The sequence below is a fragment of the Sorex fumeus genome, unplaced genomic scaffold, assembly GCF_029834395.1.
Source record: "Sorex fumeus unplaced genomic scaffold, SorFum_2.1 ptg000015l, whole genome shotgun sequence".
Lineage (NCBI taxonomy): Eukaryota > Metazoa > Chordata > Mammalia > Eulipotyphla > Soricidae > Sorex > Sorex fumeus.
The window spans coordinates 14,013,765-14,085,853 of NW_026606072.1; positions in this window are offsets into that span (position 1 = coordinate 14,013,765).

A 72,089-nucleotide genomic window follows, 5' to 3' on the forward strand; every position below is an offset into this window, starting at 1 on the left:
TAAAACAGAAGACAAAATAGAGGAACTATAGTTTATATATACAGCTAAATACTACTTTGCTATAAGAAAAGATGAAACCTTGCAGTTTGCCACTACATGAATGGAACTGGAGCATATCAGGTTGAGTGAAGTCAGCCAGAAAGAGACAGGTACTGACACATGCCACCCACAAGCACATATATCCCTCTCTCATATGTGGGATATAAAGAAACACTGTAAGGGAATAGTGAGAGAATGTAAAATCTGGCCTGCAGAACAAAGTTTACATGGTAGTGGGATGTGGTGGAAGGAAGGGTTGTCTCGGGTGGGAGGGGTGGGGGGGGGGGGGAGGAAAGTGGTAGAATATTGGACAGTTGTGGTGGGAAAAAGATACAGCAGTTGGGGGTGGTGTTGGAATGTTGCTTGCAAGAAAGCTTACCACTAACACTATAATAACATTGTAAAGCATAGTGACTAAAATTTAAAAAAAATACAAATAACATATTATTCTCATTTGAATCAGGGAAAAATATTGAAAAGACATTAGGGTTATATGTGGTGGTGCTTAAGAAGTTGTGTGATTCTAGGAATCAAACTCAATGTCTTGCCCATCCTAGGCTTGTGCCGTTCCACTTGAGCTATCTCCTCAGTCCTTTATTTTTATGTTATCTCCAAAATGTAAATCTTGATCCTGTGGGTTTTTCCCCTCGTTTTGAGAATGAATACAATAATAAAAACAGCAAAAAAAATTCCAGATAGTGTATGAGTTATGTCCTGTAATCTCACAAGCCATTTCTAATTCTCATCAACTATGAGTTTGTTGTGGGAATAGTAATGAAAACATAGCCCTTACTACCAGAGTGGCATTCTCTGCATGATTTATTACCAGTATGGTTGCATAGAAAAGTATATTCTGCTCCATGGGTTGCCTAATCACTGGTCAAACTGTAATTTTCCTCAGTGATTGTGAAAGGATGGATTCTGTGCATGGCATATCTATTTCAGTGTCCAACAAAATGAAATGAAAGTCCTGGAACATTCTTTTTAGAGACATACCTGCATTCACCTGAAAATCAAATTACATATTTAATAGTGTGTCTTAGTGTTTTTTTTTTCTGGTAAGGCTCTTTGATTCCTGTGTAAGATTCTATTAGCTTTGCAGGACTTCTGTGTTTGCTACATTTGAAAGAAAGGTGGTCAATATCACTTAACTGTTGTTTTTCAAATAGTCAAATGGTGGTGCTGGTTCTTGTTCTTTACTTAACACTAAAGTAACTTAAATTTCAGGGTTTGGTTTGGGGAATTTTGAACACTTCTGTCATTTTATTCATAGGCATTAATATTTACACCATTCCATTAGATATTAAGCTCTGAGGAAGTATTATCTCTTTAAAGTTTTGAAAAATATATTTACTATTTTAATAGAGCACTTTTATTGTCATTCATGAGCGTTCATGCAGTGGCTGCTTTTTTCTGGTTCAGTAAAATGGTATAAAAAGTGAAATCATTTAGATCAATGGGTTCTAACTATTGGTCTGCAGATTGGTACAAATCCACAGTTGTAATAAGATTGAAGACCATTGGATACTATATCTTATAGTTTATGCAATTTGAGAATCCTGTCCTGACCATTTTATTAGCAAATGCTATTGCCTCCCTGTGCTCTTTATAGTATCATAGTGTATATCAGATATTTTGTATGTACTTAGTAAGATGGCATGTTAAAAGTAAATTTATTCTACAGTAGATATAGTTGACTGTCTCTCATCCATACCAAGTTCTTTCTAGGATGCCATTTGGTCCTGCAGAAGTTGGAGAGTTATGAAGCGCTGTCTTAGAATTCCATAGAGATAAAATAGTAAAAGGCACCAAGACACTTGGATGCTTTGCTCTTAATATTGGCACAAATCCCTTTCTCAGACACTAATTGCTTGGGGCTTAAAAGGCAAAGTATGGGGTATATTCTGGAGAAGCACAGAAAAGGCACTGTGTGAATTAAAAGTAAACAGTAGTAGCAGGAGTATTAGCAGCTACATGATTGTTGTTCTCTGGATCATAGTGATTCCATGGTCCCACTGCCTTAAGAGTAGTATTTGACTCCTAACAGTGGCTAGACACTATGGTCTTGACAGGCAGGAGCCCAAGGAGGCAACAGCTGATCACAGAAGAAGCAGTGGTTCCTACGAGCCAGTTTTGCGTGTAAACTGGGAGTTATTTCTAAAGACCCAACTTTGATTTCTTCCGCCATTCCAAATTTTATTGGACATTTAATTATATGCACAGAATGTTTTATTTATAATAGTCAGGATATCTCTTTCATCTTTCAATTTTCCATCACCAATATCCAACTGGGCCTTGTGCTTCCTCCAACTGTTCCAATATCAAACCTTTGGCAATTATAGGCAGTTATATGGTTTCACTGAAGGTTGTAGAAATTCATAGATGGTTTTTACCATAGAAATTATCACAAATTTAAATGTAAGTGAGCCTTTATCCAAACAAGTGCAAAATTTTATACATAACCATAGTCATACCTTTTTTTCTGGTTGATAAGTTGCATGAGTGATATCTGCAGGCTCAAATAACTTGCCTTATAAAATAAGGCTGCACTTTGAAGCCTCACAAAACTGAGTTTTTAGAGCTGAAAAACAAGTGCAGGCAAAGTGCAAAATCTCCACAAGAAACGTGTTACCTTTACAGTCCTGTCATTCAAACCAAAGGTTGAGTATACAAACCTTCCAGCAGGTTACTAAATCTACTTCTTCAGTGGATTAGGCCCAATGGTAATTAGAAACCACGGCTGTGATTCTTGTGGCCAGGTGAACAGTTTAGTTTTACTCTGCATTTGGACTTTAATTCCCACTCTTTAGCCAAGCCTACCTATTACATTTGAGAAGAGAAAGTAGTATAAAAGTGGCAAAAGGTACGTTTTTCAAGATATCTTAGTGGCGATGAGTCAGCAGCAGCAGAGTCATTCTCAAGGGCATGTACGTTCATTGCAAAGAGTCTCCAGAGAGAAAAAAGAAATGTAACCTGTTAAGGAACCATTAACTTTTCTAAGCTGATCAGACTGACAAAATTCCTTTTCTGTGGGAGGGAATTTGTATTGTTGAGTAAATGGATGTTACTAATTAGGGTGGAATAGAGAAATAAAAATTCAAATCACATAGGAGAATTTAATTCACAACAGAGTAAAAACTGAAAAGGGATAAAAAGATGAAGTGAGCAAAAAAAAAACAGGGAAAAAGGGAGAATTATGGCATGAATAATACGGTTTCCTTTATGCAAAGATTTAATTTCACATTAAAAGGAGTATGAAAATAGGCAGTCAATGCTAGTGTGATAATTTCTGAAGATTGTTTTGGAACCAATTTTCTTCTATTTCTGTTATTTTTCTAAATAAATGACTCCATTTTCAAGATTAACCCAAGATAGCATCTGGAGTTCTAGATATCACTTCCACATTCTAGTTTATAAGAAGGGTAAAAGAATTTGCTTTACCATGTAAGACATCCTCTTATATTTTATTGATTAGAATTTAGTAACATGACCTCACTTAGCTGCAAGGAAACCTGGGAGATTTAGAATACTTTGCCATGTAGCAATGTGCATCACCTAAAATTGATGTTTTGTTACCAAGGAAGTCACTGTCACTGTCACTGTCATCCCGTTTTTCATCAATTTGTTTGAGCATGCATCCGTAATGTCTCCATTCGTCCCTGTCACGTGCTAGTGTAGCCCAATGGCATATTGGGGGCTCTTTTAGGGTCAGGGGAATGAGGACCATCATGGTTACTTTTTATGGCATATTGAGTACACCATGGGTAGCTTGCCAGACTCTGCTGTGAGGGCGGGATACTCTCATTAACTTGCCGGGTTTTCTGAGAGAGATGGAGGCTTTTGGGGCAGCCTCTAATCACCTTTGCAGGTGTTGCCAGTCAGGCATATATGCGGGCAGAATACTTTCGGTAGCCTGTCTGGTTCTCTGAGAGTGAGTGAAAACTAGACGATAAGAGGTCTAGCTTCTAGAAGCTTGGTTTTAGTTTTTGGATCTTGGCCATTGGTGGGATTACATGGCAGTTGGCGGCTGTAACTGTCTAACTACTGGAAGATGGGGGATCTGGGTGGAGGAGGCCCAGTCCCAATCCAAGCAGGCTTGGAGATCTCAGCCCCGGGTCCCAAACACCTGGGTTCCTCTGCCAGTTCCTTCACTCGTGAGGCTCATCTGAGTGTGCGGAGAGTGGTCTTAGCATGCCTGTCGCTGGGTTCCAGAGGTCTTCAGCTGCTGAGACTCTGCTCGGGGCGGGGAGGGAAACTCAACCTGCCCCCCTCCAAGCGGCCCCGGTGAGGACAGCAAGGTGTGGGGGCAGGAGACTCTGCCAAGGAAGGTAAGCATAGATATATAATAGGCAAACCGTGTCTGTGTCTGCCATGAAAACAGAATAGACAGAACAAAGAGTCCATACTATGGTTGACCATATGGCTTGACTGTGTGAAGGTTTTCTGCAGATGCCTTCACTACTACCACAAATAGTTTCTTTTTTATTTTAATTTTTCTCTTTAATTTCTTATTTTCATTCTAGGCATTGAACTCATGGCCTCATATTTGCAAAGCAAGTGTTCTACTGCTGAATTATATACCTAGTCAACTAGTCTTATTATTTTTTTTTGTATGCTCTAGAAAGCTGGGGTGGTTTTTCAAAGTATACTGACCAGAATCACTGAGCATACATATAGTTCTGTGAGATTGGCAGCAACACCTGAGACTCTTTCATTTGCCTGCTGTAGAGTTTAATGAATTGAAACAATAGCAGGTTTAAGTGTAAATTCTTTGGCACACACCCTCTGAAACCTGTCTAATTCATGCCTGCACCTGCTGAAGATCCCAGGAGTTCTGACAAGATAGAGTATTTTTGAATCCACAGTCATTGTAAGTGGACTGAAGTATTTTTAAAGCAATAAAATATCAAAACTCTCAATGAAGACCCTTTAGCTACCACTGAAGAACTAGGTTATGAAGTTTCATTGCTTTCATAGTTTAAGGAAAACAGGTTGAATATTTGTAATTTGATTTATTTCAAATATAGATATGTGAAGAATTATGCCACTCAACAGAACCCTTCCTGAATTCCCATGTGTTCACAAGCTCCCGGTTGAATTATTACCACCTCCTTTAGATAGGCGCTATGTTTGTCGGCTCCCAACACCTGCACACATCTGCTCTCTTGTGCCTGGTCTACTTTCCACTCCTTGATATAACTTTGAAGCATCTGTTATGATGGTGTAGGGGTTGCCAGTTCTTATTGGGGAAAGTTGTGTGCAAGTCTTCTCACAGAACTCCTGGCTTGGAAACATAAGAAAGGTTTAAGTAAAGGCTGAGGTAGTACAAGGAAAAAACCTGGCAGAAAGGACTGAAGAATTGTCTAGTGGAAATATCCTTGGCAGCCACCACTTCACATCATGCATAAGTTTACCTCTCAATCCTGGGACATTTGGTGCTTTAGGATACCAACTGAATGGGCTCACATTGAAGTCTTTACTTACAAAGCAAGAGGCAAGGTTGTGTCTGAATTGTAGTGTCATCCAAGTGGTCCCAATGTATGTGGAGTGAAATGCCATGGAATTTGGAAGTGATAATTGAACAGAACACTTCTTTCAGGGTAGTGGCTCTGACAGATGATGTTGTTTGAAACACTTCCCTCCATTATCCAGGAATGATTGTGGAAGATACATAGGTGACTTACCTGAGTAGTTCATACTGTAAGCCTGGACTGAAGGCAAACTGCTCACTGACATTTGAATATATGAAGTAGACATTACTTTTTTTTTGTATGAGATGTTTATTCCTTCATAAGCCAATGCAACCAATATTTACATACACATATATGTTTCTTCAACCCTTAAAAATTCACTTGAAAATAACTTTGATTTTAAAATACAAGTGATGAAAAAAGAACACGTGAGGCTGGAGAGTGTACAGATGGTAAGGTTTTTGCTTTGCCTGCAGTTGACCTGGATTCTATCCTCTGTACCTTGTATGGTCATTTGAGCACCACCAGGAGTGATCCTTGAGCACAACTGGGTGTGACCAAATCAAAACAACAACACAACAATAACAACAACAACAAAACCCAAAAAACAACCCCCACCAAAACAACAACCCTTTTAAAGCAGTAGCTTGGGATACTTTTTCCTCCCCAATACAAAAAGAGATATCAGGGTCATTCAAATTATGTTGTACAGAATGATTTGTGGAAACATTGTCTTAATCATTTGAAGATCTTATTTAGGGACCAGTATTTATACATTTCAGAAAAAGCTTTCTTGCCTTCTTCCAGTCTAAATAATTGGACTTTGGTTTTCATTCATTCACCAAATAAAATCTTTTAGCCTTGCCTTATGTAATATGGTAATATCTAAAAGTGGCCTAATTAGGATGTCTACATCTGCCTGCTTTTCTGCTGAATACTACAAATAAGAACAAACAAAAGGAAGATAAAACTTTTTCTAATTTTGAGAAACATGAAGTCTCTATTTGATTCTAATTGATGTGGTTGCAATTGTAAGGTTTAATTTTATTCATAACTAGAGAGTCCTTAGCATTTTCATTACAGTAGTGACATGATTACCATTTTAATTTTAATTATTTAAATTTTTAATTTTTATTAGTGTATTTATACAATAATTTCCATGAAGTTCTAGCTTAGGAGATTTTTTCTAGCACTTGAAATCGGATGCATTCAGTGGCTAAGGCAGAGTGTATGAGAATACATAGTTTGTATACAAATTTACAATTTGCTTTTTACTGTGTGTTGCCACTAGCATAATTATGGTTACATCCCAAGAAATTCAATGTTTTCCTATTTTGCTGTGCTCTATTCTATGAAGTTTTTTTTAAACCTATCTCTAAGTTTGATTCTTAGCAAAATGGAACTACAGATCAGTTTCCAGAGAAAATTTGATTTGCATCTCCCTGGTGATTAGCAATGTGGAACATTTTTTCATGTGCCTTTTGGCTCTTTTGTATTTCTTTTTTGAAGACGCCTTTGTTCATTTCTTCTCCCCATTTTTTGATGGGGTTGGAAGTTTTTTTCTTGTATAATTCTACGAGTGTGCGAGGAATATTTTTTGTAGAGACCATTTGTTAATTAAAGGTTTTTAAAAACTTGAAATTTAGAGGTAGGTTTACTGGATCAGCAGGTAATTTTGTTTAATATTACATTGAAGGAAGAGCATTCACATTTTTTAATACCTGCCCTGTTTTCCTTCCTTCTGAGGGGAATAAGATGAGACATTGGAGAAAAACACTGAAAGAGAAATAATAAGAATTGTTTCGAAGTTTGCTACCTAGGTCTTCTTTGCTAACTGAAACTTATTTGCTGCTGAAAGAAAGACAATTTGAACTAGCTTATCAGCCTAATAGATAAGAGACAGTACAAATCCCTTCTAGGGTTTTTCTTTGAAATTATTGATTTAACAAACACTTGAGAGTTTAGGGTGGATTTTCAGCACCTATCCCTCAGCAAAGCTGGGGCCTACTGACTTAGTTTGAAAGGCAGCCAGTAATTACTACAGATTCACAGAAAATATCTGGCAAGGGAACACCAGGTTCAGATTCCAGTTCTTTGGAGGGCTTGTTTAGTGCTGAGTCTTTGTTTGGTGGTCTGGCATTTGTCTCTGTTATCAGTGCTCAGGGGACCATATGGGGTGTCAGGAATCAAACCCAGATTGGCCATGTACAAGGCAGTCACCTACTTGCTGAACTTTCTCTTTAAATCCTGTTCCCACATGAAATTGGCTTATCTGTAATGAATTTGGGGGTCATCTGGATGTGACTATCTATCAGCCTAGCTTTTATTCTTTACAATTGCACTTGGCACTTGAGTACTTTCTTATTGATATGATATCTGAGTGTTTCCTTCTTTTTCTTTCTAAATGATGCCTGTGCTGATTTAAAAAGATTTTATCAAGTATTTTTGTTGTTTTACATCAAACTATTTTGTCCTTTTGTGAGCATGTGTTCGGAAAGCCATCCCTTATTTAAAAAAATTTTAGTTACCTTTAAAATTGGAAACACTATGACTTACAATACATATCAATGATAAGGTTTTATGCATATAATGGTCCAACGCAACACCCCTCCTCCACCACTCTCTCTGATGACCCCCTCCAACCCACCACACCTCTTTCCTTGGTGAGCCCTTGGTAAGCTTAATTCTGTAAAGCAGCTCTTAGGTCCAATTATTTGTGACCATTTATTATTCCCATACTTTGCCTATCAAATATTTTTAGTCTTGCTCTGTAAACTCTTCCACTGTACTGGAAGTGAAATATGTGATCTATTATCTACACAGCAGCCATCTAGTAGCTTTCTGGATATAAATCAGATTGCAACCATTCCTAGTTTAAAGCCTATTTGTTTTCCATTTCTCAAAGATTAAAATTAAAACTTTGATTTCCTACAAACATCTTTCTGATCTGTCTCCTACTGATCTTATCGGTAAGCCATTCTTTTTCTTGTGAACTTCCAACCACACTAGATTTCTCTTGTGTTTATGAACTAGCCAAACTCATTCCTGTGGAAGACTTTTGGCATAACCATTTTCTGCCTTGGATTTACTGGCTCTTGGCATCATTTACATCATACTTCAAGTCTCTTCTTCAAGTCTTTGACAATTACTCTACTGAAAATAGTTTGCTTTACTTTTACTTGTTAGATTTTTCCCCATGATCTCATTTGTCTGCCTGAAATAATACCTTTTTTTTTTTTCATTTAAATTCAGAGCTTAAGTGCTATTGGAGCAAGGACTTCCTCTCTATACTACATTGATTTTAGTTCAGAACTAGAAAAATACATGTTTGTAGGATGTATTAGGATATAAATTTGTGGAACCAATCAAGGCATTAAATAATGAGCCTATATCATGCCATTCACAGAAGGGATGAATAGCATTATTGACTTTTTATTTACAAGAGAAACGGTAATGTAGAAAAATGAGAAGAATATTTAGTTTGTTAAAAGCAGTACTTTATTGGGATTTGAAATCATCGGATGTTATAGCACCAAACGGTATTTGCCTCTTTAATTCAAACTATCTTACAGATGTAAAACTGGGGTGCTGAGAGGCTGACAGCTGTTCAGATCTCACAGTTAATGACATAGCGGGGGCCAGGTGGCACACAACCTCCTGTTTCCTGTTTCTTGAATGCAGTTTAATATTTCATCATGAATCATGACTATTGCTCAGTGAATTGGGCATAGCAATGAATGGCAGGGTAAAAATTTGCTCTAGACTATGAAAAATCATGAGATATAACTCAAACAAATTTTCTTGTCAGTTTAAAAAAGAAATGGTAAACAATACTACTTAAAATATTAAATAACACACGATACTTTTTACAAAATTTTGCAAGGTGAGTATAAGAGGGAAAATTGTAGTTTTCCTTTCTGCCTATTGCTTTCAGAATGTCAGTTATGTACTTCAGCTAATGGTAGATTGTCAACAGTAAAAGCAACATATCATATTCTATCCTTTCAGAGATGCTGAACACCAAGGGCATTGTACTTGAATTTTCCTTAGAAAGGACAATATGAATAAGACAATGAAAAAGATGTTTCAACATTACCATGCTCTTAATAAAAATGACAAATACAGCCTGGCAAATAAAAAGATCTTTTACAAACTCATGAATGTTGCATATGTGTTTACTGTATTGTCCTTGTTAGATTTTTGCAAACTGAGAGAATGTGAGAATAGAAGATAACAATAATCATGTTTTTTTCTTACTTGAACTAGTAGCCCTGTGGTTTACTAAGTGAATATGAAAACTTTTAATTTTTTAAGAGGTTTATTAAATTTATTTTATTTTTATTTTTTATTTATTTTTTTTAAATGTAGGAGTACTACTATTTATTCAGCCACTGATTAGCTGATTGAATTGTGCATGAACTCCACCCTACTTTTTTTTCATTTTTTATACTTTTGTTTATTGAATCACCATGAGCACAGTTACAAAGCTTTCGGGTCTAAGTCTCAGTCATACAATGAAACATCTGTACCTTCACCAGTGCCCATTCTCCACCACCAAAAACCTCAGTATACCCCCAACCCACACCCTCCCACTATCTGTGGGGCACATGATTTCCACATTACTCTCTCTCACTTTGAACACATTCAATATTTTGACACCAGACTCACCATTATTATTTGAGATTTTACCCCAACACTAGGATCTGCTGAAAAGGCAACAGTAGACAATTTGTGTTCTATTGCTGGTTATAAATAACATATGATGTCGCGTGGCTGCAGTAGGGCCACGTGATTTTGAAATTCCGAAATTTTAACACTTAAATCTGGAGGGATTTCTGGCAAAAGTCACTGGGTTTCGAGATTTGCTCTTGAGTCTCTGGGATCACGGCCGTTGAGCAGCTTGATCAGGAGCCAGAGAGCCCGTTCGTGGGCAATGACTTGGGGTCTCGTTGGGGTTGGGAGCACAGGCCCGGCTCCCCGCATCCTGTGAGGCTCAACAAGTTTCGTCACTGCGGGCCCAAGCCTGACTGTCCAATGGCCTCTGGAGGATGATGGCCACCGAGCCACCAAGGGGGAACAGGCGGAGGGACAAAACCTATTCCCCTCTGGGATAGCCCAGTGACAGTAACGTACTGTGGGGTCTGGACGCATTTCTACCAAAAGTCACTGGGTTTCGAGATTTGTTTCTGAGTCTCTGGGATCATGGCTGTTAAGCAGTTCAATCAGGAACCAGAGAGGCCATGCCTCCAATTATATAACTGAGCCGGAGGTGGTTTGTGGGTGTGTTTCCCACATACCTAACTTTTGGCTGTTTACTTTCTTGATAAACTTTGCCCCAAGTTTTTGGGGTCTGGCCAAAGGCACAGCAGCAATTTTGGGGTATCTGGAAGTCTTAAGGTGCCATCAGGCTGCTGATGTACTCGCCTCACAGGTACAGATAGACCTGCTGACAGCACCATACCCCCAAATTTATTTTATTTTTAAAAGCAATCTATGAGTATACAGAATTTCAAAATGGTCTTAAGTATTTTTATCATTTAAATAAAATTTTTAATTATTCTAAAAAATGGGGTTTTTTGGACATATTTATTTAGATACTCAGACATGCTTCCGTGGCTCTTACAACTGCATTTGGAGAATTTTTCCTATTTTACAATTTTAGTATAGAAAGTATCTGAAATTTAGTCATTTTATAAAATGATCTTCACAGCTATACTACTTATTTTAAAATTATCAAATCAAATATAATTTGATATTGTTTTATTGAACTATTTAATAAACTTAATCATTTAAAATTATTTAGATGATAAAGGAATGGGTTACAACTATACATGATATCATCTAAAATTCATTAAAAAATAAATGAAATGCAAATGGAAGAAAAAGAAGCCACAATATTAATAGAGGTTGTCTTTGGCTGTGAATGATCACATTTTCTTTTCCTTGTTTTTTATTCCTCCACAATATGCCTATATTATTTTCATAGTCCAAAAATTAAAGAGAAATTAAGTCTTAGTATTCAAATGCACTGAATAAAAGATGTCAAAATGTGATGGAATAATGTAAACTTATTTACACAGAAGTATATATAATCATAGAATGTTTTTATTTATCTTATATAAATATCTTTATTAAAGTTTAGTGAACATGTTTAAAAAGGTTTAATAGATATCCCTTCTATTTTTGGCTAGAAAATTATATCAAATTAAATTCATCCTGGTGTGTTTTTGTTTTTGTTGCATTTTTGGACCCATGTGGTGATGCTCAAGGGTCAATCCTAACTGCACTCAGGAATCACTTCTGGCAGTGCTCAGGCAACTATGTGGGATAACTGGGGATTGAATCCGGATCAGCTGCCTGCAAGGCAAAAACTTTACCCTCTGCACTATCTCTCCAGACCCCTGTGTGTTTTTAAACTGTTTATTTTACCTTTCCCATGAAATTATGTTAATTATGGAACGATATTTACGTAAAATTTTTTTTGCATAAATTGCAAAATAAAATACAAAAACTATGCTTTGTAGAAAAAGTATTTGGTGAAAACACAGAAGGCTTTGATAAGTTCTTCAGGCTGGTCACATAAATATCTTTCCTAACACTCCACTGTTATCACCATCTGCTCTATAGGAGAAGGTTCTTTTTCTTTCTTTTTTTTTTTTGTGTGTGTGTAGGGGGAATCACACCTGGCAATACTCTAGCTTTATTCCCTGTTCTGGTCTGGCAGAGAGGAGGATGCTCTTGGCAGTACTCTTGGTACCATACGGGCAGGGATTAAGCCCTCCCCCCCTTTGTTACTTTAGTTTATTTTTTGTTTCTTAGCATCACACCTGGTGGTGCTCAGGGCTTCTGGCTCTGCTCTTGGGATCAATCCTGTTGGACGTGGGGGGACCAGACATGATCCAGGGGATTGAACCCAGTTCTGCTGCTTGCAAGGCAAGCAAATCCTATATATAGCTCTGGTCCCAGAACCCTCTTCCATTATATAGGAGATTGGAGCCTAGTTATGGAGGATTATGCTACATTCACTTTGTAAAGCTTAAAAAAAGTGCCCAGGAAAAAAAATGAGAACCAAAACGAGTGAATGGAGCATTTTATTGTTATTGACAGGAGCGTAAACTTAAACCTCCAAGCAAAACTGATAGATAACCCAAAGCAAACTGTGGTCATATCCTCTATGGGGAGCAACAGCAACAAGACAGAGGTTTGGGGGATTGATGTATATGCAAGGGCGTAGTTTTTATATCCTTACAATCTTGATACTTTTATATTGCTTTATTACAAGTGACAAAAACAATATTTGTCTAAGAACAATAGTTTCTGCATCATTGAGGCCAAATATTTCTGCTTTTAATTACAAAATTTGGAGGCACTATTCCTTTTAGATTTACTCCTCTAAAGAGTGAGAATTAAGAAAGAAGGAAAGAAAGAAGAAAGAGAGGAAGGAAAGGAAGGAGGAAAAGAGGAAAGGAAAGAGAGACAGGGAGAGAGACTGAGAGAGAGAGAGAGTGCACCATAAATATTTGAGCCAGTAGGAACTTAGGCTTCATAAGGTAATCCTTCCAATCCTTGCCATTTAACTTTAATTAGTGATGCAGTTCAGGCATGAGATGATAAATAAACCAGGGTCACAAAAATACATCCAATATTAGCAAGGGAGGGAGCATGTTGCTAGGCCTATGGAAAAGTTGGTTGGACATGGCAATTGAAGATTAGGGGTTGAGTTCACCTGGAGGAAACTGCAGTAGCAGTGAAACTAGGGTCATGAAAAAAAAATCAAACCTTTGTTATTGCTACTGACAACTCTGCCCAGAGCACTGAGAGATGAGAAAGGGGAGAAAAGCCTAGGTTTTTACCCTTATTATTTTTATATTTTACCTCTTACTTTATTTTTTAATTTTTTTAATGGAATCACCATGAGATAGAAACTTTTATGATCGTTTCAGTCATATAATGATCAAGCACCCATCCCTCTACCAGTGCTTATTTTCCACCACCAATGTTCCAGTCTCCCTCCCGCCACTCCCACTCCATCCCACCCACTGCCTCTGTGGCAGGCACCTTCCTTCTTTCTACTTCTGGGCATTAGGGTTTGCAATACAGATACAAAGAGGCCATCATGTTTGGTCCTTAGTCTACTTTCAGCATGCATCTCCCGTCCCTAGCCATCCCTTCAACCATCATTTACCTAGTGGTTCCATATCCATTCCAATTGCCTTTTCCCCTAGCACATGAGGCCGGCTTCAAAGCTGTGGATAGATTCTACTGGCGTGTAACTACTGCCCTTACGTGTTAGTCTCATATTATGCTGTTTTATATTCCACAAATGAGCACAGTCCTTCTATGTCTATCCCTCTCTTTCTGACTCATTTCACTTAGCATGATAACTCTCCATGTCCATCCATTTATAAGCAAATTTCATGACTTCATCCTTTCTAACAACTGCATAGTATTCCATTATGTAGATGTACTAGAGCTTCTTTAACCAGTCATCTGATCTCGGGCACTTGGTTTTTATTTTTTTTTCAGATTCTGGCTATTGTAAACAATGCTACAATAAACACACAAGTTCAGATATAATTTCTACTGTGCTTTTTTGTCCTGGGATATGTTCCCAGCAGTGGTATTGCTGAGTCATATGGAAGCTTAATTTTTTTCATTTTTAAATTATTAAATAATTATTAAATTATTAAATAATTATTAAAATTATTAAATAATTTTATTTATTGAATCACCGTGAGAGCAGTTACAAAGCTTTTGGGTTTACGTCTCAGTCATACAATTAAAACCCCATACCTTCACCAGTGCCCATTCCCCATCACCAAAACCCCCTGTATACTCCCATCCCAGATCCTCCCCCTACCTGTGGGGCAGATGATTTCCACAATAATCTCTTTCTACTTTGATCTCATTCAATATTTTGACACAAGACCCACCATTATAATGGAATTTTGCCCCAACACTCAGATCTGCTGAAAAGGCAATAGTAGACAATTTGTTTTCTATTGCTGGTTAAGAATAACATATGATGTCGTGTGGCTGCAGTAGCAGCTGTGTGATTTTGAAATTCCGAAATTTTAACACTTAAATCTGAGGAATTTCTGCCAAAACCTACTGGGTTCCGAGATTTGTTCCTGAGTCTCTGGGTTCATGGCTGTTAAGCAGGTTGATTAAGAGCCAGAATTGCTGTTCATGGGCGGTGACTCAGGGTCTCACAGGCACGGGTAGGAAAGGGCCGGCTCCACCCCCATACTGTGAGGCCCCATGTGTCTTGTCACTGAGGGCCCAAACATGACTGTCCAGTTGCCTCTGGAGGATGGCGGCCACTGAGCCACCGGGGGAGCAGGTGGAGGGACAGCACCCTTTCCCCGCTGGGATGGCCCGGCGACATTAACCTACTACAGCGTCCGGATGCCTTTCTGCCAAAAGCCATAGGGTTCTGAGATTTGTTTCTGAGTCTCTGGGATCTTGGCCATTAAGCAGCTTGATCAGGAACCAGAGAGGCCACTAGTGGGCAGCAACTCAGGTTTTCATTGGGTTGGGAAGGAAAGGGCCAGATCCATCCCCATCCTATGAAACCCTGCGTGTCTTATCACTGCGAGCCCAAACCTGATTGTTGAGTGGCCTCTGGAGGATGGCGGCCACTGGGCCTCCAGGGGGAACAGGCCAAGGCACAAAACTATTCCCACCTGGGTTGGCCAAGCGCCGGTAACCTACTGCAGGGACCAGACACATTTCTGCCAAAAGTCGTTGGGTTTTGAGATTTGTTTTTGAGTTTCTGGGATCATGGCCATTAAACGTCTTGATCAGAATCCAGAGAGGCCATTCATTGACAATGACTCAAAGCTCATTGGGATGGGGAGGAAAGGTCCAGCTCCACCCCCATCCATAAAGCTCCATGTGTCTTGTCACTGAGGGCCCAAACCTGATTATCCAATGGCCTCTGGTGGATGGCGGCCACCAAGTCGCCAAGGGGGAGCAGGAGGAGGGACAGCACCCTTTCCCCCCCTGGGGTGGCCTAGCGATAGTAACCTACTGTGGGGTCCAGATGCATTTCTACCAACAGCCGCTGGGTTTTGAGATTTGTTTTTGAGTCTCTTGGATCATGGCTGTTAAGCAGCTTGATCAGGTATCACAGAGGCTGTTTGTTGGCAGCAACTCAGGGTCTTGTTGGGGTGGGGAGGAAAGGGCCAGCTCCACTCCCATTCTATGAGGCCCAGTGTGTCTCGTCACTGCAGACCCAAACCTGATTGTCCAGTGGCCTCTGGAGGATGGCAGCCACCAGGCCGCCAGGGGGAACAGGCCATGGCATAAAACCTATTCCCACCTGGGGTGGCCCATTGCCAATAACCTACTGCAGGGACCTGACGCATTTCTGCCAAAAACCGTTGGGTTTTGAGGTTTGTTTCTGAGTCTCTGGGATCATGGCCATTAAGCAGTTTGATCAGTAACCAGAGAGGCCATCCCTCCAATTATATAACTGAGCCCGAGTTGGTTAGTGGGTATGTCTCCCACATACCTAACTTTTGGCCGTTTACTTTCTTGGTAAACTTTGTCCCAAGTTTTTGGGGTCTGGCCAAAGGCACAGCAGCAATTTTGGGGTATCTGGAAGTCTGAAGGCTCCATCAGGCTGCTGATGCACTAGCCTCACAGGTACAGATTGACCTGGTGGCGGCACCATACCCCCAATTTCTATTTTTTTAAGGAATGCCCATATTGTCTTCTAAAAAGACTGGATCAGTTGGCATTTCTACCAACAATGAGGAGAGTCTCTTTCTCCCTGCATCTATGCCAGCACTGGTTTTTCTTGTTCTTTTTGATGTGTGCCTGTTTCTATGGTGTAAGATAATATCTCATTGTTGTTTTTATTTGCATCTCCCTGATGATTCGTGATGTAGAACATGTTTTCATGTGCCTTTTGACCATTTGAATTTCTATTTTGAGAAAGTTTCTGTTTATTTTCTCTCTGCATTTTTTGATAGGGTTAGAGGTTTTTTTCTTGTAAAGCTCTACCAGTGTCCTGTATACCCTGGATATTAAGCCCCTATCGGATGGATATTGGGTAAATAACTTTTCCCATTCCATGGGTTCTTTCTGTATTTTGGTCACTGAGGTGCAGGAGCTTCTTGGTTTAATTTAGTTCTATTTGTTTACCTTTGTTTCCACTTGGTCAGTGGTGTTTCCTCCTGGAAGGTATCTTTAACTTCAATATCATGGAGGGCTCTGTCTACACTTTCCTCTATGTGCCTTATGGATTTAGGTCTGATGCTAAGGTCCTTGGGAAAAAGAAGATGGGTGGCATCACCTTCTGCAATTTCAAACTGTATTACAAAGCAGTAGTAATTAAAACAGGAATGTGTTGGAATAGAAACAGACCTGCAGACCAATGGAGCAGAGTTGAATATTCTGACACAGAGTCTCAAGTATATGATCTTTTAATCTTTGAATAAGGAGCAAGAAATGTGAAGTGGAGCAAATAAATCCTCTTCAACAAGTGGTGATAGGAAAACTGGACAGCTACATGCAAAAAAATGAACTCACACCTCTGTCTAAAGCCAAGAACAGAATTCAGATAAAAATGGAATAAAGACCTAAATATCAGACCTGAATCCATAAGGCTTTTTTATTTTTTATAACATCCAGTGGTGCTCATGGCTTACTCTTGACTCTGTAGGGATCACGTGGGTGGCTGATATTCTGGAAACATTGTTGTTAGGGGATCAACTCTCCATCCCCCACACTGACCAAGTGCAAAGGCAAACACATCGTTCACTCTTACATTCAACAATCAGAAGCCATTGACAAGGAAACTAACACTAGGTGTCTGTGGAAGAGCAGAGCTAGGAAGGACAAAGAATCTAAAATGCTAAAACCGTCCAGAAAGTGTCAGGCTTACATGAGGTAATTGTGTCTACAGCCTTTTGAACACTGGAGCCTATCTGTACTCAACAAACCACCCATCAGTGTTCCATTTGCAGAGTTACACTATGGTTTTGTGAATATACTGTATAGATTAGTTGACAGCAAGTTCTTTGTGTCACAAGTTATTCTCTTCTAGACTCTTGCAGTCAATTTGCTAGTCATTTCAGCATTTGGAAGTGCTCCATGAGCCTCCTTTAATCTATTGTGATCTACCCAGTGCTAAATTCAGGTACAGTGACCCAATCTAGCTCACAGATGACCAGAACTGAGCTACTGAGAGCAAGTGTCAAAGAATCCAGTCACTTTGGAAGCATAATTTAGCTTCCCAAACCCCATGGCTATCCTTGTAAGTTAACCTTAAACCTAATGGTTTTAATTTAATCATTTCCTCACATATTAAAATCCCTCTGCACTTGAGGCTTAATGTTCAATTTTTATGCTTAAATTTTTTGCTGTGGTTTGATATTAAATTTAATGAATTTATGAACTTGAAAATTTGACAAGAGGCTTGCCATCAGAGGCCCACCAGGAAGAATCATATAGCTGCTTTTTGAAGCATAAACATAAAAGGAAAGATTCCACGTAGATAAATTACTAAAAGTCTTTGTCAAAGTGGCCTCTTGAGTTGCTCGCTCTTTGAAAACACACTATTTATTATAGCATTTTGGTAAGTCCTGGGATTTTATCTCCTGAGAGATTTCTATCAGTATATAGAAACTTTTAAAGTGTTGTTTGAGTTTTTCACATTGGCTTTTCAATTATTTTCAATTTCAGAAAGAACATTTATTGATTTCAAGGAATTATGGGTTGTGTGGTTTTCTCTAATGCTTAAGACCATGCTTCATGTTTAAGACCAGGTCTCAAACAAGTAATAATAATGGATAATAACAGCCTGTAGTTTTAAAGTGCTTTCTCCATATCAGTTTCTGTTCCCAGAAATTTGAACTCATTTTTTCATTTTAATGCCATGTCAGAACTTACAAATGATCTCTTGATAAAGGTGACTTGATTTAAAGAACAAGAATCTTAGATTTAGAAGTCACATATAGGCAGAACCAATGTCACAGCAGGTAAGGGCCGCTGCCTTGTATGCTGCCGACCTGGGTCCGAAGCCAGTGGAAATCTCAAATGGTCCCCTGAGCACCCCAGGAGTGATATCTGTTCACAGAGCCAGGAGTAATGCCTATGAACTGCTGGGTATTAATCTCTCCCACAAAAAAACAGCAAAAAAAAGTCACATACCTTCTACAAATTTATATTTCTATACTCTCAGATTCATATACTGAATTATTCTGTGTTAATGTTAACTGATATACCACACGCAGTAACAACAAAGTCTCCAATGGAGACGTTACTGGGCCCGCTCAAGCAAATCGACGATCAACGGGAGGGCCTTTACTTTACTTTACTTTTTAATGTTAACTGATATGTTTGAATATTAACAAAGCAGAAATAAAGAGGAAAAGAAGTAAGAAAACTACATGAATATCTCAGAATCATAGATTACTAAAATGCAAAACATGAAATGATTTCAAAGAACATTTAGTTCAGCTTCTTCTACTGCCAACTCTTATTTTTTTTTTACACCTTTGCCAACTGATCAGGGTTGTGGAGGGGGACCTTTATGTTTTATTTTTGATTTGGGGACCACACCTAGCTATTCTTGGAGTTTATTCCTGACCAGGCTCCAGAGACCATATGGGGTGCTGAGAATCAAACTATTGTTGGTGACATGCAAAGGAACCTCCCTACCCGCTTTAATATCTCTACAGCCCCAGCCTGTTCATATAATAAAGGAGACCGACTCCTTCATGTGCCAAGTTTCACTTATTATCCTCTGCCTTCCTATGGAACCCAGAATGCGTTACCCTGTTCCTTGTTGTTTACAAGTAGATGTTCGCCTGGCATTGGTCCCTTATGTTCCAAGAAAGCAAACAAGTTTAAAGTGTATAACTTCCACTTGCTTTGTGTACTAATAAAGCAAGTGCCTCTAGAAAATAAACTAGTGGTATCCACAAGTGACTTGCTTGTTGTTAATCTCTACCTCAGATTCAGATTTTGGTGGCGGGTAAAGACCATTTGGGGCTATTTTTTTTTTATTTTATTGAATCACTGTGAGATAGTTACAAGCTTTTATGTTTGGGTTACAATCACAGGATGATCAAACACCCATCCCTCCACCAGTGCACGTTCCCCACCACCAGTATCCCTGGTATAGCCCCCCTTTCCCACCCTCTCTGTCCCTTCATGGCAGACAATATTCCCCATATTCTCTCTCTCCTTTTGGGCATTATGGTTTGCAATACATACACTGAGAGGTTATCATGCTTGGTCCTTTATCTACTTTCTGCACTCCCATCCTGACCGTTTCCTCACACCATCATTTGCTTAGTGATTCCTTCTCTCCAGCTGCCTTCTCCCCTTTGCTCATGAGGCAGTCTTCCAGCTATGGAGCAACCTTCCTGTCCCGTGTATCTACTATCTTTAGATGTCAGCCTCATGTTATATTGTTTTATACTCCACAAATGAGTGCAGTCCTTCTATATCTGTCCCTCTCTTTCTGACTCATTTAACTTAGCATGATTCTCTCCATTTCTAAGCAAAGTTCATGACTTTGGCTCTCCTGACAGCTGCATAGTATTCCATTGTGTAGATGTACCAAAGTTTCTTTAACCAGTCATCTGTTCTAGGGCACTTGGGTTGTTTCCAGATTTTGGCTATTGTGAACAGTGCTGCAATGAACATATAGATACAGATATCATTTCTACTGTGCTTTTTTGCATCCTCGGGATATATTCCCAGAAATGGTATAGTGGGTCATATGGAAGCTCAATTTCTAGTTTTTGAAGGACTGTCCATATTATTTTCCAGAAAGGATGGACTGGTAGGCATTCCCACCAACATTGAAAGAGTGTCCCCTTTCCCCCCCACATCCATGCCAGCACTGGTTACTTTTGTTCTTTTGAATGTGTGCCAGTCTCTGTGGTGTGAGATAATATCTCATTGTTGTTTTGATTTGCATCTCCCTGATGGCTAGCGATGTGGAGCATTTTTTTCATTTGCCTTTTGGCCATTTGTATTTCTTTTTTGAGGAAACCTCTGTTCATTTCTTCTCCCCATTTTTTGATGTGTTGGAGGTTTTTTCTTGTACAATTCTACTATTGTCTTGTATATCATGGATATTAATCCTTTATCAAATGGGTATTGGGTAAATATTCTTTCCCATTCTGTGGGCTCTTTCTGTATTTTGGTCACTGTTTCTTTTGAAGTGCAGAAGCTTCTTATTTTGATGTGGTCCCAGTTGTTTATTTTGCTTCCACTTGCATGGTCAGTGCTGTTTCATCCTTAAAGATGCTTTTAGCTTCAATGTTGTGGAGAGCTCTGCCTACATTTTTCTCTATATACCTTATGGATTCATGTCTGATATTGAGGTCTTTAATCTACTTTGATCTAACTTTTGTGCCTGGCATTAGACAGAGGTCAGAGTTCATTTTTTTGCAGGTAGGTATCCAGTTTTCCCAGCACCACTTGTTGAAGAGGCGTTTCTTGTTCCACTTCACATTTCTTGCTCCTTTGTCAAAGATTAAGTGGTCATATATTTGGGGTCTGTGAGAGAATATTCGACTCTGTTCCATTGGTCTGCAGGTCTGTTTCTAGCCCAGTAAGTACCATGATGTCTTAATTACTACTGCTTTGTAGTACAGTTTGATGTTGGGGAGGGTGATGCCACTCATCTTCTTTTGCCCAAGGATTGTTTTAGCTATTCGTGGGGGTTTATTGTTCCATATGAATATCAGGAGTGTTTTGTTTATTTCTTTGAAAAATGTCATGGGTATCCTGATAGGGACCACATTAAATTTGTATAGTGCTTTGGGCAGTATTGCCATTTTGATAATGTTAATTCTCCCTATCCATGAGCAGGGGATGTGTCTCCATTTCCTAGTGTCCTGTCTTATTTCTTGAAGTAGTGTTTTGTAATTTTCCTTGTATAGGTGCTTCACCTCTGGTTAAGCTGATTCCGAGGTACTTGATTTTCTGAGGTACAATTGTGAACCGGATTGTTTTTTTATTGGGGCCTTTTTGGTTTGAGTGAACTTCAGCACATTCTGTTCCCAGCACTTTTCAACTGACAACTTCTTCCTGCATTTCATACATATTTTTCTGGTGCTATACTCTTTCAGTAGGATTAGACATGGCTCCTTTGGTTTGCTTTCTTTTGGAGAAAATGCACTCCATTAGAGGAAAGATAATCAGAGCACATGGGTTTTGCTTGTTAAGCTCTCTGTGTATGTGGGTTTTCTCTAAGGTTAAGTTGTTAACTAAAGTGGCACGGAGGAGAGGTGTTGTTTTATATCTTTAAATGTCTTTGATTTTTATTCTTCTTAGGGTCATTCAGGATTTTTTTTTATATCCCCATTGGATTCAAAGCACCTGATAAGTAGGAGTGAATTACTCATGGGTGAGGTTGGATGTGGTAGAATTGCACTCATGGGTGAGGTTGGATGTGGTAGAATTGCAGTGACAATAGTGTTTTCCTACCCTTAGTACCCCTTTCATGGTAACTTTTCTGGGCCAGCAGGTTCATAAGAATTCAGCTGCCCTCCCTATGGACTGTGGGATTGGCTGTGGGTCACTGGAGTGTGGATAAGAAAGAGATCAGTAGCAGGAAAGGCCCTGGGCTGAAGTCAGGATGCCCTGCTCTGGAATAAGCCCTTAGGTAGTCACACAGTTGCTTTATGCCCAGTTTACTCGCTTGCAGTCTACTGTAGGTCATGATGAACTTTGTGTTCTTTGAAGCATGAACTTGAATTAAGGGGAGGGATGTCATTTTCTATTTGGTTCAGTCTCAAGATACTGCTTTGCTCACTAGATGGTCAATCATCATAAAAGGGAAGGCTGGCTTCTCTTTGATTTTGCATTTTTTTAGCCAGCACCATGCTTTATGGTGCATTTCTGAAAATAAAGCTGTTTTCTAGAGAGAACTCTCACAGTGGCTAGATAACTGAATTGTAATACAGATTACTTCAAAATACAGACAAAAATCTCAGACCTATGGCTGGAGAAAATGTCTTTCTTCTTTCTATTATAGAAGAACAAAGGCTGAGATGTGTGTTTCTGCCTCTTGTTGATGACAGTGCCCTTGAAAATCCAATTTATTATTTGTTTTTCTGATTGATTGTTTGGTTCCAATTCTTCTTTGAACTTTTTAGTTATACTTCTTTTCCTTTTAGTTATACTTTTTAGTTATACTTCTTGCCTGCAATATGAAAAGGACTCCAATTAAATAGCTACTTGATTGCCCAAGTTTTTGGTCAAAGCCTGAAATTGTCTGCAAATGAGGGGATCTTGGAGATAACTTTGTTTCTTTTAAAGAAATGATTTAGCTGCTTTTTTTTGAAGGGACATAATGGGACTGTGTTCTGTTTTCTTTCTCTTTAATAACTTTAGAAAGAAGGCTGTTAGGAATTCCTGGAAAGGTGGGAGGATTGAAACCTCCCAGAGTGCTAGTCATGGTTGAAAGGAGAAACTTTTGTAGGAGGTGGATGGCTGAGACCTGAGATAAAATTCCTATTAGAAACTCTTTTGATATTTCTGTGTTCCCACGAGGTGGGGAGACTGTTCTCTCCACAATGATTTCTTCCTAAACCACTTGAGATACGTTGTTTCTTTCTTCCTTGATTAGACAAAATATTAGTTGCTCTGCAGTTTAATTTATATTCAGGATTGATAATTCACTTTCTCTTCTTTACTCTCTTTTCTCTCTTCCGGCGGGGGTGGGGGTGGGGGGGTGATGGTGGGGCACACCTGTTAGAGATCAGGATTTACTCCTGGATCTCTGCTCGGGAATTACTCTTGATAGGTTCAGGGACCATATGAGGTGCCAGGAATTGTACCCTTGTCAGTCATATATAAGACAAGCTCCCTATCAGCAGTATCATCTCTCTACCTGACAATATACTCTCTTGTGGAGATAATACAATATCAGATAAGGTACTATAAGCAGGGATTCCCTGAGCCTTGCTCTGATGGGCCTGAATCCCTGTCCTGCTTCCTCCAGAGACTTCACTGGCCAACTGAAAATGCTTTGTGCCAGCTTATAGGCAGCTCCAAAGCCACAGGCACATCTTTGGTTAGAGCTGGTTTATAATCTGCACCTCTGAGGTTTTAGTTCAAGGTTGCTAAGACAATCATCTTCTGTGAGCTGAAATAAAAGGTATGATTTTTTTAAAAGAGATTTGCTTCTGCCAAATGAAAGTGGCACATCTCCAACTACACTTGCTGAGTTGCCTTGGAATATATTCACTCAACACAAAAATGCATTAGGGCCACTCACTTGTGGAAGGTGTGTGGTGAACAAAAGGGAGAACTGAAAGCAGGTGATGATCATAAAATATCTCTCTCCAAAAGGCGTATACCAAGTCTCATGACAAACTAAAGACACAGGGGGTATCATTCATTCTAAGTCATTTAAGTGAGATGATATGCAACCTCAGAGTTGGGGGTAGAAATGGTCATTTTCCTTTTTCATTTGTATCAGACAAACCTAGTTACACACACTGAACATGATCAAAGAGAACAATTCCACTTCGATAGGTGTCAATTTTTGGCTACCAGATTCAGTGTCCTTCCAACTGGACAATTGCCTGTTAAGAACAACTTTGGAGGGTGGCTTTTGTTAACTTCATTTTGCCTTCAACCATTAGCTGCTGGGAATAGCCATGTGACCCAAGCTCAGTCTTCAGCTATCAAGCCAGGACCACCAGGAAACAATCAGTTCCAGGTCAAGAGATCATTAGAATTGATTCATGGTGTCTGTGGAGGTCTCTATTGATTTTCAGGGTTAGCAGAGAGTTGTATCCGAGTGACTTTTTTGTTTCCTGTACTGAAATGTATTGTGATTAATTACTCTTTGGCATCTAAAATGACCTCGGTTTTTTTTTCTCAATGTTCCTAATTTGGTGCTTTGGTCACCCATTGATTCTGAGAACCAGTATATCTTTCCAATGGAAGTCATTTTAACTTCTTCAGCTCACAAGTGTGAATTTCTATTACAAGCAAGAATTCTTATAGTACCTGAATGGCAAAGAATGATGAACACTTCGTTATTTGTACTGACCCTCTTCCCTCGGCTTCTTTTCCACTTTTTTACCTCTCTGTGCTTGCAAGCCCTTTTATATCACATTGTATTAATTCCACTTTGAAGGCTGAACTCAAACGTTCTGAACGTTTTATAAATTAGAGTTTTCTTAAAAACTGTTATTCCTCCATTTTATGCAGCTTATAATTAACTGTCATATTTTAGTGTCTCTTAAAATATTAATCTCTTCAGTAGTCAGTGAGAAATTTTTTGTACAAGCCCTATTTTAATTTTTTTTTTGCCTTCAGGGTCTGGTACATAGTAATTAATAGTGGATGCTCTCGGATTCATGTTTACAGAGAGGGATGTAGTATTGGAATGGTGGATTTGAATGGGAATGGCCAATGTGGGGAACTGCTGGGATTGAATGTTAAATTTAGGATAGAGGAAATAAAAGGAAGAAATATATAAGGAGACGAGTTTGTGAATTACCTACAGTGTCAACCCATCATAAAGACATTTTGGGACAACCTATAATGAAAAAGAGAGAATGAAATTTTGGGATGAAATAAGAAATTCATTTGCCTTTCTGTGAATGTTATATGCAACATTACTTTGAAAACCAAGGCTCTCAGTATTCCAATTTGAAAGCCAATGTAAAAATCTATCAGGACATCTTGCTGAGAAGCTGTATTGTGGAAGACTGCAGCACAGAAAGTCATTAGGCATTCTGAAATAGGCAAAATGCATTTCGTGGAGATGGTAAAGTATATGCTACAGTTTCTTTCTTAAGTAAAAATTTTTAGGGGCTTGTAGAAATATGGCACAGAAGTCAGGGCACATGCTTTGTAGGAGGCTGACCCTTATTCGATATTTGGCACCACACATTCAACCATGGACAGTGACCTGAATGCCCCCAAGCTGCCAGCACTGTAAGGCCCAAATATCTTTGAGTCTTTTATTCCTCTCAATGAATCACAGTCTAGTCCAGTTGGCTGAGACTCATTGGCAAAGGCCCCTGGATACCTTGAGCATTGCTTAGGACCCATGCTCTCAGACTCTGCCCATAAAAAGGAAAAGGAACAGTCTCTGAATTATTAAAGGAAGTTTAGTGTTTGCTATTCCTCAGATGGTCATGTAGCAAAGCCATATTTATAGTAAAATATTCTCCTGATTCAACTGAATAATAATTAAAATGATTGGCATCTAGTTTATTTTTATTTTATTGGAACAGAAGGGCTTGCTAAGCAGAACCAAATAAAGGTTTTAAGTAGGTTTCTTTTTACGCTATATTGAAGAATAAACTATTTAGACAAAGTTTTGGCAGGCCCATTGTTTATTCTGCAGATGAGTCTTACCTTTCTGTTTTAAAGTAGGCATGACAGGGCCGTTACTTAGTGACACGTTGTTAGTATTTTGTCTGAGTGATAGTGCTGTGTGTGTGTGTGTGTGTGTGTGTGTGTGTGTGTGTGTGTATGCATGCCTTTTAGGCCTTTCCTAGTTCTCCAAGGCTACCCTGTGCTGTCTTCTACAGCAATGTCTATGCTGTTAATTTGTTTGGTGCTAAAGTAATATAATTGTCAAAGTGATTTAATATGTTAATGCTATTTAGTTAATGATTTATAAATAGCATCATTGACTCTGTGGTTTGAAGAGCATACCAATTGTGAGGAACATGGGAAAGAGTTGATTTAGGTAGGCATCTTGATTCTCCTCATTGCGTTTTGGTGACTGTTACTTATAGTCCCCAAATAAGTCCTTGTTGTGTCTTACTTTAGATTCAAATAAAGAACATGGAGGTCATCATATTCAGTAAATTACCACCTTTGTGGTCAAATGGCATTCAGGGTGCTCTGCTCAGGGATCACTCCTAGCAATTTTGTGGGAACCTTATGTGGTGTCAGGGATTGAACTGGGAAGACCACATGCAAGGTAAGTGCCTTAACCTTGTGCCACCTCTCAACCCACTGAAATCCATTTCAAACATTTTATGGAACTCACAATTATAAAGCATACAGAAACAGAACAGCCTGGGTAGAAACAGGAGTTAAAAGTCCAAAGTCCCATTTATCCTTCCCTTTCTCTCAGTGCTTATTTGGGAAGAATCAGAATCAGTGGGGTAGAACTTCAGTGTTGGATAAGTGAAACCTGTATACATATTGAGGTGGAACCCTTACTGTGCATTTTATATATAGTTGTAAACCAATAGTAAATCAATAAAAAACCAATGAGCCAGTAGGGGAACTAGCAAATGTTTTCTAGGGAATCAGGTTCCTTCCCTGTTGCCCCAGCTCTTTTGGCTCAGCAACTTTCAGAGCAGTGGCTTGGTATCTCTGCATAAGCCTTTAAGCAGAATCCACAGTGAGAAAAGGATTCAGGATTCTACAAGGACATGTCTTATGTAAGCCCGGTGATCAGGCTTGGCAGAGGCAGAACCAGAGAGGATTCAAAATCTTAATGCATAGGACATTATCCTGTGGCTGCCAAGATACATGCATTGAACTTTGCTTCATGTCTGTAATATGATTTACAGTAACTATCCTATACACCCTTACCCCAACCCCAAAACGTGAGCAAGTTATTATTATAGACTCGAGGTGATATAGGGCAGTGGTGGGGGTCTTGGGCATTTTGCTGGTGGTGGGATACAGTAGAAGTGTAAATAAATACCATATAGAGAGACCCTATTATATCCATATTATTAAAATTATAATAAAAATAAATTATACAAGATATCTAAGATCATGATTGCTAGATATGTCCATTGGCAGCTAACTGGCATGAGTTATTCTTAATTATAAGTAATTATCAATAGTTGCTATGAATTACTCTGGCTGAATATGATCAGAATTTGTTTTTGTTTTTGTTTTTAAGTTTTTATTAATGAAACACCATGTGGTACAGTTGTACACTTACATGTTTTTGTGCTTGAGTTTCAGTTATATAATGATCGAGTACCTATCCCTCCACCAGTGCCCATTCTCTACCACCACTAATCCCAGTATCCCTCGCACCCCCCATCCTCCCAATCCCACCCTGCTTCTGTGGCAGGGCATTCCCTTTTGTTCTCTCTCTCTTCTTTTGGGTGCTGTGGTTTGCAAAAGAGGCATTGCGTGGCAATCATGTTCGGTCTATAGTCTACTTTCAGCATGCTTCTCCCATTCTGGAAGGATCCTCCCAACACCCTTTATTTGGTGCTCCCTTCTCTATCTGAGCTGCCTTTTCCCCTAGCATGTACAGCTTGCTTCCAAGCTATGGAGTAAACCTCCTGGTTACTTTTCTTCACTATTCTTGGATGTTAGTCTCTTATTTTGTTACTTTATGTTCCCCAGATGAACATAATCTTTCTATGTCTGTCCCTCTCTTTCTGACTCATTTCACTTAGCATGATACTTTCCATATAGTACGACTTGTATGTAAATTTCATGACTTCATCTTTTTTAACAGCTACATAGTACTCCATTGTGTCGATGTACCAAAGTTTCTTTAATCAGTCATCTGTTCTTGGGCACTCAGGTTTTTTCCAGATTCTGGCTATTGTAAAGAGTGCTGCAATGAACAAACAATTGCAGATGTCACTTCGACTATACTTTTTTGCCTCTCTAGGATATATTCCCAGCAGTGGTATTGCTGGGTCAAATGGGAGCTCGATTTCTAGTTTTTTTGAGAATTGTCCATACTGTTTTCCAAAAGGGCTGAACCAGTCGGCATTCCCACCAGCAGTCCCTTTCTCGCCACATCTGTGCCAGCACCAGTTGCTTTTGTTCTTTTGGATGTGGGCCAATCTCTGTGGCGTGAAATGATATCTCATTGTTGTTTTGATCTGCATCTCCCTGATGATTAATGATGTAGAGCATTTTCTCATGTGCCTTTTAGCCATTCAAATTTCTTCTTTGGGAAAGTTTCTGTTCATTTCATCACCCCATTTTTTTGATAGGGTTGGATGTTTTCTTCTTGTGGAGTTCAACCAGTACTTTGTATATCCTTGATATCAACCTCTTGTCAGATGTGTATTGAGCGAATATTCTTTCCCGTTCTGTAGACTGTCTTTGTATTTTGTTCACTGATTCTTTTGAGGTGCAGAAGCTTCTTAGTTTAAGATAGTCCCATTTATCTATCTCTGTTTTCACTTGCTCGGCCAGTGGTGTGACATCTTTGAAGATACCATTAGCTTCAATGTCATGGAAGGTTTTGCCAACTTTGTCTTCAATGTACCTTATGGATTCTGGTTGGATGTTGAGGTCTTTAATCCATTTTGATCTTAGTTTTGTACATGGTGTTAGGCAGAGATGTGAGCCCATTTTTTTGCTCGTAGCTGTCCAGTTTTGCCAGCACAATTTGTTAAAGAGGCTTTCCTTGCTCCACTTCACACTTCTTTCTCCTTTTTCAAAGATTAGATGATCATATGTTTGAGGGGAGATGTCAATATATTCAACCCTGTTCCATTGGTCTGCAGCTCCGCCTTTGTTCTAGAATTTTACTTTTCACAGTGTCCATAGAACACATTTCTAGAAACAAGTCTTCAAGAAAATAAAACTGACAGGTTATTCAGATATGAGAAAAAGTAAGTGCCAATATATATATGTGACAACATAAAACATATGAACAAATTTAAAATGAGATAATGACTGCACTCAGGACAGCAAAGATAATATATTAATAGGTGGTGTGTGAGTCAGTGACTTACTACTCTGGTTATGACAGGATGAGTTACCCTAGGACCTTATCTGTACTGTATGTAAAGTCACAAGGAAATCATATCTGGATTGAATATAGACTCATTCTGTATTTCCATATGTTCTTTTTGCTTTTTTCAACTGTCTCCATCTCTGTCTCTTCCCCCTCATAAGCTATTGGTTCAGTTAGATAGTTCACATCATCTCATGCTTCCTGCATTTTTTTTAGTTTCTTTTTTCAATGGAAATTTTCTGGAGCCAGACAGTATTGCAGAGATTCTGGTACTTTCCTTCCATGCAGCTGACTTAGGTACGATCCCCAGTACTCCATATGGTCCTCTGAGCATCACCAGGTGTAATCTCTGAACACAGAGCCAGCTCTTAGAGAGACTGATGGAGATCCCTTTAATCTAATAGAGACTCCCCTTTGCTGAAAATATTGCCACATTTAAAGGTAGTGGGAATATAGTAGATTTTCCTAACCTTCTATATTTTGAAATTGGTCATTGGTTAGTCAAAAGTTTAGTAAGTCATCTCCAGGGCTGAAACTCATTTAGAATCTGAGCTACTACTTAGGCTTATTCAGTGCCCTTTTGGTAGGATGATAAGGCTTGTAGCTGAAACAAAGGATCTGAAGCTGCAGCAGAAGCATCTTTTAGCTTCGAATTGAGGCATTTTCTGTCCACAGCCATATGCAGTGTGAACCGGCCACAGATGTACATCAAGAGAGTGGGTGAAATAACATTTAGTAAGGAGTGATGACAGTTTTATGGCACTGGTCTTAGCAGCCCCTGGTGCTTTTATTACTCTTTTGTATATTTTAAGATTTCAGCCTTGGGAATATTTCAGCAGGTTAGCATCTGTATTTTAAGGATGAACCCTGCAATGAATCATGAAGAGAGTGAGCCAGTCCTGCCTGGAACTCAGAAGAGATAGGAGGATCCTTACAGACAATGCTGCATAGTGAAGCAATCTGAGAAGGTTATGGCTTTTGCTATTTCCTTTTGCTTACTCATCTCTATGATCTTGTTCCTCTGGCCTTAGTGCCAGTTTTGGGTAGGTTGTGCCAGGCTTTTCCCAGGCAAACAACAAGAGAATCCTGACTCTAGACTGCCTGACACTGAGCACGAGTGACCATCTCTGAGTACAGTAGGGTATGTGCTGTTTGACTTTTGACTCTTCTTTCTGACTGTTCAATAAATCACATGTTTAACTACAGAGTGAGGCACCCTTTGATTCAGTGTCTCATGAATATCTGAATATAGAATCATTGAACTGACCATTTAATAATAGGTTGTCACTATATCACTGTATCACTATTATCCCGTTGTTTGTCGATTTACTCGAGTGGGCGCTAGTAATGTCTCTATTTGTCTCAGCCCTGAGATTTTAGCATCCCTGACATTTTAGCATCCTTTTTTAACTCAATCTTTCCCAATGATTGGAGGTTCTTTCAGGGTCATGGGAATGAGACCTGTTATAGTTACTGGTTTTGGCATATCGAATACACCACGGGGAGCTTGCCAGGTTCTGCCCGTGCGGGCGGGATACTCTTGGTTGCTTGCTGGGCTCTCTGAGAGGCATGAATAGGTTGTCAATTTGGATAAATTTGTATTGAACTGTATTGTGTATAGAAATAGATAATACTCTCACAAACTTTGGATGATAAATATCTGTTCTTAAAATTTTATGGATAAAATTTCTTGGATGTGATCTTATAATTCAAAAACTCATTTTCTCTTTAAAACTATCACTCTGTAATATATGGATTAAGGGTAGTTGAATATTAATTTGAATCTCCATACTGACTAACAGTAACCAGAATTAATGCAAGTTAGGCTAGATTTTATTTCTTATATCCAAGCAATAATTTAGGATATATACAGCTATGAGCAAGTATTTTAAGACTCTGGGCCAGTTGTTGATCCAGAGTGAATTTCAAATAAATAGAAAGCAAGTCACATTCCTCAAAAGTAGTTGTAGAAGTAGGGTAGCTTAGGTAAGCAGATCGTTGGAGAAACAAAAGTAAAATAGTTTTGTAAAAACAGAGTTCCTTAAAATTTATTATCCTTCTATATCATTCTGACTTATACCTGGTCAGGAGGACCTCAGCCTGGCTGAAATGTGAACTCCACTTTAGTTCTCTGACCACAACATTACCCAAAAGATGAAGAAGACTTTCTGCAGCCAAAGAATTATGTCCTTCCCTTCTGTAGATCAGAATATGAATACCCAGAGTTTGGAATTTCCTGCACTTATGGAACACTCACCTAATCCAAGATACATCCTGTCCATCAAAGTATAGGTTGCACTCCAGACATGGCCAATGGAGAGCTTTTTGTGTGTGGGGTGTGTGAATGACATACTTATATATGCTTGCATATCCCAGGAGGCAATGAAATGGTGCATAGAGAAAGGGGCCAGAACCTGAAATCCAGGTCTTTCTGAACTACCGAATTCTAGTACAATGATTTTCCCAGGTATTTACACACAATAACTCATTTAATTCTGCAGAACCCTTTTTTTTTTTGAAGTCCTTGCCTTGGGGATTAATGTCTTATCTTTAAAGCAAAACCAGCCAGTGTAGTCATTTATTTTCCTTAGACTGAATAAGTTTTTCTGGGGGAAGGAAAATTCAGAGACACATGTGTTTAACCAGGATTATAATGCTGCTAACATAGGAATATGAAAGTGGTGAGAGGCAGAGATGGATATGAAACAACTGCAAGGTTGTGATCATCGTGTCATTTTTTTTTTGCAATTTTTATTTATTTGCTTATTTATTTTTTTATTTTTATTTATTTTTTCTTTTTTTATTAGTGAAAAACCATGAGGTACAGTTATAGGCTTACAAATTTTGTGCTTGGGTTTCAGTTATACAATGATCAGGTGCCCATCCCTCCACCAGTGCCCGTCATCCTTCCCCATGGGTCCCAGCATCCCCCCCCCACCCTCATCCCCCCCCCATCCCATCCTGCCTCTGTGGCAGGGTATTCCCCCTTGTTCTCTCTCTCTTCTTTTGGGTACTGTGTTTTGCAAGAGAGGCTTTTAAGGAAGTATTTTGTCTTCACATTGAATGACTGAGGCTGGGGGAGTTAAGTGTCCAAGTCAAAGCAACTGATTTTGTGAAAAGGTGAACTGGGATTTAAGTCTCAGGTGATTAGGTTCCAAAGTGCATGTTTGTTTCGACTTGTTAGGTGGCCTGTTATCAGCCTTTTTACTTTTATACCTTCCTGGTTCTACCCAGAACATAATGATATGCAATAAATATTTGTTGAGTAAGTGTGATAGTGCAGCAAACTGTTCACTCTTACGGTGTAGGTGAGAGATTCCATGTAAAATGTTCTGAAAGAGACATTCCCTCCTATCCTACCTCTTAGATGTGACTTTACCTAGATTCAACGACCACAGAAAACTGAACTTCTCTCTAGTTAGTTCAATAAATTGCTTTAACATTTTTGACTAGCAGAGTTTCAAATCTTCATGAAAGAACTTTTATTCTATAATAAATACCATGTAAACTGTAGCTTTCTTTTTTTTTTCTTAACAAAAATCTGAGTTTTAAGTTGATTCAAGAGACATTGAGAGAATGCTTTCCTTGCATGTATCCATAGACAAAATCTCTCTATGCCCCCACCTTCCTGTGCTGTGGTTAATCTGCCTTTGTGGTCCATTCCTGTTTTTTTTTTCCATGAACACTCACCTATGCAGCCTCCTGTTTGTCTTGTGTTCCCTCCTCCATATCTGAGATGGCAAGACCATTTTCTTCAATTGGCAACAAGCCCAGAAACATTTTTCTAACTTCTGATTTAGAATGGTTCCCGTATTTCCCCTGAATTCCCATCTGATTACTTATTTGGGCTGATTTATCTGTCTTCCTTGATAAATTATGACCACAATTGAGGGCAGGTTTTGTGTCTCTTATTTCTCACTGTATCACCACCTATTGCATAATGTCTGGTACAAAAAAGATATGTAGCAATAGGGGCTGAAAAGTACAGAGGTAAGGTATTTGCCATACTCACATTGGATCCCAGTTCAAATCTCTAGTTCCATTGAAAAATGCCTGAACACAGGGGCATGAGTAAGTCCAAGCAGAGCTGTGTGTGGCAACTCCCCTCACTGTAAGTCCCCCTGCCTCCTAACCCTGCCAAAATAGATGTGTTTTCAGGAACACACTAAAGGAATGAGATCTTTTGTTGTTGTTGTTGGGCTCCCTCCCCAGACAAAAAAGAACTTAATAATATTAAAATAGAAAGACTGAATGAATTACCACAATTGAATCCTTTATCACTTTCTCAAAGAAGTTTATCACTGAAATATCAGATCAAGGATTCATTTCATGGAAAGCGTATGGTTTCCTTTTGAGTGTGATTGCAGCTGCCTGCCTTGAGACTTGCTAGGAGTATGGTCACCACATACTCAAACGGACTGCCATGGTACGTCTAGGTTTCTGCATTTTTCCTTTGCACAGCCAGACAGCCAAATGCACTCTTTTCCAAAAGAGTGACTGAAACCTCATCAAACCTTAGAAATGCTCAATTGGCTTATACAGGTGCAGGAAACAGCAACCTCACTGTGTCACCTCTGGTCTCTGTTTGCTCAATCGTTGTGCAGAAAAGAGTCAGGCTATCCAAGATTCCCAGTGACTGTGACTGTCATGTAGGTGAGCTTTTCCTAAATCCAAAAACTCTAATTCCTCATGCTCACTAAACTGGGTTCTACTTTTGTGCATGCAGATTAGTTTAGATAAATGAGTGTATCATCTGTCACTGTCACTGTCACTGTCCTCCCGTTGTTCATGGATTTGCTAGAGCGGGCCCAGTAACATTGTGAGACTTGTTACTATGTTTGGCATATCGAATACGTCACGGGGAGCTTGCCAGGCTTTGCCGTGCAGGCAAGATATTCTTGGTAGCTTGCTGGGCTCTCTGAGAGGGGCGGAGGAATCGAACTCAGGCCGGCCATGTTGGCTGCATGCCCGTTGTCCTATTACATTATCATTTTAGCTTGTGCTCATTCTTTAAAAAATGTGCATGTAAAAGCATTTTTTTAGCCAAAATATTTAGCTCATGTATTTAGCATGTAGGGCTGGAGCAATAGCACAGAGGGTAGGACATTTGCCTTGCATGAGGCCGACCTAGGTTTAATTGCTCTATCCCTCTCAGAGAGCCGGGCAAGCTACTGAGAGTTTCCCGCCTACACAGCAAAGCCTGGGAAGCTACCAGGCTACTTTTTGACATATTCGATATGCCAAAAACAGTAACAACAAGTCTCACAATGGAGATGTTACTGGTGCCCGCTCGAGCAAATCAATGCTTCTATACTGTACCATATAACAATATATTGTTTTCATCGCTCAACAGTATTTTCCTCTTTATAGATTATATTGTGTGTATTCATTGTATTGTCAGTGAACATTTGGGTTATTTACAGTTTGTAATTATTATATGTAATGCCTTAATACATTTTTATTCATTATGTATTCTCATATATATATATACATTTCTATTGTGCATATGCTGGGGATTGAAGTAGTTGCAACAAATGTTAGGCTTTAGTAGATTCTATCAGATAAGCTATCAGCTTTATATCTATTTTCCAGTCTCTCAGCTTTCCTTGGTGTAGGATTTCTAAGGAGATATAAAAATATGATAATGTTTAGACTTTCTAAGGAAACAGAAAGTTATGGAAATGATATATATTACATATAGTCATCTAGACATTATAGATTTAGATAAATGTTAATGCAATGTAAGCTTAAATTTTTTTTGAAAAGCCCAGGCTTCTAGTTGTGAAATTAGAAGCTGCAGAGCAATGGAGTTGATGGTAAAATAATCAAATGCTTGTAATGGGCAAGAAATACCTGCAAGTAATTTAATCAGTTAAGTCTTCATCAGTGAGAAAACAACTTTTGATGGACAGACTTATTAAGTGAAAAATTATTAAAAATACAAGCACTAAGTAGGGTAGCAATGAAATAGTCTAAGGTTATAAGAAATATATGCATGATGTAAATTTTTTTTAAATCACATGCATATGTGATTCAATTTGCACGACGCTGCTAAAATGGCAAAATCATGAATGGGAAAACAAATTATTGAAGATCAGTAGTTGGCAGTCATTTAGAAGGAGGAGAGGCAGGAAAGAATTAAGTTTAGCTATAAAAGCAAAGTGGACAATGATCTGTTTTGCTCTCATAGTCAAATCCTGTCTATGATACTGTTACCATCTGGTGAAAGTGGATAAATGATATGCTGAAACTCATTGTATTATTTCTGTGTGTGAATTTAGTTACCTCAAGGCAAAAACAATTAATTATAGCAAAGGAGGGCAGGAAGTGTTCTATACAATTAACTTTAGGTCAGTTCTCCTTTTCCTCACCACCCATTAATATCTCAAATCCTGTATATGGATATCAGAGGAAATCTACTGTTCCCTGCATCTCATTTAGGACAACATGAATCATTGAAAAAATCATCTACAAAATTCTGATATTTATTGTTCATGCTTCGTAAGATTCAGCTGTAGTCCGACCTTTCCACATTCAACGGAACCACCATCTCCGAATGCAACAGTTATATATACCTAGGTCAAGAAATCAACATGATAAATGACCTGGCACCTGAGTTACACAGGAGGAAGAGAGCGGCTTGGAATGCCTTCAAGAGCGTTGAAGAAATAACTAAAAGGACAAAGAACCTCCAGCTACGAGCACATCTCTTTGATTCCACTGTTCTTCCTGCATTAACATATGCCTCAGAGACCTGGACCCTACGAAAACAGGATGAGAACGCTATTTGGGTCTCTCAAAGAGGAATCGAAAGAACTATGCTTGGAATATCACGATTCACTCAAATGAGAGATAGAATCCGGAGTTCTGATCTTCGTCAACGCTCAAGAATCAGGGACGCTGTCTCATTTGCCAAGACATCAAAAATCAGATGGGCTGGACACGTAATGAGGTTTACAGACAGCTGCTGAACTAGAGCCATTACTGATTGGATTCCACGGGACATCAAAAGATCACGTGGACGCCCACCTACAAGATGGTCAGACTTCTTCGTCAAGACCCTGAATGATCGGTTTGAGGCTCTGCATGTTCCTAGAATGAACAGATACCATTGGGCTACGCTAGCACGCAACCGGGATGAATGGAGACGTTACTGGCACCCGCTCGAGTAAATCGATGAATAATGGGGATTAAGTGATTAAGTGAAGTGAAGTGATTGCTCATGCTGAATTCCAGAGGCTATTTGTTAGTTGGGCATGTTTGTTAGTATCTTCATTAGTGTTTTACCTATAAGAAGTTTGGCTGAATCACTTATAAACTGTAAGTCAAATTTCATAATAGAGAAAAAATTAAAAATAGTAGTGATGATCAAGAGGGCATAGAAATACTATTGCTATTAAATTACTTGGAAAAATTATATGCCAGATTCCCCAAACAACCCACTAAAGCATATCAAATAGAAATGTTCTGATATCAAGGACTAGGGGGAACTTGTAATGAAACAACTCTGTGTGTATCTGTGAGCACACATGTGATCTACAGCAATATTATGCAGAGAATGGATTTATTTTATGTATTGTGTCTAAGCTCTTGAGTGAGTTTATTTTTATGATCAAACATACTGGAAGTATGAAGCTAGAATGTAAGGCCACGCTCCATGTTATTGTATCAGAAAATGAGAAAATGCCAGTTTGAAAGCATTGGTTTTCTCTTTAATCAATGGACAACTAGCTCAAGTACATTATATGATGTCTACCGAGGGCAGTTGATTGACTCATCATTGGCAATGAACCTAAACTCTAATCAGTTTTTTTTTCTCTTTTACTGAAAGAAATGGCTTATAGAAAACTACGTTGAGCATTTCAGAAGCACTGCTTGTGGCAAAATGTTTTTCCAAAACTATGTAGAACCTTGAGTTTATATTCTTTGACCTGCAGAAATACCTACAAACAATGCTGGAATAGATCTCTGGAAGTAATATAGATGAAATATCGCTAACTAACAGAAGGATGGCAAATTATTTCTACTTCCCCATTGGTAGATATCCACAATGAAGCCTATCAGAATGCGACTTCCCACTACCATTCAGCCGGATTGTCACAAAGAATGAGACAGACATGGTGGCATGTTTAGGTTAGCCTCAGTAACCCAGAGCAGAGGGATTCTCAGCATTTTATTAGATTAAAACTCCATATCCCGCCTCTTTCTAATCACAAAACCTGTCAGTGATGAATTACACAAAGAACAAAGGACTGGTACACATGGGCCTGGGGCAATGGGTAGGCTAGCAATGGTCTTGAGGCTTTGGAAATGCCCTGTTCCATTTGGTGGAACATTCTCTACAGGGCTGTCTGTATTAGGGTCTTTGTAAATGTGCAAGCCTGTAACTCAGTACATCTCCATAGTAGGCTTTTTCAGGATACTCCTCAGTTTTCAGAGACTGTATTTAAGAAGTGATTTCCCACACACTTATTTCCCTACCCGATTCTTTGCTTCTGGCTTTAAAAAACTGATCTAAAGAGTCGTTAAGGTCATTATTTAATTTTCATTTGACTTCAGTAGTTTAGGAATCACTTTAGGGAATAATCAATGTTCTTTGATGAATTTTAGGGTGTGTGTGTAAAGACTGGGACATATTTGTGTGCCTGCATTTAAGACAGAATCAGATATTCACTTATGTGGAAAGGTAAGAAATGGTGACACAAATATAATACTCCTAAACTCTATTCTATACGGGAATCATATCACGAGGAAACATGATGAAGCAAGGGAAATACAGGAAATATAAAGGCAACATGACTTGTGACAAACTGTATTTGAGGAACATTTCATATGTTTGTCTATTAAAAGAGGAGATTCCATTTTCTCTAGAACACATGATATTTGCCCATAGATTTTTAGTTTCTCTTTGGTCCTGAAAACATCACTTTACTTTTAGATAGCTTCAAATTCCCCAACTATAAAATGGAAATGATACAATTTTTATTGAGAAATAATTGTGCCAAGTGTATTCTGTAGTGATAATAGAATGCTATTATGTAGGTAAAGCAAATGTGAATTGAATTTAATGTTCTAGTATGGTGGATGTTCAGTTGGTCCTACCATATGCTAATAGAAATCCTTTTCATTGAGTTAGACTAATATTTGTAATTTGCAATGTAATTGTTTTTGAAAGCTTGTGTTTGTGGGAATTTTTGTTCCAGAAAATTTTAAATGGTTATTAATTCTTATACTCTATTTTGGAGTTAAGTGAGAATGATAGGAAATTAATAAGTTTGAGAATACTTAAGGAAGATATATAATATATAAAAATGAATACACACATGTATTATTATTTTTATTGAGAAAACATCAGTTTTCATGACTGCATATGTTTTAGGGATAGGAAGCTATATAATCTTAAAAACATTTACATTTATTAGAAGGGTTGGCATGAATGACAGTAAACCTGTGAAGTCCCCCCCCCCCCCAAATATCTGCTAGGTTGTTTAATCAAAGACTAAACCTGGGAGGCATGTGGATACATACAAAGTCGGAAGTTAGGTGGAATTTGTTAATTTCAGTTTACATCCTCAGGAAAGGGTTATTGGAATTCCAGGTCATGTCAGGGAGCTCTGAGGACTAAAATGTTCTGGATGGTAAATTGCAATGTGGATTCTTTGGGTCATACTGCCCTTTAATAGGAATGCTGATAGGTAAGGCTATCTAAAGAGACCACAATCGGGCTGGAGTGATAGCACAGCAGGTAGGGCATTTGCCTTGCACGTGGCCAACCTGGATTTGATTCCCAACATCCCATATGGTCCCATTAGCACCACCAGCAGTAATTCCTGAGAGCAGAGCTAGGAGTAACCTTTGTGTATCGCCAGATATGACCCAGAAATCTTAAAAAAAGAGAGATAGAGAGACCACAATATCACGATATACTCTTTCTCTATTGAGGCTCCTAGGAGACTTGAGATAGTTGTACATTGTTTTATATGTTTGAAAACAATCTCTATAAGAGTCCTTGGGAGCACCCTGAGGAGTTAGTCTTGGTGAGTCTCTGACACTTGGACTGTGGTTCAGTTTGAGGACCTGAGGATGCAGTCATGCTTCAGCCCTGTGGTTCTGGGGTTTATCTGTGTTGTGCTGGTAGTTCTTGGGAGATTCAGGCCTACAACTTGCTCAGAGGACCAAATGGTTCCAGGGATCAAATCAGGGTCAGCTGCATGCAGTGCATGCACCTTAACCCCTGTATTTTCTCTCTGGTTTCTCTGTGGCTCCAGAACTGGATTTAAAAAAATCATAATTTTGAAATTGATGGTATTTGACGAGGTTTTACCACTCCAAATTTTAGGGTGTTAGTTGTTTCTTCGTGGTTACACAGTAAATAACAGCACCAAGATTTGAATCTAGCGACCTAATCCTACAGCTTGTATATTGATCATCTCTTACATTTTTAAAAATTTCTTTTTCTTTTTTTTGATTTTTTGGTCACATCCAGTGATGCACAGGGGTTACTCCTGGCTCATGCATGCAGGAATTACTCCTGGTGGTGCTCTGGGGGACCATATGGGATTCTGGGAATCAAACCCAGATTGCCACATGCAAGGCAAATGCTCTACCCACTGTGCTATCCCTCCCGTCTCTGATCATCTTTTTATGCAATCAGTGTCTTTAAGATTGACTTCTTCCACTTATTCAAGACTTTTAACATATTAGTGCTAAATTTTAGGCACTCAAAAATTATCCTGCAGTTACTAACCTAATGAACATGATTAGTAGAGGTGCTTTAGTTTATTAGAACACCAGACATTAGGCATATTGTAAAAAAATTTTAAAATGTTGACCTAACAATATATTGTATTCATGAATCCATAGCACAGCATGTAGGGCATTTGCCTCGCAAGTGGCCAACCCAGGTTCATTTCCTCCATCTACCTCAGAGAGCCTGGCAAGCTACTGAGAGTATCCTGCCCGCACGGCAGAGTCTGGCAAGCTCCCTGTGGCATATTCAGTATGCCAAAAACAGTAACGACAAGTTTCACAATGGAGACGTTACCGGTGTCTGCTCGACCAAATTGATGAACAACGCGAGGGCAGTGCTACTACAGTGCTAAAGATGATTAATCATCACAATATTAGTTATTTATTTTCTATTAATTCAAAAATAGTATATTAAGTGTTAATATTGTGCTAGCTTCTCTGCTAAGTCCTGGGGAGAGAGTAGTGATAGAATGGCAGGTGCTTGATCACATGGAACATATATATAATCCAGAGGGACAGAGAAGAGTTCACAGAAATAGAAAATCGATACCAACAAACATTATGAAAGATAAGCACTCGTGATGCTAGCATAGGGATTAGTAGAAATATTTGTTTTCGTCAGGATATTATCCCTCAGAAAGGAGATCTCAAGGGTAAATAGGCATAATGTAGGCAAGGGACAGTGCAGAGGGAGGCACAATTTGTGCACCAGGCCAGGCCACTCAATTCCAGAGGCTGTCAGCCTGCCAGCATGGCCTTGTGGGAGAAACGGTGGTGGGGGAAAGTTTAGGGGAGTAAGGCGTACAACAAGGATGACGTCAGAGACTGCTAAATCAAGGCCTTTGTAGCACAGTTTTGTTTTGTTCTTTTTTTAGTTCTACTATCTTTTGAGTCATTACATCACTTGTATCACTTGTCCTCCCATTGTTCATCAATTTGGTTGAGCGGGCGCAAGTAACGTCTCCATTCGTCCCTGCCACATGCTAGTGTAGCCCAATGGAATACTGGGGGCTCTTTCAGGGTCAGGGAAATGAGGCCCGTTATTATTACTGTTTTTGCCACATTGAATACACCACGGATAGCTTGCCAGGCTCTGCTGTGCGGGTGGGATACTCTCGGTAGCTTGCCGGGCTCTCCGAGGGGGACGGAAGCTTTGGGGTGGTCTCTAACTGCTTGTACAGGTGTTTCCAGAGTCTACAGAATGCAATCTTTTGGCCGACAGGCATGTTGTAACAATCTGCATGCTGACAAACATGCACCTACCTGCCTCTCTGGGCAGCACCTGGGAGAGTCTCTCTCTCTCTATAGCACAGCAGCAGGGCATTTGCCTTGTGTGCGGCCGGCCTGGCCAAGACAAGTTCGATTCCTCTGCCCCTCTCGAAGAGCCTGACAAGCTACTGAGAGTATTTTGCCTGCACGGCAAAGCCTGGCAAGGTGCTCGTGAAGTATTCGATATGCTAAACACAGTAACAACAAGTCTCACAATTGGAGACGTTACTGGGCCCGCTCAAGCAAATGGATGAACAACAGAAGAACAGTGCTACAGTGCTCTCTCTCTCTCTCTCTCTCTCTTTCTCTCTCTCTCTATGTATATATATGTGTGTGTGTGTGTGTGTGTGTACATATATGTGTGTGTATTTTATTCTCCAGGGCAAAAAGATGATGAGTATATTTGAATGACAAAACCAGATTTATTATTTAAATGGGTCCTATTTTGCTCAATGTAGACAAGACTAGCAAACAGCCAAGCTGTGACTGGAGAAGATTGTAGAGAATGGAAGAGATAGATAGAATCTGGGCTTTGAAAGTGGACATGTGAAGAATGGAAGAAGTAGGTAGGTTTCAGATATAGGTGATAAAATGGAAATCACTTAGTAGATTACACATGGGATCTGGAGGGGAATAAAAGTTCCTGTGAGAGGATAGATGGTAGAATTAGACCACGGAAGAAGATCAGATACAGGAGGTGAAATTCAATGTCAGCTTTGAAAAGACAGGGATTGGGCATCTTTAAGAAAGAAGCACAGAAGCATTAGGTTTATAATTAAACATCTGGAACAGAAGAGATATGAATTGGAGACAAATCTTTGCCTATTAGAAGTCCCCAGGTGCCAATGATATATATCATGGCCATGGGTATGATTGTCTATACAGCTTCTGTGGAGTGAGATGGAAAAAGTCTAGAATCAAGCCTGAGTAGTTTTCTTTTTCAGCTGTTGAAAGAAAATCAATCTGTAAAGGAGACAGAAAAATTATTGCCAAAGAGAGAGAAAAAAAAACCCAAAAGCATGAAGAAAAGCAGAGGGAGGATTTGATAAAAAAAATAAATGCTGCCCAAATAATATAGATTTACCAAAATCCTTTGGTGTTGTTGACATGGAAATCACTGGTAATGTTAGAAAGAGTTATGTTCGTGGAAGGAGGAGGGAAATAGATTAGAATAGGGTGAAGAGTGAAGATTTTGCAATTGCATATGGACAGAATAGGCAAGTCTTATGAGAGGAGGCTGGCAAGTAGGACTTGGGATTTGGAAAAGTTCTTTATATGAGATAGAAGAGGTGTAGGAATTTTTTTTTAAAAAGTCAGATATAGAGATTTCATTGATGTAGAGAAAAAAATAATGGAAAGTGTTGATTCATGAGAAGACAACATGGCCAGGAAGATAAGCTCATGTGTGCATGCTTAAAATAAAGAGAATAAAGTTATTCTTCTAAGGATTCTATTTTCCTGTGAAGTAAGAGACATTCTGTTTTTCTGTTAGGGAGGGGAAGGTTGGGGTTGGGGAGAAGTAGAGGTGAGTCAGAAGAGATGAAAGTTTGAAATAAGGTAGCTGTTGGGGAGAGGGAGTATGAGTTGGTTAGAAAAGTAGTTAAAATTCTGTTCGATGTTAAGGGCCTGTTCTCTTGGGAACATTAATTTTTTTTAGGCTTTTAAACAAACAGACCATAATGTACCCATATTCCATGAAAAAAATGACCCAGTTAACAGCATCCATACAAATAGGAGCAAAGTTTTTCAGAAAAATTGGAAAAATTATTAATTTTTAGACTGCTCAAGGAGGCTTGAAGGAAAAATAGTCACTTGAAAACATGTAGATTTTTTTAAAGATCTCTGAATGATTGTGCTGGCAAGGGGAAAATTCTATCATATATATATACATATATATATACAGACATATATATGTATATAAATGAACAGTTTATCTTATATAAACATTGGGATCTTGGCTGAGTTAACCATTAGTTCTTGTTTTAAAAGGATATCAGGATTTGTTATGATAACCTCTCAGAGTATGTATTGCAAACCATAATGCCCAAAAGTAGAGACAGATTATGGGGAACCATGTCTGCCATGGAGGCAGGGGGAGGGTGGGAAACGAGGGGTATACCGGGGATATTGGTGGTGGGGAATGTGCACAGGTGGAGGGATGGGTGTTTGATCATTGTGTGATTGTAACCCAAACATGAAAGCTTATAGCTATCTCAAGGTGATTCAATAAAATTAAAAAAAAAAGGATATCAGGGTTTGTATAGCAAGATACATTGAGATTTCCATCCTTCCTTCCTTCCTTCCTTCCTTCCTTCCTTCCTTCCTTCCTTCCTTCCTTCCTCCCTCCCTCCCTCCCTCCCTCCCTCCCTTTCTCCCTCCCTTCTTTTCTCCCTCCCTCCCCTCTTTCCTTCCTGTTGATCCCCTGGAGTAAGATCTTTGTTTTATTCCTAACTACTTAGGAAGCGAAACAGATGTTTCTATGAATCTGAAACAAACACAGCAATAGAGTCTTACTTTCTAAATGGACTTATTGACCGAGGAATACAGGTGGCAGACACCTGGAGATTAGAAATGTTGCAAATACTTAGAAATGCTTATGTTAGTATCTGCCTTAGAAGTCAAGTGTAGAATTCCAAGTTTATATGTGTTGGGCATTTGACAATGGACACCAATAAGAGCCCTAAGAGCCCAGGGGAACGTACAGGATTGCTTTTCTTTTGAAGAATCTGTCTGTTGGAGGTAATAGACTTATCTCATATTAAAAAGAAACCCAAAACTGAAAGTAAGCAATGTCTAGAGAAAGAGAAGGAAGGCCCAATGAAAGTCCTCAAAAAGAAAGATTCAGGAATAAGAATGACAGAAATGGGGCGATGGAATGAATAGAAACTTTCTCAAAGAAGAAATATGAATGGCTAAAAGGCACATGAGAAAATGCTCTACATCATTAATCATCAGGGAGATGCAGATCAAAACCACAATGAGATATCATTTCACACCACAGAGACTGGCCCACATCCACAAGAACAAAAACAACCTGTGTTGGCGCGGATGTGGTGAGAAAGGGACCCTCCTTCACTGCTGGTGGGAATGCCGACTGGTTCAGCCCTTTTGGAAAACAGTGTGGACGATTCTCAAAAAATTAGAAATTGAGCTCCCATTTGACCCAGCAATACCACTCCTGGGAATATATCCCAGAGAGACAAAAAAGTATAGTTGAAGTGACATCTGCAATTATTTTTTCATTGCAGCACTCTTTACAATAGCCAGAATCTGGAGAAAACCTGAGTGCCCAAGAACAGATGACTGGTTAAAGAAACTTTGGTACATCTACACAATGGAGTACTATGTAGCTGTTAGAAAAGATGAAGTCATGAAATTTACATACAAGTGGTACAACATGGAAAGTATCATGTTAAGCGAAATGACTCAGACAGAAATGGATAGACATAGAAAGATTGTATTCATCTGGGAACATAAACTAACAAAATAGGATACTAACACCCAAGAATGGCTGAGATTAGTACCAGGAATTTTACTCCATGGCTTGGAGGCCAGCCACACATGCTAAGGGAAAAGGGAGCTCAGATAGAGAAGGGAGCACCAAATAAAGGGTGTTGGGAGGATTCTCCCAGGATGGGAGAAGCATGCTGAAAGTAGACTATAGACCAAACATGATTGTCACCCATTGCCTCTTTTGCAAACCATAACACCCAGTAAGATAGAGAGAACAAAAGGGAATGCCCTACCATAGAGGCAGGGTAGGATGGGGGTGTTGGAGGGATACCGGGATCAGTGGTGGTGGGAAATGGGCACTGGTGGAGGGATGGGTATTTGATCATTGTATAATTGAAACCCAAGCACAAAAATTTGTAAGTCTACAACTGTACCTTATGGTGTCTCACTAATATAAGTTTTAAAAAATGACAGAAATATGCAAGATTAAGGTTCAGATCTGTTCACTACTTTGAATATATTTCTAAGGAGAATGGGAAGTCATGTGGGAGATTTTAGGGACTTTAGGGACTGAACTTGGAAGAATTAAGCATCCTTCCCTGTTCCATTGGCCAGAAGTCAATCATGCAGCACCACACACCTGAAAAAGAGCCTGGGATATCTAATTTATAATATAGATATATTATAATATATATTATATATTGTATATTATTATAATATATAATATAAATATATAATATAGCTGAGTGCCTGGGAATATGTTAAGCATTCATTCAGATACTGCTACATGCTCATTGGAATTTCACAGAAAATTTTTTCTTTGGGTTTATATATAATATGTACAGGGTATGTATAAATTATATAATAAATATATTGGGTATATATATATAAATTGTAAAAGAAAACAATGCCCACCACCTTTCTTAAATCTCCTCCTTTATCTCCTATTCTTCTTCTCTCTATTTTTTTCTTATTTTTGTAACACTCATTTATAATTCTCTATTTTTTTCTTATTTTTGTAACACTCATAATTCAGTGTCTCTGCAAAATATTATAACCCAAATGAGTGAGCTCTTATTAACAGTTAGTTTTTCTCTGTTAACAGAAGAATTAACTGGAAACTATTTAAAAGTTGCTAGAAGAAAGAAACGTTATATATCTCTTGATTTGATCTACCAATGTACTCACCTGGTTATTTAAAACAATTTTTTTCATACATTGAGTTTTTAATGATGTATTTAGATATACTATTTTCCATTCGTTTTTTTTGTTGCTGTTCAATTATTTCTTGCTAGACTCATAAGCAATGATTCTTTAATTTTTCTATAAATGTGATTGCTATTGGGTATTCAACTTCTTATGTCTGGTAGAGGGAGGGCACTACTGGTGATGATTAGGAGTTACTATGGCTACGTCTGGCAGAACTCATGTGATCTGAGGATCAATCCTATGGCCTCACAAAGCCGGGCTTGTGCTCTACGACTTTATCCATATCCTTTAGCCCTTTAGGTGTTGAATTTAAGTTGTAGGAAATAGAATTTATTATAATTATAGCTGAAATTTAGTTTTCCTTTATCTCCAGATTTTTCCCCTTTAGGAGAAGATGAAAACAACATATACAATCTATTTGCTATTTTGGCTATTAGTGACTTTTTTTTGGATAGATTTTTCCCATCACAAAATTCAAGCAATATTAACAGATTCTTACCAAGTACTTTAGAATGAATGAAACAGAGAATGTCTAGGCAGAAAGCCATACAATTTAGAAGCTCAATATGTTTATAATATGTATGAAGGCAAAAAGAGAAACAAGAAAACTAAGTCTTCAATGTTGGTGTCAACTGCAAATTATTTCCCCAAGAGATTTTTGACTATAGCTCCCAAGAAGGGCAGTAGAATATCATTTTAAGCAGGGTAGGTTTGTTATCTAGAAAAAGACATTGGTCAAAGGAGATTTAAAAATTTGAATCTAACCTGTCATAGGACTTCTATTTGACAGTTGAATGATTTTTGGCATGACACAGGGATGGAAGGAATGATGTGAGAATTACAAATATAGTGTTTAAAAGTTTTCCCCGTAGTACCATGCTTATAAATCATGATGCATTAAGGGTAGCATTTATTAGAGAATATCCTAAGAATAGGCTGGAATGACAGCACAACAGGTAGGGCGTTTGCTCTGCACGCGGCCGACCCGGGTTCAATTTCTTCATCCCTCTTGGAGAGCCTAAGCAAGCTACTGAGAGTATCCTGCTCCAAGAGAGCCTGACAAGCTCCCTGTGGAAATTTCTATATGCCAAAAATAGTAACAACAAGTCTCACAATGGAGACATTACTGGTGCCCGCTCAAGCAAATCGATGGACAATGGGAGAACAGTGCTACAGGACAGTGCCATCCTAAATACAGTTTGAAAACATTTTGGTCTCTGTGGTAATATTTAGGAAACTCAAGCCTTTGTGATGTTCCTGACTTTTCTTTCTAGCTAATGGACTGACAATCTTGTAATTGCATTAATTTGTGGCAGATTTTGAACAATTTATTATTATGTTTTTAAGTTAGACTCTCCATAAATGATTACCAAAAAAGCTTAAAAACCACCGCATAAAAGTGAGATAGAACTTCAAAACTTTCCAACCCTCAATATTTGATACTGTGAAATTCAATAACTGTTGGAAATTTTTCAAAATAAAATTAATTTAAATCCAGTCTCACAAAAGGATGTTTTATAGGGCATATTGAAAAAGGAGAGGCTTAGTTGCAAAGTCAAACAGAATAAAATTTGGAAATTGCTAAGTTTTAGAATATAAAAATATTTTTCAGATATTGAAACAGAATTTGTATCATTTTTTTCCTAGTGACATTTTATTAAATATCCCTGCTCTTCTATAAAAGTACAATAGACTTGTCTCAATTTTAAAATGTCATGAAAATAAGTTATGGTCTATGAACAAAGAAAAATTTTTTATAGACTTACACTTTGTTTTATAAAAATTAGCTTAATTTTGGGGGCAAATTTGTGAGGACAATGTGATTTTTCCTACTTTCTAATCTAGTGCAACATAGAGACAGTGAGTGGGGAAAATTGGGCAGATAGGAATAAAAATGTCCACAGAGATAAGGTATATTCATATTCTCAGTATTGTCAGTGAGAGGTTTCCTTTTCAAATGGTTCTTTGGACAAATTTTGAGACTAGCCTTGGGAAATGTATCTAAAGAGTTTTTTCCTACTATGTATCTAGATTTTGCTAGGCATGTAGAAATCAATATTTTGAGACCTGTGATGTGCTTCTTGGGCCCGGTGGGGCTGGATGCCACCAGGACTACATCTTATATATCCTTTGAGAAAATAAGATTTACCGGATTTGGTATTGGATTTATTAAATGAAGGTAAAGCAGCCAAGGGAGTTTCTCATGTTTATCTGCAATGTAGAATATAGTATGAATTCAAAATCCTTTGCTTTCTAAGCCATCTATTCCTTGTTCCCTGTAGCGATATTTTTGAAGAACTTTCCTACTATATGTGTGTTCTACTTTATTCTGGCTGTAATTAATTTTTGAATCAATTTTTAAAATTCATGTTTTCTTACATTAATATCATGATATCAAGAGCACCATGTTAATCAGAATAGGTCTGCATATGCTGTTATTTTATAATGTTTTGAATCTTATTTGACTATGTGTTTTGTAACTTGTTTTGTGGATTGGGCGACATGTGATGAGGCCCAGGGCTACTTGCAGCTTGGTGCTTGCAGAGTCTCTCCCAGGGATGCTCAGAGGACCTTGTGGTATTAGGAATCAAACCAGCGCATCCAACAAGCATACATGTCGCCCAATTCCTGGAGCTATCTCCTTGACTTGTACTTCGTCTTTTTCTTCTTGCCTGGCTTTGTGGATCTTTTCTGTTCATTTTTTTCCTACTTCCTTTATGAACTTATTTTTCCTACTTTCTCTAAAGTTACTCTGCTGAACTCTTTCTAACTTATTAAAAGAATACCTAGCTCTGCGTTTCTAAATTAATATATCTACTGCTACTTTTATGAGGCTGTTTTATTTACCTTTATTGAAGCCTTCTAACTTCCTTAGTTTTTTAATCTATTTGCTTTATTTTTATCTATGTTGTAAAGTAATAAGTCATATTTATATTTCCCCCTTACATCTTATCACATTTTCTCAGTTTTTAATGTCAGTTTTCTGTTATTTAGTGATTATTTTAAATTGTGATCTTTTTTACATTTTTAATTTCTTGAAGTAAAGTGATTTATAACAGTATAAATGTTTAGGGACCAAAGAGACAGTACAACAGGCAGGGTCCTTGCCTCATAGGCAGCTGTCCCAGGTTCTATTCTGGTCTCCCAATCCTGCCAAGAGTGATTCCAGAGCACAGAACCAGGAATAAGAATCGAGCACTACTGTGTGGTCCCCAAAACAAAAAAAAAGTGATGTTTTTTTTCTGTTTTAGGGGTATAATATTAGCATACCATTACTTGAAAAATGTACAGTTCATTTTTTGGGAAACTTGTTCATTAAATTTATGCATTTCATTTCTGAGTGGCAAAAATTATGACCTTATAAGAGGCAAATGCTTTTTCTTTTTGCTTACCTTATTGGAATTGCTCTAAGTCTTTGACATTGAGTATGATACTCGCTGTAATATTAGACTATATCATTGCTATGACTTTTATTATGCTGAGAGATATAGTTCCTCTGTGTCAACTTATATAAAATATCTTAATAATGAACTGTTCTAAGCCAATAATAATATTAACTTCAAAAGATCTACCCTTTTCCTCCCCTTCCATATTTTGTGTTTTTGATATCTCTATTTTATGTCAAAATTATTTTAGCTACAACTTTTTAATACATTTGTCTTTTTGTATTTGTAATAAAGGTAATTCATATTGCAACATGCAGTTGAGTATCTGAATTTGATTATAGAATTACTTTTTCCAGTTCATTTCATATTTCTTTATTTTTTGTTTGTTTATAAATGTCTTTTCATTTCAGCTTGAAGAATTACTTTCAGTTCTGCTGGTGATGAACCCCATCAGCATTTGTTTGTTTGGGTGAGTATTTTTCTCTCTTTCATTTGTGAAGAAAACCTTGGTTGGATAAAGTATCCTTGTTTGGCAGTTATTTCCATTCAGCAATTTGAATATATTATTTCACCATCTCCTGGCTTACAGGGTTTCTGCTGATAACTCTAAGGGAATTCTCTCGTATATGGCATATTCTTTTGTTTGATTTTTATTATGGATGCTTTAAAACTGATCTTTGTCTTTAATTTTAGAGTACTTTACTAAAATATGTCTCAGAAAAGATTGCTTTGAATTGAAATTCTGAGGAATCTTTGAGATGATTAACTCAAATGGCTAAATCACTCCCAGTTTGTGTTCTCTCAGCCATTCTTTTTTAAAATAAAATTTCTACATTCCCCCAACCCCACCACCAATCTCTTGTCCTTCTTGGACCATATAGGATGTTGGGGATTGAAACTGGGTTGACTATATGTAAGGCAAGTGCTTTACCCACTGTAGTATCTTTCTGACCCATATAAAATTCTTGTCTAGATATGTTGATAATATTTCATGTTACTTAAACTAGAAATTAATTTTTGTAGTTATTTTTAACCTTTCCTGTACCTTTGCATGTTTCTTTTATTCAGTAGACTTAAATATCAGATACAAGATTTAGGTTTTTACTCATAGTTTTTTTTCTTTCTTGGAACCATGTGACCCTGCTTCATGAGCTTGGGGAAATTTTAAGACTCTATTTGATTATTTTTCTCTAGAAAAACTCAGTAGTTGTAAATTATGCTTTAGTTTCTATCTTTATCTCTTCTCTGTCATTTGAAAGATTTTCCTATGGATTTTCTGTAACATGTCAGCAATGCTTGGATCCATCACTATCAATACAAACTCATTCTTCTTCTTTGTATTTATTTTTCTAGCAATCTTTCTTCAAAAATATGACTTTTCATTTAATATTTTTGCTTATTGAACCTGTCTAGAATCATACTCATTTCCTCTTATTTTCTTTCACTGAGTTCATCTTTGTTCAAAATTTAAGTATCAAATTGTTTATCAGAATTTTTCTTTTGGAATTTGTGATAAAACATTTTGTAGAAATTCACTCTGAAAATTTTTAACATTGTTCTCTTTCCCTTGTTCTATGATTAAATTGTTATATAATATAATATAAAGTCTTTGTAATTTTAATGCTGCAGTAATATACGTATATATTTATAGGCAATGTATGCATATATATGACTATATAATTACACACAAAGAATGGACAGATATTTATTAGTCCATCAGTTTTTCTACCATTGTGGTGGTAGATACATCAATGTCTACTTTAGAATTAATAAAGGACATCATTTCTATTTTATGGTCCATTTTATGAATTTTAGTTATAATAACTCTCCTCAGGTGAAGTTCAGTTTTTTTTCAAATCCCATTGCTTCATTCTTTAAAACCCTAAGGAGATTGATACTCTACACGACTCCTGTAATTTCCAGAAAATTAAAGTTACATCTTTTTCCCACTTCTCTTTCTCTGCACTTCATCCACCAAAGGTGACACTCAAGTATTCTAGATGTTTTATAATGTTTCATCAGACAGTAATCCCTAATGTTTGTCCTACTTTGCCTTCCAGCTTTAATGCCTTCTTTTCTGACAAAGAAAAGAAGGGTATATTCTTACTTTTTTATGTGTCAGAGCCAAGTAATTAGAAGTGAAAGCTGGGTATGCAGTGGAATCACTAATGTCCTTTTAGGGTTTTCACAGTTGTCTGTTTTGGCTTTAAAGGTTGTCTTCCATAGTTATAGTGACAAGTTGAAAGAGAGGCATTCAAAGATGATAGCCAGAAAGCTATTTGAATTAATATCCTGGCATTAGACTGAAAGATTAGCATTGGATTTTATTTAGATATTCATTCTTAATTGTTTAATTTTTTCTGCTTAGAATCAAGACATAACTGCTGAGGTTAATAATATAAATTACAAATTATAAGTAGTTTATTTCCTTTGTTGTTTTGAAGAGTATGTCAAAAGATTAAGTTAGTAAAAGAGACCTAAATGTTCCACATGAATGCTAAAATGCAGAGGATTTGTCATTTAAAGTGCATTTGTATCCACTCTAATATATTCCAGATGTCTTAAATATATTTGATGCTTTTCTATTTCAATAAAGGATAGAACCAGACAACAGAAATTTCCTTTGATACTTTCAAAGTCACCCAGATAGTGGAGTATCAGATCATCTGTACATACAAATCATCCTCTTAGTTAAATACATTAACAATAAGGCAAAGACAGACTTGAGTTACCTACTTCAATTAATTAAAGAGATGAAGCAATTCAAAAAATTATTTTTAATAGAGAAGAATAGAAATGTTAAAACTGATGTTAGAAAACACAGGGAGAAATAAGTTGGAATGTTGGAGTAGAAGATTAATAATAGTGGAATCTCCAATAGTGAAGATTTTTTTTTTTTTGGCTTCTTGGGTCACACCTGGCAATGCACAGAAGTTACTCCTGGCTTTGCATTCAGGAACCACTCCTGGCAGTGCTCAGGGACATATGGGATGCTGGGAATCGAACCAAGGTTGGCCGCATGCAAGGCAAATGCCCTACCCACTGTGCTATCACTCCAGCCCCAATAGTGAAGATTTTCTATGTGATTTTCTATATAAATTTCCAAAATAATTGTTACCTATAGCACAGTGAGTAGGGCATTTGCCTTGTTTGTGGCCAACCCAGTCGATCCGAGTTTCATTTCTCTGCCCCTGTTAGAGAGCCTGACAAACTACCGAGAATATCTCTCCTCACAGCAAAACCTGGCAAGCTACCCATGATATATTTGAAATGCCAAACACAGTAACAAAAAGTTTCACAATGTTACTGGGCCCGCTCAAGCAAATCAATGAACAATGAGAGGACAGTGATATAATAAATATTTCACAATTATGATTTATATAAGTGTTCTATTTATGTAATCTTTAGTTGTGTATTTTTTCAGAATCACTGTTCAGAGGAATATGTTCATTTGAAATTGCTTAAGAGTGTATTTATATTTTATTTTGGAATGAGAAAATGTTTTTTCTATATGACAGTGAAGTGGACAACTTCTATAATCTTTTAGGTAAATGCATTTATGTTAGTTGAATGGCATATAGAGATAAATAGCATACATTAAAGAAAAATAACACATTCAATATAAGTAAGTTTTCTGAGTTTGGTAGGTTGATAATTTGACAGTTAACTCTTATTTTATTAGTAGATGTGATTTTACTCGAGTGACAAAATGAACTGTATGATCCATGGTCAAATAAAGAATTCATAGTTTTTGCTTTGTAGAGTGATTATCTGGAATGATGTGCAAAAAGAGTTTGACACACTAAGGATAAATTATGTTGAATGTACATTGTATGAACACACAAAAAATAAAAAGGCCGGCGGTCAAGAGAACGGCAGCGGCCTATCTCTCCCGCCGCCCGCGTTCAGTAGTCTCAGGCCGTTTCCCCACTCCACGGAGGTCGATGGAGATGGCCAGGCAGAGGAAGGAAACGAGGGCCAGGCTGGTTGGTCTTAGCAGCAGTTTATTATATGGAAGAGATGTATGTCATGGAGGCCCCAGGGTCTCTCAAGCACGTGCACCTTTGTTCTCCCAGCTTCTGTCCTCAGCTCCATCTTCCCAGGTTCTCTGACGCACATGTGTGTTCCCCCCCCACCCCCCAGAGCCCTGGAATCACCCTTATATAGATCATGGTACCTCTAAAGGACGAAATATAGTGATGTCATCAAAAGGAGTACAGAAAGAACACTGAGGCAAAACATACGTTGTTTCTTTACATCCGTAGGCCAGTAATCCTGGCCTCACCTTTTACAAGCTACAAGCACTTGGATTTGCACAACAAAGACCAGTCTGCTAGAGTTTGGAATCTACATCTCCAAGATCAGCCTGCCTGGAGCCAGGCATCTACATCCCAAAGATCAGGCCTGGCTAAGCACCTGGGATCTGCATACCTAAGGCCAGCTAAGTTCCTGTGAGATAAGGGAAACTGCCTCAATATACTGAAATCATTTACTGAAGGCAGTCTGAAGGGGAGAAAGTTCAGTCTCATCCAAGCTAGTCAGGACACACAGGAAAACTGCTTCTAGGACGTGTTTCTCCTCTCCTTGTCCAACCAACATATAAGCATACATAATATAAATCATTTTGTATGGACACAGTAAGAAATACTTTGAGCTTATAGAATTGCTCTCCTAGGGCCACCTCAATCTCAGACTGCAGTGCTCAGGCCAGATATCTTTCCTATTCCTAGCAGCAGGGTCCTAGTCTTGTTGTTACTTTTGGATCATGACAGCATTTGCCTATGATCAAACTCTTAACTTTTAGTTAAGAATCGTGGCACCTTGACCTGGCCCATCTCGATGCCAGGGTAGCACATAACTTACCGGCTTGCCCTGGTTTCATCCAGTCCCACGTCGGGACCCTGCCCTTGGGGTGCTAGGAAGTGAGGGCAACTGAGGCTTAAGTTGAGAAGGCAGATGCCCAGGAGTGAATAATATTCAAAGCCAATCAACTCCTAAGTTACAAAGCATAATGTTAATTAATTGTCTTCCTATATCTGTACAAAAAGGACATTGCATTAAAGCAAACTATTCAAAAGACATAAGGAGAGGAGAAAGGCAATATTAACTTACAGTACAAGTTCAGTGTCCTAGAAGGATGAGACCTTACAAAGTGGTTGGGGAAAAGAGCATAAAAGTGGTAGTTACAGACAAAGTAATGGGAGTGACTCGGGAGCACTGTGATGGGTGCGACCTGATAAACCTAAGCTCCTTGTACTCCAACAGTACATCAGACTTGCTGAAAATCCCACTCCATAACTAAACACACCAGTAATTAAATTACATCAACAAATAATTGTAGTGGACTTTACATTTGAAATATTTTCACACAGATGTTTTTGCTTTGGATATGCAAAATTAAACCTGTATTGAAGCCATATTTTGTTAAAATTTCCACAAAAAATTATTAATATCAAAATTTTCTGTGTAAGTGATTTTATATTACTGCCATATAAGTAACAATGCTTTTATTTTTTATATAATGGCCAACCTTATAACTCTAATAGACCAATAAAGTATTTTTTATTACAAATTGTATTCAGTAATTGAAACCCTTTTTTATTATGCTACCAGAGGCTCAGTTAATGGAAAATAAATTTTCAGGAGATCGATCAGTTAAAAACATTTTGGTGAGGAAGGTGGTATACTGTTCATATATATAACATATTTGGATACTATAATACAATTGTGGCTATTAACTTTCATCTATTGATTTTTCTTTCATAACTTTCTAAGGTTTTTAGTAATTTATTTTTATGTCAACTAGTTCTATTCATGCTGAATCTCAGTAAACTCTCTGTGATTTTTTTTTTTTTTTGGCTTTTGGGGCCACACCAGTGATATTCAGGAATTAGTCCTGGCTCTGCAGTCAGAAATCACTCCTGGCGATGCTTGGGGGATCATATGGGTTGCCAGGGACCGAATCCGGGTCGCCCATGTGCAAGGCAAATACTCTTCCCGCTGTACTATCACTCTGGCTCCTCTCCATGATTTTATTACTTTATATTTTTGCTTTTGCTAGAAGTTTTATCTCTGACTTCCTAACGTCACAAAATTGTGAACTTTTTATTGGACACAAATTATAGTCCTTAATCTAAAATATTTGCATCACAAAAATACTTGATGAGAGAAAGTTATTTTGGGAAGAGGATGAAATTGGCTGTACTCAAGACCTATTCCCAGTTCTGTGCTCAGGGATCACTTCTGCTGGTGTGCAGGGGACCATATGTAATGCTGAGCTACTTATGTATTTAGACACATATGCCAGTGTCTAACTCATTCATGGCAAGTGCTTTACTGTCTTTTTGTTTCCAATAAAAATATTTTAAAAATATGAATGTATACGTATGTTTTTCTATCTATAAAATTAACTGTACCTCTTCGATTGCATGTGATAAGATGAGTAGAGAGCAGTGACTCACATTGTACAATTCTCATATTACAGTTGGTCCTATTAAATATGATCAGTTTATTAAAGTTTGTCATTAAAAAGCAATTATTTTCTCATGTGCCTTTTAGCCATTCAAATTTCTTCGAGAAAGTTTCTGTTCATTTCATCACCCCATTTTTTGATGGGGTTGGATGTTTTCTTCTTGTGGAGTTAAACCAGTACTTTGTATATCCTTGATATCAACCCCTTGTCCGATGTGTAGTTGGCGAATATCCTTTCCCATTCTGTAGACTGTCTTTGTATTTTGGTCACTGTTTCTTTTGAGGTACAGAAGCTTCTTAGTTTAAGATAGTCCCATTTGTCTATCTCAGTTTTCACTTGCTTGGCCAGTGGCGTGACATCTTTAAGATACCATTAAATTCAATGCCATGGAGGGTTTTCCCAACTTTTTCTTCAATGTACCTTATGGATTCTGATCTGATGTTGAGGTCTTTAATCCACTTTGATATGCTAGGGGAAAGGCAGCTCAGATAGAGAAGGGGACATCAAATAAAGGGTGTTGGGAGGATTCTCCCAGGATGGGAGAAGCATGCTGAAAGTCAACTATAGACCAAACATGATCGTCACTCAATGTCTCTTTTTCAAACCACAACACCCAAAAGGAGAGAGAGAACAGAGGCAGGTTGGGATGGGGGGGTGGGAAGTGGGAGGGATACTGGATCCGTGGTGGTGGGAAATGGGCACTGGTGGAGGGATGGGTATTTGATCATTGTAAAACTGAAACCCAAGCACAAAATTTGTAAGTCTACAACTGTACCTCATGGTGTCTCACTAATAATTTTTTTTTAAAAAGCACTTATAGTATTTTGTAGACACTGTGTTTGAAATTTGACTTTCAAAAAGCAAATTTTTCTGAGTTACTTTAAAGATAATAGCTTTTATTATTGTGAGAAAAATGCTTCAAAGCTTAGCTCTATACGAGCCGGGGGTGTGGGGGCGACTAAAACCTCATGGGAAGGGGGGCGTTCCGGTCCGTCCTTCACGCCCTACCGAGGTCACCAGTTGCCCCCCACGAGCGGCTCTCCAGCACGGCCACAGCCCCAGAAGCACAAGGACTTAATGCAGAACCCAGCAGCTTGGAGCAGAAAAGTGAAAGGACTATGCGTTAATCCAGGCAATCATTTCTGCCCAGAGGGGAAAGGGTGTTGCTCCCTTCCGCCCTCCTCCCTCTGGAAAGAAAGATGGCGGCCACATGGGAGCCTTGTGGACAGCAGGTATGAGCCGGGGGAGTGGGGGCGACTAAAATCTCATGGGAAGGGGGGCGTTCCGGTCCGTCCTTCACGCCCTACCGAGGTCACCAGTCGCCCCCCGCGAGCGGCTCTCCAGCACGGCCATGGCCCCAGAAGCACAAGGACTTAATGCAGAACCCAGCAGCTTGGAGCAGAAAAGTGAACGGACTATGCGTTGATCCAGCCCATCAAGTCTGCCGGAGGGGAAAGGGTGTTGCCCCATTCGCCCTCTCCTCTCTGGAAAGAAAGATGGCGGCCACATGGGAGCCTTGTGGACAGCAGGTATGAGCCGGGGGTGTGGGGGCGACTAAAACCTCACGGGAAGGGGGGCGTTTCGGTCCGCCCTTCACGCCCTACCGAGGCCACCGGTTGCCCCCCGCGAGCGGCTCTCCAGCACGGCCACGACTCCAGAACACAGAAACCAATTTCTTAACTATCTGACTTTCAGTAGAAATACTTCCAGGGTCAATAGGTAAAATAGCAGAAATCCAAAACCAACATTTAATTCTTGAACCCAGCTGTAGAAAGCAAATCACTTCACAATGCTTTTTCAGCATGTCTGATTTGCGGGGGGGTAAACTCTAAATAATAGTGGTGAATCTTTTATTGAAACAATGAATCTAATCAAAGCAGATAGAGTGTTAACTAGAATTCATCTGCCTCACAGGGACGGGGAGGGGTGGGGGGTGGGGTTTTATTGGGGTTCTTCATGGTAAAAAATAAGTATTGCTAAAGGGAAATGTGTTTGATATTTGCATGACTGAGACATAAACCTGAAAGCTTTGTAACCTTTCCCACAGTGATTCAATAAATAAATTTAAAAAAAAAGCTTAGCTCTAAGGAATCGCAAACTATGGAGAGGAATATTAGCCATTGTTTTGTGCCATCTCTGATGGATATGAAGAGCCTGGAGGTCTGAGATTTCCTCTTATCCAGGGGAATTCTGAAATATTCAGGAAGCCTAAGATTGATTGTTTTGGTTTTGTGTAAGAATAATCCTTAGAATAAAACATCTGAGTGTCTTAATTGGCAAAGAGGAATATCTAGGTACTGGAATTAGGAAAGCGAGGCTGCTAAAGCAGAAGTTCCCTTGCAGGGTATTGCCTGAAGATACTACTGATCAAGTTAGGTTATGTTTTACCAGCTGGTTTAGATTATTTCAGTGGTTTTCAACTTGAGATAATGTTTAACACAAGGATATTTATCAGGTCTGGAGACATTTTTGACAATTAGGGGCAGGTGCTACTGTCGTGTAGCTGGTAGGGGCCAGATATGCTGCTAAACTACAGAATGTTTAGTAGTATATCTGCATAAGACAGCACTCACCTCTACCCCAGTAGCAAACTACCTGCAAGTAAGCTTAATAAGAGCGACCTATAAATGAAACAGACCACAAACAATAAGATAACCCCAAATTATAACATCATTCTTAAAGGTGAAAGGCTGGTTTTTTTCCTAAAATTTGTAACAAGGTAAGAATACCTTTTATAGTTCGCATGTTACTTATGATAATCCTCTACTTTGTTGTAGATATAGTTGAATAAACACTGCATTTTCCTAAAAAAAAAATCAAACAACAGAAAGAATGCCTTTTTTCTTACCTTTACTACAATGGTCCTAAGCAGGGCAATTAGGTAGAAGAAAGAATTAAAAGGCATAGTTTGTAAAGAAAGAATTGAAGTGATTTTTATTTATGGGTCACATAACATATATATATATAGATAATTAGAAGGAATTGCTCCAATAAAAGTGACTTGACAGTCACTGAGATGAGGTTTCACTATCTATGCTACGCAAATTCAACTATATTTATCAATATTTTAAATAAGCAACTGGAAGATAACTGATAATATCTCATTTATAATAATTTCAAAATATAAAATATTTAGAAGTAAATTTAATGAAATATATGCATAATTTATACACAGAAAACTACGTAACTTTTCTGAGGGAAACTAAAGAAGTCTTAAATGGGGATATATTTTATGTTTATGAATATTAAAATATTATTTCTTCCTTAGTCAATGTATACATTCAATTAATATCAATATTCATATTAATTTTAGTGTTTAAATTCATATACACATTAATCTCAGAAAATTTATTTACTGAGAGTTGACATGATTGTTCCAAAGTTTACTAGCTTATTTTTATTCTAAAATTTTTAAGAAAATGCAAATGATGTTGAATATTCAAAAAAATCTTTACAAAAGAGCAGTTATACCTTAAACTTCCATTTAAAAATACAGTAATCAAGATGCTGAATTTTTGACATAAGGATAGACAAAGAGAACAGAATAAAATCCAGAGTATAAATCCAGTTAGTTATTTTTATAATAAGTAACATTTTCAAAGATACCATAGCAATTAAATGGGGAGAAATGGAAAGTTTTATTAATAAAAGTGTTAAAACAACTGGACATCCATATGGAAAAAATACTCCTATTTCTCACCAAGGGAAATTTATCCTTGAAGGAAGCACAGGCCGGTAAATAAACCCTTATGCTAACACTGTTAGAAGATAATGCAGGCTAATATTTTTTGAGATTGGCAGTGATGAACTTTTTGTATTCTCTCTAAATTTATAAGTTAAAATCTAGCCTCCCTGTGATGGTATTAGAAACTAAGCCTTGTGGTGGTGATTAGGTGATGAGGGAGGCTAGCCTGTCTTTTTGGAATTACTGCTCTTCTAGGGAATTGAAAAAACTCCAGTTCTTGCCACTGTGTGAGGTTATGCTCAGAGATAGCTACCTAAGATAAGCTACCTAAGATCTTTATCAGATCTTTAAGCATTTTGGTTAAGAACTTTCTAAGTCTTCAGAACTATGAGAAATAAGTCAGCAATATTTTCTTAAGTAATCCAAACTGACCAAGATAATAAATGGGAAAGATTTCTTTGACAGAATAAAGAAAATATATAATAAGTCGATACACTAGAATGTCTTAAAGGAGATAACAAAATACATAAGTAAATAAATTACTAACAGCTTATAAATGCTTGTAAAACAACTCTGACAGAGACTTGAATAAAAAAATGTCAAGTACTTCTATATCTTGAGAAAACAGGATTCAAAAAATTCCCTGTAAGAGTGAGCAAAGTGCTTCATATATATTACACAAATACATATATGAGTGGCCACTGATCAAAGTGATGAGAACTCAGTAGTGTTATTCATATAAACTTTAGAAATAAAATATTAAGCACATAATTTTTAAAAATTACATCTAAAACCTGAAATTGAGAGACATTGCCTTTGTAACCCTTGAGAGTAAAAGGCTATGAATACATTCGGGTAACCCTAAAGATAGTTCAGTGACTATGGTGTATTACTAGCATGCATCTAACTCAGATCAATACCCTGGCACCACATGGTACCCTGAAGATCATGGGGGTGAAACTTTGGAAGTCCCTAAACACTGATAAGGCAGTCTGGGTACAAACTACTAACCTGGTTGACTAGAATCACTTGGTGGTGCCCTAAGACTTCTCACCAACAGTTTTGAGAGTCACCCCCTAATAAATAAATGAAAGTCATGAATTTTAGGAATAGCTAAATATTTTTTATCTATTTAGTTATCTTTGACATAAAATAATTATATCAAGATATGTTTTTGATAGGCTGGAGCGATAGCACAGCGGTAGGGTGTTTGCCTTACAAGCGGAGCCCGGCAAGCTACCGAGAGTATCTCGCCCGCACAGCAGAGCCTGGCAAGCCCCCTGTGATGTATTCGATATGCCAAACACAGTAACAGCAAAGTCTCCAATAGAGATGTTACTGGGCCCGCTTGAGCAAATCGATGAACAACGGGAAGACCGTGATCCGTGATGTTTTTGATAGAATTAAGAAAAACGTCAAACAAAACTGGACTTGTTTGGAAGAGCTGAAGTATTTTTACAGAAACTTAGTAAGAAATGTGTTTTAAGCTGCTTCAAATGCATATTACTTCATCTAATTAACTAATAGAGTTTACAAATTAACTAATAAAGATTCTTGGTATTACTAGCTAGGAAAGAACAATTTGTATTTAACACATCACATCAAACTTCATCGATTTTTGCTTGAGTGGGCCCAGTAACGTCTCCATTGTGAGACTTCTTGTTACTGTGTTTGGCATATTGAATACTCTCGGTAGCTTGCCAGGCTCTCCGAGAGGGTCGGAGGAATCGAACCTGGCTTGGCTGGGCTGGCTGCGCGCAAGGCAAATGCCCTACCGCTGTGCTATCGCTCCAAATTATCACAGTCATAAATACGTGATATCCTGAAAATATTTTTCTATTTTGTTCTAAGGACTTAGCTTGTGTGAGATAAATATACATAGCTATTCCTAAGATTCTCATGATCCTTAATTACTGAAAACAAAATTTATTAAGTCCAAAATAATATTTGATTCTGGATCTATAGTATTAGTTAAAATACTGAAAATTTTATTATTTTTAATGTTTTCTCATAAAAATCAATACATTGGTTTATAATAAAGTTATTTTAACATGTAATTTTCCACACATGCATATAGACATGAATTTAAGTATATAGAAATACCTATATATGTACATGTGCACAGAGATTGGCATCAAACCTAAAATAAAATATTGAATTATGCTTTTTATATAACCTTTATACATTTTTTCCTCAGTATCTAAAATATATGTAAAATATGCCTGTATAATAGGAATCAATCATAATTTAGTGAACTATTATTTCATTGATGGACATCTTGTATTACATAAAAGTTTTTAGAAAACATCTGTGTGCATGCATTTCTTTTGCATTCTGAATAGATTCCCAGCTGTGAAATTGCCAGGTCAAAAGTTCTTCACAAATTTCTCTCCAAAAAAATAGTTTCACTGTATTAGTAGAGACATAAAAAATATGTTTGTTTCATCGCTCACTTGTCAGATATGTAAATTGTGATTCTGCCTTTTCTTTTGTAAGTAAGATATCATTGTTTGCATTTAATTGGTGACTAATGAAATTGAAATGTAAAAAATTATCTAACATGATTTTGTCTTTAAGATTTTAGGGTTTATGATTAATATTTAGTTTTTCCCTAAAAAATTTCTTCTTTTCTGTTAAGTTATGGTAGATAATTTTTACATTTAGGCAATTTCTTTTTATGATTCTGACTTTTAAATCGGAGGAGTGAACTTTTGTAATACAACGAAACATCTTTTGATAGTGATTATTTTGTGCAAAAAACTCTGGACAAATGGAATCTTACATTATTGTGCACTAGATATCATTGATCATCTGCCATTAATCTGTGTGATTTGGTAAGCCTTTATTTTTGGGATACAATTACTCTCAAACTATAGTTTATGGATAACATCCCTCATAATACCTAAGCCTAAATCAATATTACCCATATCTAATTGAGGTTGTCAGTGTTGAGATGGTTCATAACCATGTCTAGATGTTAGAGCAGTGTCCAGGTCATTGCTTATTAAAGATGTTGCTTTCTGCAGACATTCATGGGGGTGGATGTACAATTGGAGTATTCTATGCATGAAATCCTACCATTAACTGTTTTGTAAAACACAGTATCTAAAATTATATATATATGGAAAAACAGGAGATTTAGAAAGAATCTTAAAAATTTCTGATGCTACCACATAATCCTTCAAGATTTTACAGAACATTTTGTTCTTTACAAAGTATTAAGGCTTTTTTTGTTATTTTATACCACTTTTTATGTATCTAAAGTATGTATTTTATTTGTTACTGTTACAATGAAAATATTAGGGAAAACATTTTAAAAATGTGTCTGCTTTGTCCTGTCATCTCATGCTCCTATTATTCTTTGTATTTTTCCATATGAATATATAGTTTTATAAATTATGGATTGTTTTATCTTAACAAATTATTAATATTTCTCTACTAGAAGCACTTTTTTTTAATGCATCCTTTGTTTACAGTTTTGTGTTTTTAGGCCTAACTAGTGCTTCTCAGAGTCTACCCCTGGGTCTGTTTCAGGGGACCATATGTGGTACTAAGAATCAAATTGGAATCAAACTAGCTGTCTGCAAGGAAAAAGCCTTAATCCCTGTACTTTTTCTTTGAACCCTTCTTGAGATCTTCTGAATATATATCAGTATTTATTGTGTTATGATTGATCATAATCTGCTTCTCATATTTTTTGCTCATTGGTGCTGTGTACCTTCTGTTTATCCTAGTTGTAATTTGCCTTCTCTGTTTTAATTTTCTTTCTTTCCACCCTACTCCTGTCACCTATCACTGTCATATGAAATGATGAACCATATGAAACAGGCAAATCCACTAATAGAAAGCACTCCTACTCACATACATGAGATGGAAAATATTTATATTAGTACTCATCTCTGAGCGCACATTGTCACATTTTTATTCCTCTTTATTAAGTTACAGTAAATTATCGAGTAACTTTCACTGAACTCAAAAGCACTCAGAGAGACTTTGATGATGGTAAGGCTGCTGATTAACTTCCTACATCGAAACCATAAAGCCTAGCACTATTGTAACCTGGTTACCTAAACTATCTAGCAAAAGAAACAAACAATAACCACAAAAAAATCCCCCAGAATTTTGCAACATTCATCCACCAAATTTAGCAATTTAGAAAAATCACTTTAGTAACATGAAATTAAAAGATGTACTGCCAAATTTGTGGTATTTCTAAAGTGACTTTTTGGACCACGCAACACTGATCTAGTACTCTTTTAGTTAGGATTTCCCATTTGCTCTCCTGGTCATAATATTTTCCATAAAATGGAAATAACTACATATTCAATTACAGTTCCAAAAATTGCCCTTCTTGGATGAAACTGACTTTTTCTCTTGTCATGTAGTAAGCCATAATCATCACACTATCTGTGTTAATTTGCATTTTAATTGAACTATAAACATTTAGTCCAAATATGGTCCAATAGGAGATGCTATAACCAGAATAGCAAATGGTAGAAGAGTTATTTTTTAATGCTACTTCAGCTATATTGGAAGGCTGCCCATGAAAGGTATGGGAAAAGCTGATAACCTTCAAGACAGACCTTCTAGTTTGAGAATCTGAGAAGAGCAAGTCAAGAATGGAGAAATTAGAAAACACAGATGGTGAGAGATGAGAGATTATAATGATTTATAGGATCACCCAAATTGTCTGAAATTTATGCCAGATTTTATTTTACCAGCTAGGGCAAAATGTCTGCTAATTTTGAGCTTGCATAGACACATAAAATATAATTATACTGGACTTTGCATTCTGTTGTGTTTCTTTGAATTTTCAAGGAGTTTTAGAAGCTGCTTAGTTTGGACTTTGTCAGTCCAATTTCCAGCAGCTGACAAATTTTAATGTTATTCACATTTTCTTTTAAACCACTTTGGGGAAAGACATAGAAGTCTATGACTAATCCTTAGGTTATCTGCATTTAGAATAGCCATTTAGGGGCAAAAACAGTAATGGCGTCTCCAATTTGAGGCTAGGAGAGTGGGGACGATTTTTGTGAACATGGTAGCGGTTGATTTATACACAATAATGTGTGTCTCTTTGGCTTTTTTTCTTAGGTGAATCAGCAGTTTTAGCTTATTAGGAAAATTAGCAGTTCTTAAGATGATTTTATAGAATTGTTCTAGGAAATAAGAGGCACATATAATGATATAATCTAGTGAATATGAAATGTTTCAGTTGAAACACTCATCTCCCATTGTGATCCTCAATGTTCCTGCAGCAATTATGGTCATGGTGTCAATAATAAAACCAATTTGACATGTGATTTAAGCTCACAGAAATGATTTATATTCTCTGGAGAAAATATGAATAATTCCTTGTAAATGAGGAACTAGAAAATGAAAGCATATAATATACCAACTATAGACGGTGATACAGTGACCACTTGATCACTTGATAGCCCGTTACTCATTGATTTGCTCGAGCTGGTGCCAGTAATGTCTCCATTCATCCCTGTTGCGTGCTAGCATAGCCCAATGGCATCTGCTCGTTCTAGGAACATGCAGAGCCTCAAACCGATCATTCAGGGTCTTGACGAAGAAGTCTGACCATCTCGTAGGTGGGTGTCCACACGACCTTTTGACATCCCGTGGAATTCAGTCAGTAATGGCTCTAGTCCAGCGGTCATCTCTAAACCTCATTACGTGTACAGCCTATCTGATTTTTGATGCCTTGGCAAATGAGACAGCGTCCCTGATTCTTGAGCATTGAGGGAGATTGGAACTCTGGATTCTATCTTTCATTTGAGTGAAGCGTGATACTTCACGCATAGCTCTTTCGATTTCTCTTTGAGAGACCCGAATAGGGTTCTCATCCTGTTTTCGTAGGGCCCAGGTCTCTGAGGTGTATGTTAATGCAGGAAGAACAGTGGAATCGTAGAGATGTGCCCAGAGCCAGAGATTCTTCGTCCTCTTAGCTATTTCTTCAATGCTCTTGAAGGCATTCCAAGCCGCTCTCTTCCTCCTGCGTAACTCAGGTGCCAGGTCATTCATCATGTTGACTTCTCGACCTAGGTATATATAACTTACATTCGGAGATGGTCGTTCCACTGAGAGTGAATGGAGCATCAGGAACAAGACTGTTTCTCATGAACATTGTCTTTGTGAGATTCAGTTGTAATCCGAAATTTCCACACCCACTGTCGAAGTCGGTTAGCATTTATGCTGCTTGGCTGATGTTTGGTGTTATTAGAACTATGTCATCAGCAAAGTGGAGGTGGTGTAGTTGCTGACCATCTATCTTCAATCCCATTCCATCCCATTCCAGTCATCGCATGATGTTCTCGAGGGTGGCACTGAAGAGTTTTGGTGAAATGGTATCACCCTGCCGAACCCCTCTCTTGACATGGATGATTACTTCTTTGTAGAGTGGTGAGATCCTGGTAGTGAATCTGTAATACAGCTCATGGAAGATCCTGATGTATTGAGTTTGAACACCCTGATTGGCTAGGGCTTCAATGACCACTTCTGTCTCAACAGAGTCAAAGAACTTCTTTAAATCAACGAACGTTAGACAGAGTGGCATCTTGAATTCCTGAGAAACCTCAATGAGCTTGGTTATCGCGTGGATATGATCGATGGTGCTGAATTCTTTTCAGAACCCGGCTTGCTCACATGGTTGTCCTTTACCTAGTGTTCTGCCAATCCTATTCAGGATGACTCGAATGACAGACAATAGGCAGATTGGGTGATAGTTGCCAATGTCGTGGATGTCTCCCTTCTTGTATAGTAGTACAGTCCTGCTGGTTTTCCACTGGGATGGAATCTTGCATTCAGACAGGTAGCGTGTGAAGAGCCGAGCCAGAGTATTGATGAGTACTGATGGTAAGTTCTTCAGGTGTTCAGGTCTGACCTTGTCTGGGCCAGGTGTTCTTTGTTTTTTTTACTGACGAGATGGCGTGTTGGATTTCATAAAGGAGAACATATCCATGACATATCCATCCTGCGGAATTTGGTAGGTGGGCAAGTGGACGTGGCTCTTAAAGAGATCTGAGTAGAAGTCATGAATAATCTTCTCCATTGCCCTTCTGGAAGATGTGATAGATCCATCAGGACGTCGGAGGGCAGTCATCTTGGTCTGGTACTTGGTGAAGGACAGGCAGGCATTACGAATGCTTTTCCCAGCTTCTGCCACATCTACCAGCACTGCTGCTCTTCTGTCTTTGAGATCATCCTTGATCGCTTCTCTGCACTGTTTTGCCAGCTCAGACTTTCGCTTACGTTACCTGAGACATGCGCCAAGCCATGTTGGTGAATAAGTTCAAGAGTGTTCGAAGAAAATCATTTTTTTGTGTGTGTGGTTATCTCTCTGTTGGCATTCCTCGCACAATCATGGAGGTGCTGAATCATTCAGTTGTATTCTTCGTTAATGTTGTCAATGACGGCTTCTTCCCTTGTTGCTGCAATAGCGCCAAAGAGTTCCCATTTGGTGGTCATTCTGGAAGTTCTCTTCTTAAACTTTGCAGCCCTTTGTCACCACTCCATAAAGTAGAATTTTGCATGAAGGAGACGGTGATCCAATCTCGTTTGGAATTTTGGGACAACAGCAACAATGATTAGGCAAAGTCGCCGATTGAATATGATGTGGTCTATTTCATTGTGGAACCGTCCACCAGGAGACTCCCATGTTCAGCGTTTAGATTCGGCCTTTTGGAACTGTGAGTTACCATGGATGGTCTTGGTTGACATGATGAACTCAGACAGTCTGTGCCCTGTTTGTTCCATTCTAGGCCATTCTTAAACTTTGCAGCCCTTTGTCACCACTCCATAAAGTAGAATTTTGCATGAAGGAGACGGTGATCCAATCTCGTTTGGAATTTTGGGACAACAGCAACAATGATTAGGCAAAGTCGCCGATTGAATATGATGTGGTCTATTTCATTGTGGAACCGTCCACCAGGAGACTCCCATGTTCAGCGTTTAGATTCGGCCTTTTGGAACTGTGAGTTACCATGGATGGTCTTGGTTGACATGATGAACTCAGACAGTCTGTGCCCTGTTTGTTCCATTCTAGGCCATGGGTCCTGATGTGGAGTTCTTTGGCTGATCTTCTTGGTCCTATCTTGGCATTAAAATCACCAACAATGATCTTGTAGAAGGTGTGGTCTTCTTTATAGAACTTCTACAGCTCCATGTAGAACTTCTCAATTTCTCCTTCACCATAATTGGATGTTGGTGCATAGACAACAAAGACAGAAACTGCCGGCAGTGAGCCACATCTATTCAAGTGTAATCGTCAGATTTGGGTTAGGCATTCGAATGAATCAATGCTCATGGCTAAGTTCGTGTTGACAAGGATACTGACACCTCCACCGCCTCTTTTGTCACATGTTCCAAGGAATAGTTCTCCAGTGTCGAAAACGGCGAGAAGTGATTGATGCCTTCTCGTTTTGGCCAGGCCAATGATGTCGTACTTGATCTTTCACGCTTGTACCATCAGGTCCTCTATGGATGCATCAGATGCCAGTGTACATGCATTGAAAGTACAGACAATCATTTTTGTATTTCTTCCTTTTGGCAGCCTAGTTTGACCTTGAGATTTTATCAGCCTCTCTCTCCTTCCACACACTTCTCGACTCTGCCATATTCAGAGTCTTGACTTACATTCAAAATAAATAAATAAATAAATTTTACCAAGTGATGAGTATTGAAATCTCTAAGAAATTTTCCTATGAAACAAAATACTCAGTTACAAACAAGAATTATTTTAGAGAATTTATTCTGCATATGTTTTCGATCATTTTTGGCCTGGCTTTTCTATATGCTCATTTAAACAAGCAGTATATGTGTTAAAAGCTGTGAATTTATGCATAATTTTTGTTTCGATGAATCTAATCTTACAGTATGTAGAGATATGAAGGTCCAAACAAAGAAAATTTGAGCTTTGGGGATAGAAGGGAAGGGATATGGCATTTTGTAGACAGAAATCTCCTGCTCAGGGATTAATGATAGATCATGAACGTGTAGCAGAGACTAAGATTTTAAGGTAAATGATCATGTAACTTCTTACTGTAAGTATTAATGAAGGATTGTCAATGTATGTTATCTGTGACAATGTTCAGAGGGAAAATTAGGTAAAGGTAAAGGTAAAGGCCCTCCCGTTGATCGTCGATTTGCTCGAGCGGGCCCAGTAACGTCTCCATTGGAGACTTTGTTGTTACTGTGTTTGGCATATTGAATACTCTCGGTAGCTTGCCGGGCTCCCGAATTAATCAAGGGAAAAGTAATGCTTGGAAGTTTGAGGGAAGATAATACATTGCATAATTTTGGCATAGTCCTCTCTGTCATGAATCTTTGAGCAAAAATAGCATGTTAGAGAAGACTGAAAGGTTTGAGTGAAGATCTCTGTCCCCCTAGAGTTTCTGAATTACTTTCATAAATATTATTCCACTTAATAAAAATTTCTTTCTAGTTTAACCTACAATATTTATATATTCTTGTCAACTCATTAAATAGGTGCCTTCTTAGTGTACTGAGTGCATCACATGTAGAAGGTTAGATGCTTCTTTCCAGGCAGTTACGCACATAAGCAGAGTGACACAAATAGCAATAACAACAACAACAACAAAAACGAAACAAAACAAATCAATGAGAGTGGATGTCAAACAAGGTAAAGGTAAGGTAAAGGCCCCCCCCCTTTGTTCATCGATTTGCTCAAGCGGGCCCAGTAACGTCTCCATTGGAGACTTTGTTGTTACTGTGTCTGGCATATCGAATACGTCACAGGTAGCTTGCCAGGCTCTGCCGTGCGGGCGAAATACTCTCGGTAGCTTGCCGGGCTCTCCGAGAGGGGCGGAGGAATCGAACTCGGGTCGGCCATGTTGGCTGCGTGCAAGGCAAACGCCCTACCGCTGTGCTATCACTCCAGCCAAACAAAATAGGTAATTAATGATTTGTGACTTTGGCATTTAAATACTTTTAGAAATTTGAGGATATAACTTAATTAAAAAAAGGGAAAGATAAAAAAATCTTTGCTGAGTGTGGGTACATGAAGTAAGATTGGATAATGAGAGAGAGAGTCAAGGCCAGATTCTGACAGTGCACCAGAATCTCCTTCATGGTGGACCAGGATTAGCAGGATTTATTCTCAACCCAGCTAAAGCCTTGTGAACTGCATAATCCTACAGAGAATGTGTTTTGTTTTTAGTATTTTGTATATTGTGCTTTGTATTAACTCCATTTAAATGTTTCTCTATCCCACAGACCTTAAATTTGTAGAGGTCTCAGAATTAAGTGTTAGAATCTTTGTATTTGTTCATGGTATTTAGGACGGTACATTGCTCACACCAAAGACATTAAAGAGCTGGGATGGAACTACACTTTTTGTTTCTTGGAAAACATAAAATGTATCACAGAAGACATTTTCAATTTTGAGGTAGGTTATCCTATCTTTGCACATCGTCAGTCTCATGAGCCCATTCTTTTAAAGATTTTAATAGCCATGTTCTGAGGCTGAGACCAGTCGCAGCTACTGTTGTTCAAGTCACCTTTCAGCTTGATAGTCTCTTTTGAAAATATTTTGAAAATATTTTTAAGTTCTCAGACCTCTATGACTGATTTTTCTTACTACAGGAAAAGAAAAGCTGAATATTAGCCAATCGTTGTGTGTATTTTTTTAAGTACTTGTTAAAATCTTACCTTTTACTCTGATTTCATACTCATTTTACTTTCTATCTACCTGACACTAAGTCAATATTTTGAGATTGTTTAGGAGGCTTCTTATTTTTCTCAGTTGTAAACTCAATTACTTTTCAAATGATTTTATAGATGGCAGTAAATGGTCCATGAAGTATATGAATAGAAACGAAGGCAAACATTTCATGCTTAAATAGCTATAATGGTAGTCAATGTAATGGACTAGCATTTCAAAAATTACCCGTGACAAATCAGTTACTGGTTGCCTGATATTATGGTGGTGTTTTTTCTTAACATAGAAACTATTCGCAGGTGTTTTAATGCACATTTTACCATAATTATCTTTGTGGTTATTTTTATTTCATTTTAACAATTGTCTATAATTATTCATCTTTGAATGTGAATGTCTAAGGATATTTGAACATAAGATAAAAATGAAAAGACCATTACTTTTTTCATTATTGTTATGAATGGTCTTTGAAATACTTTTATTTCTTTGAAAAAGGTTACTTAGATATTTACAATTGTTAGTTATATTTCATGAAAAGAAGTTGACCTTATAGCTTTTTCCAGGTCATATATAAAATTCTGTGGCTACAGAAACAGATTGATTACATTATTCCTTACATTGTTCCTTATGACACATCTTAGAATTATTGTATTTCACATTTTTGATAATGTAATAAATTTTTGTGACATTGATTATAGCCATGCTTAAATTCATGGTAAAGAGATTGAGTAAATAGATCATTAATTGGATGTCTTGTTTTCCTCATGTTTACCAGTTCAAATGGACACTATGTACATCTTAAAAGTTATATATTTGGTCAAAGATACCGTAACCATTATGTTCCTCTTACATGTTCACTATGATATATCTCAAAATACTTTTCAAATCTTGGAGTCTGGTGGTTGCGTTTAAACAGTTTTGCAAATATGCGAAGCCAGTCATGTGATATGCTGACATTTATTTATAAGTAACATTCACTTGTCAAAGTTTATACAAATAGACCTGAAGGGAAATCCCAAGGTCATTTTTTATGGTACCCATTCTTGATAACCTTGGAGAAATACACATAAGGCCCTTTTTTTATTACTTAACCCCATGTCTATTTAAACCATCAGCCATTCTAAACCTTGAATGAAAGGCAGATCACACAATTAACCCAATCCTCATGAACTGCATTTGTATCTTAATCAAGACTTTAATATTATAATTAAGTTCTAGATTTATTAACAACTTGAGGGGAGTGTCTGGTGACCAGAGTGTCACGTTGGATTGTGTTATGCATAAAATCCTACCATTAACAATAATGTAAATCAGGTGCCTAAAATAATAAAGAAAGCTTTTTAAACAGTATCACTTCTTGGAAGTTTCTACTTCTAGATAGAAATTCCTCAGCGATACCTTAAAGACACTATATTGAGGGATCTTACAATAACATAAAGAGCAACTGTCTTGTATTTAATTGTAATATTTTATCAACTAATTTTTAATTTACTTAAGAGAATCACTTGATCACTTGACTTCTTGTTAGTCGTCGATTTTCTCGAGCAGGCGCCAGTAATGTCTCCATTTGTTCCTGTCACGTGCTAGTGTAGCCCAATGGCATCTGTTCGCTCTAGGAACACGAAGATCCTCAAACCGATCATTCATGCTCTTGATGAAGAAGTCTGACCATCTGGTAGGTGGGCAGCCACGCGGTCTTTTGACATCCCGTGGAATCCAGTTGGTAAGGGCTCTAGTCCAGTGGTCATCTCTAAATCTCATTACGTGACCAGCCCATATGATTTTTGACACCTTGGCAAATGAGACAGCGTCCCTGATTCTTGATCGCAGATGGAGGTCGGAACTCCAGATTCTTTCTCTCATTTGAGTGAAACGTGATATTCCAAGCATAGCTCTTTCAGTTTCTCTTTGGGAGATCCAAATAGCGTTCTCATTCTGTTTTCATAGGGCCCAGGTCTCTGAGGAGTATGTTAATGCAGGAAGAACAGT